We start from the raw sequence: 72,089 nt of genomic DNA, 5'->3' as shown, positions 1-72,089 counted from the left end.
GTGAAAATGTAAAAACATCATGGGTTTGCGACCAGCATGGATCCAGACCAGCCTGCGCATCCGCGGAGTTTGATCAGGATCCATGCTGTTCGCTTACAAACACTATAACAAGTAGAGAAACTGATAGCGAACAGCATGGATCCTGATCAGACTGCGCGGATGCGCAGGCTGGTCTGGATCAATGCTGGTCGCAAACCCATTATGTTGGTTTTGTCTTGACACGGCTCATTTATTCATGCAGTTACCAAATTGCTCCAAAAGCGGTGTACAATCGCTTATAATTAACATTATTTCTTCACGATATACATCTGCTAACCCTTGCATGTTCAAAAATATATCATGGCCTGCCTTACAAGATAAATGTAAAATTTTGCTTATTTAGGCGGAGAAAACCCACTTAATTTGATACAATATCAAATGTTGCATGATAATACGAAAATCATGTATATCATAAGTTTACTTGCCACATCAAACTTACATCTTTGACTGTTACCGTTATACGGTACTAGATAATTTGGCCCCGTGTTCACAAAGAAAAGTTTCCGGATCGGGATCAAAACTTAAGAAAATAACATTGGTGATGTTAAAGCTTAAACAAAATGCCAAAAACGTTATTTTGCTCTATGATTTCATAAACCTGCTATTTCAAGTCTGTTTCTATTAAATAAATACTTGAAATTAATTATACGATATTAATCAATGGTATGTTTTTAGTTTGATCTAAAGCTTGGTCCTGATGCTTAAATCTTAGTGAACACAGGGACTTATGATGAAATTAACATAAAGTTTATATGTCTTAATACCAACTGTCCCGTGAACATAACAGAACAATGCTGCACCACATTAGTAATGGTACAGATTCCTGCATGCGGACAGCTGGAGAAGAAGGTTTACTGGTCGTCTCCTTTGTAGAAGCTGACGCGGTCGTAACTGTTGTAGTTGTCGATGCTGTAGTTGTAGTTGTTGATGCTGTAGTTGTAGTTGTTGATGCTGTTGTCGTTGTGGTTTCACCGAAGTTATTGTAATACTCTCCAAGAGGTGTAAACTCTGGCGAGCCAGATTCAAATAAACTAACAGCTGGCTTCACAAACATCCAGGTGTTCTCCAGTCGTGAAATGTACCAAGCATATCTGTTAAAATACAAATTTTTAAATCTAAAAAGCTACTGCGTCGAAAAGTGATTTTGGTCAATAATATCGATCTGTGCGGAACGGAGATTATCGGCCATGTAGCACCGGTTTGGGGTTTTAGAGCTGTAAATCCGATATGGTGTCGATTCTAACAAGATCACAAAAATTGATTTATAAGGATGATAACTAACGCTTTATTTAGAGATTTTCCGATATTCATATTTGACAGTTTTATTTCGCATCATTCTTTGGTTCTGATAAACACGAAATAAGTAACATATTCGTTGTTTTATAAATACAGCATATTTTTTACATTTCTACTATGGTTCTTTTCTACTCAAACTTTATATCGACTAGATTCTTAAATGCAAGAACATCCTCTAAGTAAAAACCTTCTTCCGACGGACGATAGATAGCGTGCTTTAAAATGACGTAATTTCGACTCCATTTAAAAATGGCTGTCATTCGGCCTGTTAGAAATCTATAATACATCGATTTATAGATATGAAAATAAAATTGTTGTATATAATATGTCTGTGAGATGACATTTAAGCATGATATGAAAAAACAGTCGCATATATATATTTAAATACAAATGTACCTTTTTCATGGCGCGTAAGTGGTAGTCATTGATAGTTAATCACTTACTATTTTTTCCCTTTTCGTAATAAAATCTTTAATACAACATACAATTTAACCCATTACTTCATGAGCATTTGCACAGACACTTGGGGTTTGGAGCTCAAAACGCCTTTAAAATCAAATGCATATTTGTCAATCCCAGCACATGTACTGATCATATATATAAAAAAAACTTAATATAAGCCGTTTTGAAAAAAAATCATATTACAACATCTATAATAACACACAAGATAAAAATGTTCGCCGGAAAAAATCCGCACCCCTACCGTCATAATCACCATGTATTTTATTCCATTTCCAATATTTTCACATAATCCTTTGGTCCATCGACACAGAAGATATAATTCTTCACGATGATGGTCAATTTTAAACTTCAACGGTAATATAAACAACGCAACAGCCGAAATAAACATCAAGATTATCGCCGTTTTCCTCCAACTACAAAATCTTTCGATAAATTCAATGGACCAGACGGCTATGAACGAAGCTATCCGATTATGTGGTTCCCAAACTTAAAAGCGCTGCGCATTTTGCACACGGCAAAGCTGGGGCCACATAATCGGATAGCTTCGTTCGTAAAAGACACATTTGATTTATTACTTAGATCCTCGCTAAAACTATGATGATATGGGGTAATCATTACTGTGACCTACATATTTATATTTCAAGTAATAATACAAGATATTTTTCCTTTAATATACAATCACGTTCTTACAGTGAATATGTTATGACTATTACAAAAAATAGTAGACAATACCTAAAGATGTATGGTGCTTCTTCTAGTCTTGGCAATATCGCTTTCATGAACTCTAAAACGATTGCAGGGTCAGTTTCTGCAGGACATGCAAACTCGGTAACCCAGATTAGTAAATTAAAGTCCTCGTACAGTCCAGAAAGGTAGTTCATCACCCTATCTGGGTCGCAATAGTATACGTGTGTGGCGAGATAATCAACTCTGCATCCATCACAGAACTTAAAGAAATCAGAAAACCAGGCCGTCACATTGTCTCCCTGACAGTTTTTACCGCACGGAGCCGCTGCTGGACTGACGAGTTTTCTGTCCGTTGTGGCAACGGCCTCTACTTGTGGCCATAGTTCGGCTGCTTGTCTTGAAGTTAAGTTAGATTGCGCCTGGTGGTTCGGCTCGTTGAAACCGAGGAAATATTTTGCCTGAGGTAAAACAATGTAGTTAGGAAATGTACTACCATTCCCCCAAGACATGGGCACGTGCATGTCAATGTAAGCATCGTAATCTGTGCAATTGTTCAGGCGCCGCTGTTTGTCTCCATTTGCACCCCAATCATACCTGCGAAGAGGGAACATTTTTTAATATTATATAAAGGTAGGATATTGTTGAAAATAAAAAAAACTGCAATTAAAGTTTCAATGAAAACATTTGAGATTAAACATTTTACGCGTGTCAAATTACATAACGTATACACAATTTAAAACCAGTTATTCCACAAAAACATACTTTTGCTGAATAAATCGAGTTATCAAAGTTGGTAAAATTACGGGCTGCCAGTTATGTGCAAAGACAAGACAGTTTTGATTCTAACCTATTAGATATTGTGTTATTATTGTACTTTAAAGAACATTCTAATTTTTAGTATTGTGAAGTTGAGCTGAAATGACTAGTATTTCAAAAGATTGACTGTACCAACAGTTGATATTGGAAATTTTAAGTATATACTATAATATGCCTTTAATATAAAAATAATGTTCCATTCTTTTCATAAATTGAACATGACACAGGTAATTTCCGATGTATATTCATAAACATTTCCTTGACTCATTTATCGTTCGTTTGAAGTAAATTATAAAATTGAAAGGAATTATCGCAAACTGCATTTCAGCTATTCACTAACTATATACCCTTTGATTGATATAATGCCACTATATGCGGATGCTTACCACCAAGATATTCCTGTCAGTTTTGGTAGGTCAGTGCATGTGAACAAAGCAGGTGCCATTCCAAGTCCTTTCTTTACTGTGCATTCGCCAACATTGCAGAATAATCCAACAAAAACAGAAACTGCTACACAGACAGGTTTTGCCATATCTACACAAAAATACAGAAAACAACGTGATTTTATTGGTGGCAACGCTATATAATTATTATAACATGGAACCGAAAGAGATTCTTCTTAAGCCAGGCCAACATACGTACATATCCATGAATTTTTGCCAGGCTTTATACCGAAGCTTGTTCAGGTTTTGAACTTTAATGCGTATATCCCTTTATTCCTGGAACCAATGACTTATATGCAGTTGAATAAGGTTCAGTGTTTGGGCATTCATAATAAAACCGATTTTTATGTAATAACAGTTAGTGAACATGATTATTATATATACAAATGTATATTCTTTATTTGATTCTCATCCATACATAACAACATAACAACAATTCAATTACATTATTTTACAATATAAAAGTTTTTTTGTGTACGGCCATTCTAATCAGAATTACGAGAAACTTTTAAAGCAACCTAATAGAAGGGAGGCAACTCTGTTAGATTTTATTTCAAAAGATAAAGTATAAAAATATGATTATTCATAGCTAGGACAAATAGATCGAAACCCAACTGTCTTATGAACGTAAATCTCCAGTTAACCATTGTCTAGTTATATTTATTTGCGAATTATCTCATCCTTGTATATTTGTTTTAATTCCTACTACATGTATCATGAATGTTTAGCAATGTTATTTTTCTATAAATACAATTTTCTATTAAAATTTATTAGATAAACCGATAGTTCAGTAATTATTATTTAAAAAATGATTGGTATTATTTTTTAACCTTCTATAGTAGCTGTACATGTTTCGCCCTGTGGTATTTTCGATTACCCGCCGTGTAACAGCAACTTCGTTTATTTGCTTATTATTGCAAACATTGCATTACTATGTATGTGTTGTGCCATTTTGGAAGCACATCTTTTATTTTTGACATTTGATCAGAAGTATAGGTCAAGTTAAATCTTATATCAATATATTTTGTTTTTCTTTTGGTCATACTTATTTTTGTAAATTACACAAAACATGTACACGTATATTTTGATAGTTTGCATGTGTCGCTTACACACTTAACGCTTGTAAAGTACAATTAGATAAGTTTAAATACAATGTAAAATGCATTAAGTCATACAATTAATTAAAAACCGAATTTTCACATTAAAGTTAAGCCTAGACTGAAATCAGACATTATTTAAAAGCCCATTATGCCTCAGAAGTGCCATCATTATTATTCTCAATCTTTTTTATTGTTAAAGTTTCCAAAAATACTCATTTGCTATAAAATTGAATTATCTTTCGTTTCTTTTGCTCTGTTGGTCAGGGGTATAATCACAGTGAAAGAGTTATTTGTATTGAAGTCAAAATACTACATTTTGCTATCGTTTCATGACATTAATACTGCATATTCAGCGCAACTTTCTTCAGTTGTTAATTTATAATATACTTTAAATCCATTATTAAACATTATTTAAAACATGTGAAACATTTCTAAAAAAAAAATTTTAAAATATGGATTTCTGTGGCATTTTTAATAAAAAAAAAGTCTTTAATAAAAAAAAAGAAGTTTAATGCTAACTTATCATAAAACTAATTGCGCCAGAGAGTATCATGAGATCGCATATTAAAATATACTTAAATACTGTTCCTTTTAATGTTTCCATAATAGTTTAATATTTGTCTTTTATACTACGACAGTGATTAGTCCCTAGTAATATAAACGTTGTATCAACGTTTTTGATTTTTTATTACTTGATATTAATTTGCAAACACTTAATATGCATGACATTAATGCATTTACGGGACTTATTGTTAAAACAGGATATTGATGTAGAAGAAAAAATTATAAAAAATGTGGAAAACATTTAATTTTATAAAATTCAAAAGCAATACAAAGCTATAAGCTATATAACTTTCAATGAAGTAATCTAAACACATAATTTGATTATCATTTAGTCGATGCAACATTTTTTTGAATTTGTTTATATATATTAAACAACGGATTTTTTTTTAATTTCTGGTAAGCCTGAAAAAGTTGTTAAAAAGTTGATTATTTGAAATACCTGATTATACTTTTTTCCTATGATTTACATATTTTGTTTTGTGTATTATTCTAGATTTCTTTATATAAAGTGACATTTTGCTCATATTTTCCTAGTCAAGTTGAACTGAATTGACTTTATATTTCAAAAGATTGACTGTTAGAATGATGTTTGACCAACATATGATATTTGAAAATGTTTAGGATAAGATTATAAATCTGCCTAAAATATAAAAAGACTGCCCCACTCTTTTTATAAACTGAACGGTACACGTAAATTCTAATGGATATTTACAGAAAATTCCTTAAGATCCGTGTGTTATTTATAGTTTAAATTTTTTAAATCAAAAGGTATTATTGCAAAATGAAAACTTATTTATTTATTCACATGTCCACGCATTATATACCCTTGGATGGGCATAATGTCACTTTAATCAACTTATCCAGAACAGTTTTACATATATCAATATTGTAATTATTTCCTTTTATTCTAAAAAGTGAAGATTAAGTATACTTTAATAGCGCAGTTTTTTTATTATTTCATCGGATGTAAATAATGATCGGATGATCTGCAATTTTTATTAAAAAATGAAAACAAAAATCATTGATGCATTTCTTGTTGTTTAAATACCATTTCAATACTTCAGAATATGTAGGTTAATAAAAATTATCAAATTAAAAAATAAGATGCATGTAGCTGATTTCATATTTCAATCATTATACAAGTTCATAATTATAATTCTTAAAAATCATACAAGTGGTAATATATTCAAAGAATAAACTCACCTCTGAAAAGGACTTTCTATTGTTAAAACGAGCAACTTCTTTGAATGAAAATTGTTAATAATTCCGTCTCTTGTTTGATAACTTATAATTATGGAAAATGATATTGACCATATTATTAAAAATAAAATACTTTCAGTCAAAGTATCAGTTTAATTTGTAGTTTTGAAAAATAAAATAATTTTGTATTTAAATTGATGAGAAATAATTTGTTTCACTGCCCTGTACACAACACCATCACACATCGATTATGACGCTACGACTGATTAAGGCGCAAATAAATTCATCATTCAATAAATATAAATAACCGTTAAATTCCGCAAACCATTTCGATACAGTTACTACATCGAATTAATTTATTTACAAGCGTGACGGGTCCATCCTAAAGAATCGCACATAAAAGCAAATGTATTGCCGTGCTTTAATTAAGTACGATCGGATTAGTAAATTAATCACCTTTCAGACCATTGACATGACGGTTCAGTCGTCCGGTTGAAGGATATGGCTTTGAATGTTTTTACTTATTGTCAGTCATTACCTGTTTATTAATAATGTAGGGTGTTACTACATCTATTGATATGCATTACATCTCTAGTAAGTCAAAACATAATCTTACATTAAAGTTTACTATTAACTAAGCTTTATATTGATTTCAAGAGTATAAGCGTATACAAACTAGTCGCCAACACAGCTTTCCGTCACGATTTGCAACTTTAATAATGCATTACAGGGAAACTTGGTATCTTGCAATTTACGAAACAAAAGAGACGGAAGTTACCGCACCGAGTACCTTGGATATCATGTTTATTAACAATGCTTTACAGCTTTCGGATATGATACAGTCTGTTCTATAAAAGTAAAACATGATCAATCGATTTCTATAAAGTGGTCCATGGTGATTTTAGTGTCATTGGCTCAAAGGCGATTCTGTATCCATTACTTTTCATATTGTTCTTTTAAAAGACTAAAATCAACTGATGAAATTCAAAATAAGGATGAGGTTTTCCTGAGAAGAAATCTTTTTTTAAAACATTTTCTTTCACTCTGATATTTGTTTTAATTTTTCTTCAATGTATGTAATGAAGATTAAATTTATAAAAAAGACAGTTTTCTTTTGAAATTCCAGGTATAAAAATGTTACCCCTTGCTAGACGCCATTTAGTATTGTTTTAACTTCCTATCATAGCTAATCTTAATTAAAAAATATTTAAACGTATAATGACCGGGATGAAATTATAGATATATCTCAACAAAAGGGAAATCAAATTAAAATATCATATCCATAGACAAAATGCACAATTTTCAGCTTAAATGCCCAAATGTTTTTTTTTACTTTTTGCGGGTTTTGGGTATGGGTTAATATGGCCTTGGGTTTTTTTTATAATATTTTAATGTCAGTTTCATATAAAAACCAATTAATCATTTTAAAGTTATCAGTATTGCAGTTGATACCCTCTGAACGTTTAAACATATGATTGATTACTTTCTACTTAAAAAAATCTAAAATGACAGATAATTAGACTTCATTGCATATTCTTTATCAACGCTATTCACAAACAAATAACAACATATTTGATGCAATATAATATTGCAATATGATATTAATGAAATCATATCTGATTAAGAACTTCACTCAATTTTGTTCGATACAATATTCAATTTATTCATAAATTGACAAGTATACAACTTTCATGTTACGCTTATTGCGCAGTAGTTATTCCAGCTATATCCACATAAATATTTATAGCAATTTGTTTACAAACTCGTAACATGAAACTATGATATTGACAAACAACAAAGCAACATGCTTAATAAAAAATAACTAGCAGTTAATGATATTTAATAATATTGTTCTTGTTTTTTTTCCAACATGTTGTTAATTAATCAAATTCGATATTGTCGCAGAGTTATCTAGCTAACACCTTTTATTTCACACTTAAAGTTTTAATTTTAGACCACATTGGAATACAGGATGAAACGAACGTTTTTGGGTTGTATCACTAGTTACTTTCAACTATAATGTCAAAACAAAAACTCAAATCAAAGCATAAATTTATACCAAATTGTTCTTGGCAAAAATGTATGAAAATCATGATTTGGAGTTAACATAAAGTTATGTTTACCCGCCTATATTAAGCTTTAACAAACAACATGTCTCGAATGTTCCATTACAATTGAAGAATTTGCAGTAATTTACTATTGGTGTGTGTGAAAGAAATATTTCACATAGGTTATATCAAAGAACTCATTAGTACAAATGTGGAATAAATATAATTTCATTTCATGGTCAAAGAAATAAATAGTGAAAAAAAATAATTTGAAAAGAATTGAACGTATTTCAATTTAATTAAGTTAAAAACAAAGTGAAAATTGGTATTCTCCGTGAATATTCAGTGTTGCATGACATTGAAATAACGCAGCATTTGTGCAGAATCATCGCTGGACATATACACAACTATGGCCCAAAAGTACTTGGACCAAAATACTTAAAAATAAATCAAATTTTAAGCAACGTATACATGCATAAGGCTGCTATGGCATTTGTTGATATCTTCTTACAGTTATAAATACTCATTTGTCACACCGAATAATCTTTTGCTTTTTATTCTGTGTTGGTAATGGTAATTGGTATGACTATAGTGAATTAGTATTTTCGATGGAAATCAAAATACTATTTTGTTAATTGTCTCAGTTACGTTTTGTCTGCTTATGTCAGTGTTATGCGACACAATAACTTTTACTGATTGTCAACACCAATAATGTGATAAAATAATATACTGACAAATAAAAATTGCTGCATTTAATACACTACCAAGATCGTCAATCTAGTGAATTTTCAATAAAAAAACAAATACTTTTCAGAACAAAACAAAAATCCTAAATATGCTTTTTTAAAATAATAGTTTACTCAATTTAACTGACAAGAAAATATATTGGTTCATTTACTCACATTGGTGATCGTTTTAGCCATTGTTTCTTCCACGAAAAAGAGTTATAGTACTAGAATGGGAAAATGGCTTTCAATACAAACAAAATGTTATTTGTAAAGGAATTGTTACTATTTTATTTTCTATTTTTCAACGAGTTGAGAAATAAATAAGAGCGAATAATCAATTAAAACGGTGATATTTATTTTTATTTCATAATAGATTGATGACAGATATGTAGGTCTATTACAGTTAGTATAAAGTCTATAAATGAAATAACTTTGAAATGCTTTTTGCACAAAAAGGATATAGAGTTCTTACGAATATTTCAAGAATAAGAATGATGTAAACGTGCGTTTCTTCTTTATTAAAATTGTTTTTACATAACAAATACCATAACTTTGTTTTCTGCCTTCAGATCCTTGTTATATGATTATGCCAATTGGGCTTGGACTGTTTTCTTTTACCATGCTGGAAATTATATTGATATATATACATTGTACTATCAAACCTTATCAGAGTTAACTCTTTTTAAGTAAATAATGATATGAAACATATTATTCATCTAATGACCAATAAACACACACTTGTTAAATATATTTACATTATCGAATTTATAGATAAAATAACAAAGACAATACAAATTCCTTGTCAGCGAACCAAATTTAAACATCAAAAGATAATGTTAATAATATGATAGTCAAAGAAGAGAGCATCAGTCTGTATTCTTTTGAATTGATTGTATTGATTGAAATACATCGTAAAATCAGATCTTTTTAACTCTCATGACATTAGAAAATAGATTGAGTTCTAAAGTACGCTTTTAAATTCAATTTGTAATAACATAACCATGAAATCTTCAAAGCACCCATATGCCATATATTGAATGCCTTACATAATGAAAAAGATAAAATCGTACAAAGTTTCTTTGGCAAATTTTGCTCTTGTAATTTTGTATAAATATCGTATACATGAACACGCACGTTCTCGTGTAACGTCTAGTTACGATAATACAAATTTATACCCCCTTTTTAATACAGTAAATTATAAGTATGAACATTTATTCATTGTTAGTTTTGTTGTTGTTGTTGCTTTATTGTTGTTGTTTTTGGAATTTTGCATTAAAGGTTCCATGACTACCGTCGGTGCTATGGGGCGTGGACGTTACATTACATTTTCCAGTACTGTCCATGAACAGGTTCAACAAAACCAAACCTGAACAATTTTTAATTTTGCTATTTTTGGCGTTCTTAAGGGATTCTGTTTTCTCTCTATATTAGCATTCAATAATGATAAAGTAGTGATTAAGAATGCAAATTCGTTTAACATCTGTGGATGTTTTGAAATTCAATTTTTCACCATATTCATGTTCAAATGTTGAATTCTGCTAAAGTCAGGGCTAAGAGGCATTTTCAGTTTTGTCGTTACGGGGGCGCTTTAGGGATTCTGTGTTTCTCTATTTTAATAAACTATTGTGCAAACTATCATGCAGAACTATAAACTTTACAAAAGCTACCTAGATAGTTTCATCATATTATTGTAAGATTTTATAACATTTTCATTTTATTTTGTACAGTACGTTTACACCGTATATACCCAGTAAGGCAGAAGTGTGAAGGTAACGCAGGAATTCTGTAATAGTAGCACATTATCTTTTCAAATCATCGGCCGACATAAGGAACATGTAAGACATAACTGGACTTACACGGCGGTTTATATCTTCGTTTTTGAAATTCTAAACACTGTCAAGATTTAGGTTTCGAAAATTGCTGAATTGTTATTGAAATATGTTTAACTATCAACAAAAACATTAAAAGTTTCACATATAATTATTGTAGCATTATTACTTACACCATGAATAAACAAACAGAGTTTTTACAATTCACCAATTCTTTTGCGTACTTTGTTTGTTTCATTTTTTTTCCTTTTGTCTCGTATGCCCATTTCAGCACTTTTTTGTCAGACCTCGGCGGTTGATCAACCTCACCAGCTTTTCTGCTTTAATTAAAAGTTGTAAATCTATTCTGTGTCAGTGGTGAGGGACAGATGACGACGTCTTGAAAAATTTTCTAACCGCACGAGGATCGAGCCATGGTCCCTTTGATTACAAATCTAGTGTTCTCTGTATTGGTCCGTTAAAATACGATCGCGTTTCAACACAAGATGAAGTCTTGCAATCTATTACGTGATAGTGTAAATTATCGTCTTATTAATTTTTTCTATAAATGAATATTTTCTGATGTATCATCCTGTAATAGCTTCCTCAGTTTCATATGGCGATGATCATTTGTTTGTTTGTTTGTTTGTTTCATTTTACGCCTTTTTCAACAGTATTTCAGTCATATAGGCGGGTAGTTTCCTAACCATCGTTCCTGGAGAGTTACACCAGTACTAGACAACCTTCCTCCGCGCTAAACTACCAAAGCATCTCCCGGGGATCGAACCCACGCCAGAGAGGTACCTGGATTAGAAGTCATCGACTCTAACCCCTCGACCACGGAGGCGGTACCGATGATCATTTAAATTAAGTATGCATCGTTTACTTTATCTGCTACTATGTTGTAAAGGTGAGGTTTTGTAATAGGTGCATACACACATATCCTGAATACATGTTGCGATCAAACAACTTCAAACATTTTGAAGACTAAATTAACATTCTTACCTTTCCCACAACATTAATGCAAACCGTTGTACATAACGTTCAGTAATTTTCAATTTTACAGGTCACTGAAATAGTTCCAAACTGTTCTGGCCTTTCCCACAATATTACTGCACACAGTTGTACATACGTTTCAGTAACTTATATTTTTACAGATCACAGCAATAGTTCTAAACGAAGTCAGTTCAAATAATAAATTATTTTCGATTCAGCATAGAAACGGCATCAGTATAGAACAGTTATTCCAAAATAAGGAAAAAAAAGAGAAAATACCCAGGACTTGTACATTGTAATTCTGTTAAATTCTGCATTTCAAATTTTGTTAAAATAAATGGATCCAAAACGTACCATAAAGCATTTTCATTTGTTTGTTAAGCATAGTTTAGATATTATATTTGCACTGCAAAAATAGAACAGAACAGAACAGAACAGAAATTTTATTTGAATCTAACTTGAACATTTACATACAACAAATTTTACATGCACATAGTAATAATGTAAATATCATACTATAAACATGCAAACAACTTTACATATTTCATCAGATCATAACAAAGAATTTAATTCATTTGTTCTTAATTTAAAAGCATTTCTGCAAAACAGAGCCAATTTGTTTAAGACCTTTACATTTGTAAAGATAATAGATAAAATATGAAGATTCATTGTTGTTAAATAAAACATATAAAATTTTACTTCTTTTTCCAATGAAAGTAATATCAGTTGTTTTTTTGCTTTTTTGTTGTATTTTGTTGTTGTTTTTTTCCCTTTTCTTGTGTTTTGTTGTTGTTGTTTTTTTGTGGGTTTTTTTTTTGGGGGGGGGTTAATTTGGGGTGCGTTTTTGTTGTTGTTGTTGTTGTTGTTGTTGTGTTTTATATTTTTAATATGAGTATAAAGTTATTGCAACCAAAACATGCTAGGTAACAATTTCTGAACTCATTGATAATAAAGCGGAACCATCATTAAAGTTAAACTTATTTTTAAAAGTATCAAAGACAATGATAATAATTTATTTTCATGAATTTATTTGCTTTTATAGTTATCGTTTTTTTTTTTTTCAATATTAAATTAAATTTATAAAGTAATATATGCACTTATTTTTCTTCCTAAAAAGTGTGAACCACTCTTGTCATAAAACATTTCAAATGCATCACCTCTGAAATTTATTAAATTAATAGTGCATATATATTATGCTTACGTTTTTTTTAAGAAAAAAACTTTAAATATCATAACCAATATCTTATCATAGCTAACCTTTCCCACAACATAACAGTGTACCTTCTGACACTACTACAAATGTACTAATAATTTACAGTTCATTCAACTCTATTTAAAAAGAATGATTGATAAAAATATAACCAAATACTCCTACGAATGACATTGCAGGTAAAATGGATTACGAATGCCTCACTCTTAATAAAATAACTTGATTAATTAAACATGTGCAGTGTTCAATAGAATGTGTGATTTTTTGGGGACTGTTTTTATCATATCGTTTTCAGGTACTGCATGTAACACCTGCAATGGTTCAATTAAAATAAACCCTATACAGTTGTATAGCCTAAAATAACGAAAGGGTGTGTGTACAGATGCTCTACATATCTCTATGTTTCATTTATCCTAGTCATTCAATGTGCAAATAATTCGCGTCATAAATATTTTACATTGGTACAGGTTATATGTTAGAGTGAAATAAAGGATAAATGAAAGAACATGACATTCAAACTATAAATGACGTATATCCTCAAATAATTTCTATTACTTAGATGGTCTAATAGAAGCAAATAATTGCATTTTAGTTCGTTTTTAATGGTATGATAATGATCAGATAAATTAAGGGTATTTATTTTTGTCTATTTTTTTAAACTGTAGTAGAGCTACACTCGTGCGATAAATTATTTGGCTCAAATAAACTGAACACTTTGCCTCATATCTGTACATTCCAGTCATGTGACTTTATGTACAATAAATAAATCAAAACATGATATTAACCTCAACAACTTCAAACGGTTTGACATAGTGTTAAACAATTTAACCGTTCGCTAAAAATGTAAAAAGCTTTTGATATTGGTGAAGTAAAAATATAGACAGTATATAAATTGTGTCGCATTCAAGTGAATAGTTGATATATTTGTAAAACTAGACGAAATACGGCCAACATATTAATTTGCAATTAAAAAGCACAAGTTCATTTGACATAATGATATCAAAAACAAATATATTTTGCCTTGCTTAAGAATGAATAGAAACATTTATATAACACGAGGTTTCGGAAAGAAAATATTTAAACTGTATGAACCGATCTTTGGAATTTTATTGATCATAACAGAATACAAAAAAAAAACATGAAAACTCACACAATATTTAGAAAATACAAGTTTAGAATGAGTACTTACTCAAATATATTTCTATATAAACAGCAATATGCATTCATTTTGTAATACATAAGGTAACACTTATCAATTTCTTATCAAAAGACTTGTGTCCCGTTTTTCAAAAAACAAATGTAAATATTGAAATATTTTTTAAATAGGCTATACAGTTTACCAAAAGTACATCTATCAAAAGTGCCACTTTTAGTCCTGTTAATTCCAATTCAATCTTATTAGATGGGCCCAGTTGTCAGTTGCGTTATCAATAGATCATTTTTAGCGTTTAGCATTTTGTTAAAGGATTAATTCTCAAATTCAGATTATTTTTCTGGTTTGTTTATTTGTTTGTTCGTTGTTTGTTTTATTATTATTAATATTATTATTATTATTATTATTATTATTATTATTATTATTATTATTATCAATGCTGTAAATCACTGAGCTATAAACTGAAAATTAAGTGAGCATAATGTTATTACATGAAGAAAAATACTATACATTGTTATGGAGAAGGCTTCAGTGATACTTCTTTTAGGAGATTCAGCTTTAAAAGTAAATTGTCATACAGTTATCTTGTAACATAAAACCCTTCTTCCTATAGTTTTGTTTCCGATCCTAAGAAAAATATAATTCCCACATGTTAAATTATGTCGATTGAATACTGCTAAACACTGCAATATGTAAAATAATCTAAAGAGTTGTGTTTTTCCATATACTAAGTCAAAACCTTTTCAATGCGCTCTTTGTGATAACATTTTCATTACTTTAGAAAAATCATGACATTTTTCAATTTCAAAGAAGACGATATTGAAAACGTTTCCCCGTTTAAAAGGCACATTTTGTCATAACATCTCCTCGAAATTGAATAACATTAAGGTGTCGTATTATTAACAAGGTGTTACTTATTCACAAATCAAATACTGCATACAAAATAACTGAATAACATTAACCTTTTGATATACCGCTCGTAACTCAATTAATTTATAATCAAAAGGTATAAGATCAAACATGTTTTAAACTACATTTATTTCATTTTTTATTCACTCCTTCACAGGATCATATAAAAATATATTTCTTTTTAGTAATTTTTTGTGATATACAATGATATATTTATATATTTATGTTCTTCGCTATATCAAAAACGTACTGACGATCAAACAAACAAAACGTTCTGTCACTTAATCTAAAGCACATAGATTCCGTTTAGAATATGCGACAAACAATACACGACTACCTCTTATCCTTTTAATGCTTATAAAACCTTCAGTTTTTCCTACATAGCTTGCCAATCGTGTCAATACATGTTCACATTTATAACATTTTTAACAAAATGCTAAAATATTTACATTTTTTTTGCTAAAATCTGATACATTTTGTGTAGCACTTTGCGAACAATCAATTTCGTAGTTATGTTACATTGCATATAAAAATACTAGCAATGTCAACAAGTACTGAAAGTCATATAAAACCGTAGGTTTGTAATTGTGTAAAAGGTTACTCAACGATTGGTCACAGTATTGTAATAATTCATTGGGAGATATGTAACTTTTAGAGGCATAAATTTACAAAATGGTGCATTTCAATAGCCAAAACATATGCTAATTTTTTTAATGCTTTGATATCCCACAGAGTTTAAAGTCGACATGACTAAATGATTTTCATCCCCAAAGTCATAATTTAAATACGTCTTCTTTAAATGAAGGAACACGGTTAAGTTAATGCAATTTTTGTATCAATCCATAATCAGTCATGTTAATATTCAATTTCTGTTAAAACTACAATGACGTCATGAAATCTGCGATGGTCAACTTTGATCTCATTCAAGATAACATAACCATGACTTATAAAACAGTTGCCGTGAACAAAGACAACATTTTCATCCTGCAAAGATCTGTTGCATATCTGATCAAATATATTTTCATTTTGTCATAAAACCATATTTTAATTTGCTTTATTATTAAATGGAATTTTTATAAATTATAAACAACATTCACAACATATTAGAAAGCCTTTTTGGTTGCAAAACATTGGCAATGTATCGCAAGAAGCATGTTTTTTGTTGTTGTTTTTTTTTCATATTTTGCTTTAGTGTCTGTGTGGTAAGTTTTACATTTTAAAAGTGCAAAAATTCTATGATGAATTTCGAATTGTTTGCATTTTCGTTTTAGTTCTACAATCATTGCTCATAATAGTTAAAATTGAGCAAAGTACAAATATAAGACACAAGATACAATTTGTAAGGTAATTTTATGTTTTTGTTTTCATTGTTTTGCCCATTTTATGTTAAAGGTGTATTTCACAATTAGACAATACTGTTTTTGCTTAAATTCCAAATCATGCAAAGTTAAATCAAAATCCAATATGTAGTTTTCATATTCCCCTTAAGTCTTATAGTATATGTCAACTGTCGTGACGTTTTTAAGGGTCACTGCAAAATTGAATAACGGGCAGTATGGTCAATAACGTTTAACATTATTTCTTGTAATATAAAATATATCAAGATAAGCCATAGAAAAAAGGAAACATTTTAGACATGATAAAATTCAAAAATATCAATAAACGTTTTTTATATCCCATGGATTTCAAAGCCGAGAAGTCGAACATAGTTTTTATCCCAGTAATTACAACACTGTCACGTTTAGCTGAATTAGAAGATTATGGTTAAATAATTGTAATTTTAATACAACATTCGGAATAAAGAACATTGAAAAGACCAGTTTGTTTAAATTACTACGCTGAAACTATCTTTTAAAAAGGATTTATTAATTGATTTTGAATTTTTAGTGTATATGCAATGCTGCATTATTCCAGGTATTTTATGTCTATTTATTTCTAATATCTATAACTTATGCAATCTCACAAGTGGTGACTTGGAGTCTCACATTTTTACTATTATTTTGCTTTACTTTTCACAATAATTTGAAAAAAAAAGAAATTTTAATTTTTTATAGATCAAGAACCTGTCTTATAATTGTCTTAACACGTTAATACTTTTTCGAATGCAGAGTCAGGGTGCAGAAAATGAAAATTAACTTACTTAAAGATTGTTTTGATCTTCTGAAAGAAATAGCAAATATATAATTGCAACACCTCTGTAACTCTACTATTCGGAATATATATCTTAATTATCAAAGTTTTTATGTCTTAGAATAGAAGCTAAATGTCAGCATAAAACTCAATGTGTTGCAGAACGAGGGCATATAAACAATGTAAAGAAAAGGAAATTTTGTTTCAATAAAGTCGTGTGATTTTTTTTTTAATCTGTGAGGTATGACCTTTCATTTAGATCACGGACTCCATCGCGTTTAAATTAAGATCAATTGCTATCTATTGACTGGTTTTCAAAGGCCATTGTATGACTGTGTCTAGTATGTGAAATTTAATAATCATTTTGCAGGATGTTTAATTTCCATTAATGTATAGATATATTATTTTTCACATTATACAGTTTACTGTAAACATTTTAACGGAAATACATTATCTTTCCGTTTGATATACTGCTTACAAGTGAATCAATTTATAACTAAACTCCATCAAACAACTTCAACGAGACTGTAACAAATTTATTCACTCGCAATCGGAGGGAATTTTTTTTTAAAAAAAACTTATTTCCTTTAACAATTTTACGTGCAGAGTTTAATAGATAATGATAAATGATGATAAAAAGTGTAACACGTTCCGGTCTTTGGATCCAGAAAAACAGCGTTATAGAAAACATTGCATTTAATGTAAATTGTGCGGATTTTCGCTTTTCTTTCTTCATTTTTTCCATATTTTTTTCGGTTACTATAAACAAACAATTTTGCCGTGATTTGTACTACAACCTGATGAATCTTGATATTCTGATATTGAAAATGTTATGTGGAAAGACAAAATTGATATCATTGTTATTAGATTAACATCCCTCGCCGGTAATATTATATTTCAATACCCAACAATTACCGTAAGGTATACGGCGATTATTTACCAAATCAAACTATTTGAGTCTCCCAAATGTGGAGAAATTGACAATTTTAATGACGTTAAACATGACTGTTAAACTGTGGCGTCATTTTAATATCGACTTATAACTTTGACATCACAACATCTGATTAAACTCGCTTGTGGATATCTAATTATAATCACTGACTTAATATTATAAGCCATAACGGGTTATTAAAATACAACCAACTAGGATTACTTTCATCAATGTTTAAAATTAAGAAAATATTTCTCAGCATGTTCCTACTTACTTTTAAATATGAATTTAATACCATGGCATTTTGGTTATGTTCTTTTTTATCATTTATAATCAACAGTCTCAAAGTCTCTAAATATTGCTTTCAATGTGATTTGTTTCAAAATTGCAATTTATTTCACAAATAAGAAAAATTATACCTGTATTCTTAAGATCGTTAGTTACACCATGTTATATATAATATGTATTTTCTAAAAGAAAACCTCTTTATCCTTGATCAGTTGCAAATAGTTACCCTCCTGTGTCAACTTATATTAAGTATAAAATATGTACTATAATCAATTTCCAAGGAAATATTAAAGATCATAGGAAAAGGTTATGTTTGAGAAATTTCAAGCGTATTCACCGACGACCTTTCGTACTAAATATATAAGTATATAAGTATACATGTACCCATTATAATTATATGACAAAAACAATATGTATATATATTTTTGATAAAATAGCAAATGGTGCTGACAATTATCATGTAAAAAATAGTGTCTTTTTTAATTAGATCTTCAAAGCATTTACATGGCATATATTGAATGCTTTAAATTTTGTAAAATACATGCTGTTTGTTTTGTTTGAAAAGTGCGTGAACATTTTAGTTACACTAACACAAGTTTTTGTTTGAGGTATAAAATACATAATTTTAATTCTTCCTGAATGTTTAGTTTCTTCCCTCTTACATCTTTATACGAAATTACAAATATTAAACACTTGTACATAATGTGTTTTAGCATTTACATCATGTAATATTTTAATCCTAAATGTAGTGAATTGAATCACTCAAAATAATTTAGACAGATTCTAAGGTAGGTATCAGTCTCAGAATTTGTTTATTTATTTTTACTTTTCCTATATGTCGGTTATATATCAGATTCCTAAATTGTCAGTACAAATTCACTATTTACATAGAATTATAGAAAATTTCAAAGTAGGAACAAATATTTGTTGTAATGAAAAGTTGTATATCATTAAAATTTTGTGAAAACACACATATTTGCCTATTAACTTACGAGCAAATCTTTGGTTTCGTACTTTTGACGTTGGTACAATTTTAAATGTTAGAGTTAAATAAACATTATTCATAAAATAAATGGCTTTATGTTCAAATTAAATATTGCTATTATTTAGAAGGTCAAGTAGAAGGAATTTATTGCGTTTTAGTTCGATTTTAATGGTATGCAAATGATATGAATAAGTCTAATGGTGAAGCTACTTTCATGCAATAAATCATTTTGCAAAAAAACCTAAACCATCTGCCTCATCTCTGTAAATTTTTCAGTCACGTGACTTTATGAAAATCAAAACATGAAATTTACCTTAACAAATTTCAAACGCTTTGACATCCAAATTAGTGTAAAACATTTTAACCGTTCGCTAAAACATGTAAAAAGCTTTAGATAATGATGATTTTAAAAAATAAACAGTAAATAAATTTTGTGACATTCGAAATAATTAGCTGATACCCTTTGTTAACTAGATGAAATAAGGGTATCAAATAAATTTGCAATTAAAACAACAGAAGTTCATTTGGCTTACTCACTTAAAAGAATTCAAATATTTTGTATTGCAGAAACATTATTATAACACGATGTTTCAGAACGGAAAAAGTAAAATTTATTAAACTATAAATATGAACACATTTTCCGACTTTATTTATCATAACAGAATACGAAAATAACATGAAAACTCACTCAATATTTAGAAAATACTAGTTAAAATTTCATTTCTTACTGGCTCTAATTTCTCTCTAAACAGCAAAATGCATTCATTTTATTAAACAAAATGTGAAATTTTATAAATTTCTTAATTTAAAAGAATTATCTCAAGTTTTTAAGAAAACACGATTTTCACCTTTTGATAGTATTTAAATATGTTTAAAACAGATTTACATAATTTACAGTTTGCCAAAAATACTTCTATCAACAGTGGCACTTTCTGTCATTTTATTTCCAATTCAGGCTAACTTGATGGGTCCAATTGACAGAATTCAGCAATTAGTAAACAGGAACCTAGCACAGATTCTAATATTCAATATTTTTTCTCTTCGTGTATTTTTTTTATTATAATTATTATTATTATTGTTTCTTTGTTTGTTGTTTGTTTCTTTGGGTTTTTTTTTTTCTTGTTTGTTTGTTAATTTTCTGTTTTTAATTGAATTGTTTTATCTTTTTTAATTTAGCATAAAAATGATAATAATAATAATTATATCACAAAAAATAGCTACATAAAAATATCTTCTTATATGATTAAACGTACCATGTTAATATAACACGTGTACTCTCCCGTGAGAGATTTAATCAAAAATGAAATTAATGTATTTCAAATCATGTTTGATCTTATACAATTTGATTAAAAATCAATCAAGTTACGAGTAGTATATCAAAATGGTAATGTTATTCAGTTATTTTGTATGCAGTATTTGTGAATATATATTACCTTGTAACTAATAAGGCACCACTAGGTCATTCAATTTCACAGAGATGTTACGACAAAATATGCCTTTTGAACGGGAACGTGATTTTCAATTTCGTGTCATTAGAATCTGAAAAAGGTGGGATTTTTCTAAAGGTATGAAAATGTTATCACAAAGAGTGCATTGAAAAGGCTTTGACTTTGACTGAGTCTATAAAAAATTCACAACTCTTTAAATGTTTTATATCACAGTGTTTAGCAGTATTCAATCGTCAGTATTTTACATGTGGGAATGTTTTTTCTTTTTTCTTAGGATTGGACGAAGAAGACTTTTGTTTTACAAGATAACATTATAAAGCTTAAAGCTGAAAATTGAAGAAATATCACTGAAGTTTACTCGATAACAATATATAGATTTTTCTTTATGTAAAATCATAAAGCTCAATTGATTAATTAATTTTCAATTTATAGCTCAATGACATAAAACGCCAATAACAAAGCAATGATTATAATAATAATAATGATAAGAAATAATAAAATTAAATGATAATAATAATGATAATTATAATAATAAGGATAATAATAATGATAATTATAATAATAGTGTCCTGTCATTATAATTAGTTAACGTAATCTAAACAACAATATTTCCGTTTATTATAAGTTTCTGAGATATCCGACAAACAATATACGTAGTGAACAGGGTACCTTCTACCCTTTTAATGTTTATAAATATAAAATGTTGGTTTACACATTTATTTTCCTACATATCTTGCCAATACATAATATGTCAATACATATACACGTTTATAATATTTTTAACAAAATGCTAAAATATTACAATTTTTCCTGAACCCTGGTGCATTTGTAGAAGCAGTTTCTCTGTAACAACCAATTTCAAATGGATTTGACATTGCTATAAAATAGCGTCGTCAATAAGTACTGAAAGTCATATAAAACCTTAAGTTTGTAATTGTGTTAAGATTGGTAATATGTTATTATTTTATGGGCATAAATTTACAAAATGATACAATTCAATAGCCAAAACATATGCTTAATAATGTCGTTATATTCTCAGTAAACAAAACATGTAACATTTAATTAAAGAATAAATCTTTGTGAAAAATGTATCTTTTACAATATAATTATATCATATAATAACAATTAATAAATGAATATAATGAAAAACAAAAAGGTCGACATGACGAAGTGGTTTTCATCCCCAAAGTCATAATTTAAATACGTCTTTTTTAAATGAAAGAACACGACTACGTAAATGCACTTTTTGTATCAATCAATACTTAGTCACGTTAATAATCAATTTGTATTAAAACTACCATGACGTCATGAAATCTGCGAAGGTCAACTTTAAAATGATTTTTTGAAATCTCATTCCAGATAACGTAACCATAACTAAGTTTTATTAAAAAGTTGTCATTATCAAGGTCAACATAATCATCCTTCAAAGACCTGTCGCATGTCTGATCAAACATATTTTCATTTTCTCTTTCATAAAGTCATATATAACTTTGCTGTATTTCTCACGGAATATTGTAAAAAATATAAACAATATTCACAATATGTTTGACAACCTTTTTGGTAGTAAAAACATGATCAATATATTGCAAGTAGAATGCATTGTTTTTTCTTATTTTGTTTTCGTAGCTGTGCGGTTGATTCCTTTTGTCTAAACGTGCACAACTTTGAATCATGAATTTCTAAATGTTTGCAAAATTATTTTTCAATTCTTCTAGCATTGTTTATATACATCTATTCTAAATAGTAACAATTTTGCAAAAATTACTAATAAAAAAAGACACAAGATACAATTTGTATAGTTATTTTTTAGACATTGTATCCCCTTAATTACAACACTATCACGTTTTTTTAATGACAAAATTATGGTTACATAATTGTAATTTTAATACAACATTCAGAATAAAGAACATGGGAAAGACAGTTATTCAAAAAAGATTTCGTTGAGACTATGTGACCAAAAGGATTTATTCAATGCTTTTGAATCAAAGTTATTGTCCTTAGTTAATATGCAATGCTGTATTAGTTTAGGCTTTAATGTTATAATTCATTACATATTTCTAATACCTATAATTCATGCAATCGATTAATTTTTTATGTAAAATTGCATTTTTTCTAGTTTTGCTTAACTTTTCACACACATTTGAAAAATGATGTAATCAAAACAACCTTAATTCTTTTTATAGATCAAGATCTGGTCTATTAATTGGCTCACTTTTTCTAAAGTTATCTTTTTTCTTCTACAATATATTTTGTAAATATTATAAAAACATCACATTTTTCACTAGGCAAGTGTACGTAAAATATATGTATGAAATATAAAAAGGAATAAAACATAAACAATGTGCATTTACGTATTTTTTCCTTGTATGCTACGAAATAATTTTTACTTCATGTTTCGAAAACAAACAACTATTAAACAGACTAGGATAGGTTTATTCAGCACTGAAATTAGTTCATATCAAGTAAATTGAGCTAGTAATGAAACAATCATTATGTCTTTTCAGATTAAAATGACATTGATTTTGATCTCATGAAACGAATATAAATAAGATGTAATTGCAACAGTTCTGTAGCTCGACTGATAACATGGATACTGACTTTTCTTTTGGATCACGGACTCCATCGAGTTTAAATTAAGATCAATTTCCAGTTATTGACTGGTTTTCAAAGGCCAGTTTTAGATTGCGTCTAGTATGTGAAATTAAACAATTATCATCAATTTTCATTCATGTATAGAATATATTCATATAATACTGTAAACTTTTTAACGGAAATACATTCTCTTTCCGTTTGATATACTGCTTACAAGTCAATCAAATTGATAACTAAACTACATAGAATCAAACAACTTTCAACAAGACTGTAATACATTTATTCATTGGCATTGGAGAGAACTAAAGAAATAACTCATTCCCTTAAACACTTTTACATGCAGAGTTTAATAGAAAACGTTAAATTAAATGATGACAAGTTAAATATTGATGCTGCACATCAAAAACGCCGCCAAATGATGTGTTGAAAATCGTTCTCTATTACAGTTGAATACCCGAAGCACAAATCAATTTCTTCTCCATGTTCTTGGTATGTGCTCGTTGTTTAATGATAAAGTTGCAATTTTGTGAAAAGTAGAACCTAATGCATAAATTCACAAAGTTATGCCATGTCTGAAATTATTAAATGTTTGTCTATAACGACAATGATTGAAACGTCTGGTCGCAGCAAAATGAATTAGATAACAAGTTAAGTTGAAATGATTGGTATACTTAAAATAAATTCAAGAAAATATGTGCTGAGAATATATCCATTTAATTATTGGTACGAATTCCATAATGTTCGAATGATTTTGATGACGAAATGTTCTGCAGTGATCGCCCTTTACTGGCTGTAGCGTTACGAGTTAATGGTTGCGGGAGAACCGCCTTTCTGATAGTGGGCATGGTTAAGGCTGTGTGACACGTAATATTTAATAATTTGACAAGTGATATTGATCAAAGTTGTCCAGGTTCCTTTCTGCCCCGTCAACAAAGACTAAATGCTAACATTCGGAGCATCATATTAATATTTGAATAGACACAATTTTGCCGTGATTTAAATAGCAAAGTAATGAGTCTTGCTTTGCCATATGCGAAATGTTATTTAGAATTTTTTTTTAAACTAAATGTAATGCTGAAAACAAAAATATAATCATTGTTATAAGAGTAACATTCTTCGCCTGTAATATTATATTTCAATTTCCAACAATTACCGTAAGGTATTCGGCATATTTATTTACCAAGTCATATTTGAGTCTCCTAAATGCTGTGAAACAGTCAATTTAAAAGACGTTTCAGAAGACTGTTATACTCTTATGTAATTTTTATACCGACTTATAATTTTGAACATCACAACATCTGATTACATTCGCTTGTGGATACTTATCGTGTTATTCACTGAGCTGAAATTATAAGCCGTTAAGGGTCAGTGGAATTCAATTGCCTAGAATTATCTTCATCACTATTTATAATTGAAAAAAACATCTAAAAAAACTAAAAACTATTTCTCAGCATGTTCCCACTTACTTTTCAATATTAATTCGTTTAAGTACCATCGTGTTTTGGTTATGATTTTTTATTATTTATAATAAACAGTCTCAAAGTCTCTAAATATTGCTTTCAATAATGAGTTGGTTTTTTTTAAATGTAAATTATTTCACTTATGCAATCAGTTACACCATGTTGTTTAATATTTTTTTCTAAAACAAAACCTCTTTATCCTTGGTCCGGTGCAGATATTGACCCTCTTAATATAAGTCAACTAATATTTTATATAATGTATTATTAACAAATAAAAAGTGTGTTTTCTGTTAAGATCTTTAAGCATTTGTATTGTATATATTGAATGTTTTGAACGTTTTAAATTGCGTAAAATACATTCTGTGTAATTTCGTTTGAAAACGCATACATTTTAAGTACTGTATACAAACACATTTTTCATTTGAAGTCTAATAGACATAAATGTGAATTTATCATCCATTTCTAATTTCTTCTCTTTTATCACACAAAATAAGAAATATTAAAAACTTTAAAATTTAATATGCTTTTATTAGTATTTATATCATGTAACATTTTAATCATACAAGTATCGATTTGAATAATTAAATAAATAATTAAAACATTTTTTACTTTATCAGGATCAGAGTTACATGTATTGATACTTGTTTATTTATTTTTACGTTTCCTTTATGTCAGTTATATATCAGATTCCGTAACTTTCAGTATATATTCACTGTTGACCACCAAAGAAAATTTCAAAAAAGCAACATATATATATTGAAATGAAAAGCTGTATATCATGTGTGAATGCCCATGATTTTATAAATGCATTCTTTTTTATCAAATACTGTTTTAAGTATTCAATATAATTATTAAGTGATATGCATATTTTATATAGACTTGAAAAATATCTAATCAAAGCAGTTGAAGAAAGAAAGACTCTCTTAAATACAAATAGTTAATTAAAATACTTAACTTAAATACTGTGTCATATGAAATAACAATTACCAAGTTTGACATTTTCGTTATTATAATTGTATATGAATAGTTAGAGATAGCAAAGCCGAATCTCTCAAATCTATCGAAAATATATAGGCTTTGTATTTATCTTCGATACATTGATTCAGTATTGTGTATGCTCTCATTACATACTTTTATACATGCATGTAAAATATTATTATTTAATCAATATGCTGTTCGCATGCGATTTATTAATAAACTTATGTTAAAATAACAAAATGAATAGATGGTTTATAATCTAATCAATTAAAGAGACCGGTTTAATAAAACGCAATTAAACAATAACATCACTGTTTGGAGTTCAGATGCGCATCATTATATCACTCGGGCTACGCCCTCGTGATATAATTCCTCGCGTCCGAACTCCAAACAGTGATGTTGTCAAGCGATAAAATCACTGGTTTGGACATATTATTTCGATTCTAACACGACATCAACAAATAAATGTTGCCGTACTTGATAGTTAAGCAAAATTGCGCCTGATTTGTTTCCGTACTTATTTTCAGCGCGTTGGATATTTAGTGGTTACGTCACGTGTATAATGATTACGTCACATGTCCAAATATAGAACGTCAAACTGTGCATCTGTTGCACAATAACACACACTTTCTGTTCTTCTATGTTCAATAGGGAAAAATGCGGGTCGTGTTAGACTTATATTTAGTTTATTTATTACCCTTATACCCGTATAAGTCATGTCGATACAATTATTTCACTTTATTTATTAAAAAGGAATTGTAAACATTTCCTTTTATAATCTGTTTTTGAGCTATCAAACATATAAAACAAGTGGTGAATAATGAATCCACTTCCCTTTAGTGTTATAAAAAGCTTTACAGTCCTTAATATATCAATACAATTTTCACTCATATCAACGCAATACGCTTTTGTGATATTTCTATTTTATTGACATCTGTTACATTTTTATTAGTTGTTTCTCCAAAACGGTTTAACATCACAACATAATTAACATATTTGTTGAGAACTATTGGAGTTTTAATTAAATAAAATTTAAGTTTGTGATTTTGGCAAAGGTTACTCAACATTTGGTCACAGTGATGTTTAAATTTATTGAAACATATGAAATCATTTTATATGCAAAATGTTGTCAAATGATGTAATTCAAAAAGCCAAAACAGATGCTCAATAATAGTCTGATATCCTGTGGAGTTAAATCTCACATGACGAAGTGATTTTGATCCCCGAAATTATAATTTAATACATCTTCTTTGAATAAATGGTTGCATTTATTTCAATACAAATTTTGATATAAAAGCATACTTAGGTACGTTTAAATTCATGCCAAAGCACGTCAAAATAAACGAAAACTACTGAGGACTCATGAAATCTTCAACTGTCATTTTAAGAAGGCTTTTGTGTCGCATTAAGGGAATATAACAACTTGTTAAATAAAGTTGTAGTTAACAAGGTCAATATTTTAATCATGCTAAGATCTCTTACTTATTTCATCAAACATGTTTTCATTTGAAGTAGTTTATTACCATATTTAAATTTGCTTTATAAAAATATTATTCATATAAGTTTTTACATCCCATGGGTTTCAAAGTCTACATGCCGAACACAAGCTTATCCTCGTAATTGTATAATTGACACGTTTAAGGTGAAGACAAGATATGGTTAAATAAATGAAATTTGAATATAACATTCAAAATCAAGAGCATTACAAAACATGTTGATCAACTTATCTGTCAAAAAGGCGTTATTTAAAGTTTTTTGAATGATTGAATGAATGCGTTCAGTGTAAATGCAGTGTTGTATTGGTAAAGTTTTTTTTTATTTTCTAAATTCATTATCCATATAACTCATGCTATCGCATAAGTATTTATTAAGAGTCGCAAATATATTTTTCTTTCATTTTTTATGGATGGATTTTACGTCGCACTAACACAGTATAGGACGATTTTTTAGCTTTACTGGTGATGAAACGTGCATTATTTCAAGCACGATCGACCACCTGAGTAGAATCACCAACGTTCCGTAAGCTCGCTGGATAGCCTTATCAAATTAATTAAAAGTCACTGTCTAGATTCGAACCCACATCAATGAGGGGAAAGTGGTAAATGGTTTATTCATTTACTTTATTATCAGTCAAATTGGTAAGTTTTGTAATCAAAACACGTTTCATTTTTATTTTATTATCAAGAAACTATAAGTTATTGTTTAAAAATATTAAGGTTCTTTTTTCTTCTTCTTTTTATTGTTAAACGCGTTTATACAACACATTTTAAGATAAACATTATAAATTAGTTTTAAAAATAATACATATATTGACTATTTGGCTTAGACTTTATCAAATTTTATTTCTATTTACCTCCCTTTATTTAAATGAACAACATGAATTATATATTCGGCCATACCTTATAAAGATATGTTTTTTATAACTCATGACATTGATAACGTCACGTACAGACTCAATCAAACCGAGTCTGCAATTTGCATGTTATTTTGTTGTGATTTATGCTTTCGAGGGATAACTTTGTTTCCAGATCTGTATACTTCACAACAGCAGGTGTCAAGTGCCGTGTGGCAGCTGTAAAAGTTGCCCCGTACTTCACTTCAGTGTTGTTATATTTTTTCTGGTCCTTCGGGATCATTAATGCCAGCACTATTTAAGTGTTGAGAATTGAGTACCGCTCAAGCCGGTACTAGAGGGTGTGAGGGATGTTTCACTTATTCATTATCCTTCATGTACAGACTTAATCAAACCGAGTCTGCAATTTTCATGTAATTTTGTTGTAATTAATGCTTCCGAGGGATAACTTTGTTTCCAAGTTTTTTAACGACAAGGAAATAGACAAATTTCATTTTAAATTTATATACATGGTGTACGTCAACAAACACAAGGTTATGTTGTGTTTGGGAGGATATGAAGATTTCCTCTGTCTGTTATTTCCCAGGAAAGAACTCTGAAATTCTGGTTAAAAGATATGAAAAACAAGACTCATCATTCTTGCAATCTTTTTGTTGTATATTGTATGCTGTAATGTTGGCCATGTTTGTTATGATATTTTTTTATATTAATCTACTTTGGGCCAAATGTTTTGTTTTTTGGTTGCTTTACAAAATTAATAAAATGAAATTAAATTCTTTAGAACATCTTGCAATGACTGCCGTCTTGTAAGTTTATTATCACAAGCTGACACTATAGATATAAATTCTTACTGTTTGTTACACATTCAAAAGTATCATAAAATTTAATCATAAAATTCATCATAAAATATAATGAAAAGGAGTATTTGTTTTAATACAGTCGTCCATAGTTTCAAACAGTTAAATTTGACATTAAATAATATTTTAAAAAACAGAATTTTTGTCATTAAATATCCTAACTCATTGGGGCTCTGTAAGATTTACTAAAAAATCTTTAAGATTAACTTCAAACTAAAATTTAATGTATTTGCAGTCCTTATTAAAATTCACTGTATAACATTTTTTAACTTTCATACATATGTCAAATTTATCACTTTTAATTTCTTATACTACATAATACATTTAGTTTTTGTTTTTGCATTTGAATAATGTAACGTTCAAGTCAGTTATTTTGTTTTGGAACCAGCATTTTGTGTTATATATCCGGCACTTATTTACCACATTATATTATTTGAGTTTCTTGAAATTTTGGAGATAGACAGTAAACTATAAACATGGCTATGATGCTTTGACGTCATTTTAGAAACAAACATTTCATTGGACACCAATGGAATCCGATTATACTCGCAGGTGAAAATATATACTAATTAAAATCGATGGCTTGAAATTAAAAGCTGTGAAGGGCAATAAAATTCAATTACCAAATATCATTTTTTCTATCAAGTTTATTATCTGAAACATTAAAAAAAATATGTCACAGCATGCTCTCACTTATTTATTCAATATGAAATTAATTGGATGCCTTGGCGAATTGGGAATGATTTAAAACCAATTTTAAATTGAGTTAATAAATCATCATCAACAGTCTCAAAGTTGTATAGACGACTTGTTTCAAAAATGTAATTTATTTCACCCATGAGTAAAATATTTGGTCATTATTAATATATTCAGTCACATTATCTTGGATTAAAAAAGTATTTTACTTCATACTTGATAAGTTACAGATAGGTGATCTCTTGTGTCATCTTGTATTACAAAATGTATTATACAATTATGTATTATATCTTATTTACAAACTTATAGGAAACCATATTGAGAAAAAGATTTTTTAGTGTCTCTTTTTCTATTTTATTCTCTTTTATCCCCTCATCCGGACTGAAAACATTGTAATTGTTATAAATGTTATAGTTTCCATTGAATATAAATGTATTCATCGATCACTAGAATAAATTTTATTATTTATTATCTCAATTAGTATATGACGAAATATATTATATTGTTGTAAATGTAATTATTTATAACTTGAAATAAACATTTAAAGCTTAAATAACTTTTTTTTTCAAAGAGAAAAAAATAGTTTGCAAAGTGGAAATAGTCACTACATGCACTACTTTCAAACTTGGGATTTTTGTATAATAGTCTCGCAATTATTATTAAAAAAAGCAAATTTCTTATTGCTTTTGTTTCCAGTATTAGAATATATGTATGTAAAATAAAAAATACATGACATCTGATCCGTTTTAACATTCAATATGTTTAGTTCCGCCAACTGTTTTCTCATTTAGGACACACAAATCTTTAATTCTGTGACCATACACAAATTGAAGGATGTATAAACTGCGCTTTCTGAACACATCCGCGAATATTTCTGGTTTTCACAATTGGAATGTATTCATCGTGAATACTGCTTTAGCCGATTTGAAAGGGGACGGGGGCGTAGACTGTAGGTTGTGTGTACATGCGCTTTCTAACCAAGCCTGCAACATTTTCTTTTTTTGCAATTTTGATGGTTTTAGAAAATACTTTTATTTTTTTTACTCATGAAGTGAGGTCAAGTTGGATTCAATGGTCACGAACGAAATACAGTTTTTCAAATATTAAATGATGGTACACACAAAATATATAAGCTTCAGGCTTACGATTTTAAATAACGTTTTCAGCATCTGCAACCTATTGTTGCAGTGCAACAAATTCATTTAAATAAATTTGGGAGTACTTCATGCAAAGAAAACATCTCCTTTTCGTTTAATCAGATTAGATATTGTTACCCAGCGAAGATGTCATTTGAATGGACTATGGGCGGCATACGGCCGGATTGCTCACGCTTGCATCAAGTGATAAATAATAACAGGAAAAACTAACAGTATCTTATGAAAAAGCTTTATGTATATCAGTATTAAATGCGGTTTTATATTTGTTCGTTTACATGTAATTTGTCATTATATACAATAAAGTCATACATCAAAAATTAATATTTATGTATGTTATACTTTCTGTTGTTAATACCAATTTAAATTCTGAGCACTTGACCGTTGTTTTTAATTACAGAACGGCATGGATTTTTGGAAACAGTTCACCGTGAATCCTTGTTACAGAACGGCAAAGATTCTTTGTAGTTCATCGTGGATCCTCGTTACGGAACAGCATACTAGTATATTGTTGGTACCTTTTCACCGTGGAGCTTTGTCGTAGAACAGCATGGTTTCTTTGTAACTGTTCACCTTTGATCCTTGTAACAGAAAAGCCTGGATTCTTAGTAGCAGTTGTCAGTTGTTTCTGTTTACAGACCGGCAGGATTTCTTTGTAACAGCAATTACTTTTTTTATATATGGAAGTATTTACATATGTTTATGATAAACGATAACATTTTATAGCAAAGTTTAAGAAGAGAGTTTCAGGCAATATCTTACTCATTTTTACAAACAATCTCAAAATAGAAGCATTCTAAAGCTGATATTTCAGATATTTCACCAGTACTTATATGTCGACGCATACTATCCTACAATATAGTAAAGCAATGAATTGAATATTAGCAGATTCTATTTGGAATAAGATTCTTCTTTGTTGCTTTCAACATGCTGGGATCTTCAGCCGTCCCTTTTTCTCTAAACCTGTTATGTTATATTCCAACGATTGGACCCTTTGTACCTCTGTCCTGTCATAAAGAAATCAATGTTAAATGTAAATACTCTTATGATTGACATATATCAAATAATATCATTACAATTATTTTGTTTTTTATATCAATTTGACATTGTAATAATATTGCATTTAAGTGAAAACAGTTATGAACAAGATATAAATTTATCAACATTTTCAATGTGATTATTGTTTTCAATCATACAAACAAATACTCTTTTTATTTAAAAAAAAAATGAGTGCAGCAGAAAAAGAAAGACAGGCGGCGTATGTTCTAGAACATTTTTAGCGACGAACATTGTTTAATAATACTAAGTACCAGAGTTTATTTCAAATAGTCTGTATTGAGTTCGTGGAAAACTTGTGACTGCAATTATAAGAAAGGTGCTCAACAATCGTTTTGTCCTATTTCGTTATATTTTAAAACGTTATATTATCGAGAAAGTAAATGTAGCAATGACATCGACTCTTTCCGTAAACTTGGACAAGATGTCTCTTCATTCTAGAGACATATAGAAATGCAGAATCCTTTAAGAAAGCCCAACACGACAAAATTGAAAGTGTTGCATGCTCGGTTTGTTTAAGCCTATTCATGGACGGTAATGGAAAGTGCAAGTTACCGTCCACGCCCCCTAGTACCGGCTTAAGCAGAAATCAACATTTAACACGAAAATGGTGAAATTTGAATTTAGAAACATAGATGTGTTCATACGGCGATTGTCATGGAACCTTCAATGTGACACAATAGTGCCATTCCATGAAAAGCGGCGTATGGTCCCCAAGTAAAAGAATGCTTGTGCCCTAAACGAGAAAAGAATTGGTGGAATAAATAAAAAGGAATTTTGAAAGGGGAATTTTGAAAGGGAAAGTTACAAATGACACACCCTCAGTGTTTGTATTTTAAATCTTTGTGATACATTCTTCAATTATTTAATTATGTTTTTTAATTGACCTGAGTTTCATTTATGGAAAGCAATTAAAATTGACTAAAATTTGAAAACTTTACAACTGACTTCTTAATAGAAACAAACAAAATGGCGGAATCACTTGACTGCAATATTTCAGATATGTCGCCTTATTATGTCAGAAGTGTTTTGCGAAGCATAATCGTGGAGATCAGGTTAATAAATATAATAGGAATTCTTGGAATAGGAGAAACGAACAAGTTCTGTCATTGGTAGCGTTGTCCTTGGAACGAAATAGTTCTGTCCTGGGAACGAAATAGTTCTGTCCTGGGAACGAGATTTTAAACCGTTTCATCAGAATAGTTAACATTCACAATTTTTTTCATGGCATGATTCTTTTTAATTTTAAATTGTGCCACTCATTTAATTTAAACTTAATATTTTTGTTCAGATTAAATCTCAATTTTTCATCTATCTATTTACCGCAACAAAACAGCTCGTCTGCATGATATAATAAATTCTTCCGTCGAGTATGTAGCTCATCAAAACAAAATAAAAAAGTGCAATTAAAAACATGAGTTGAGCAAGTCACCCCTGTGCTACCATGTCATTACCTTAGATCTCCTTTGTCCAGAATATGATTCATATGTGTGCACATTAACACCTCAAAAACCTCCCTGATTCTGGCCTTTACATCCTTTTTCGTAGCTGTCATATAATAAGCAGCAACTGTCTCCTGGAGATTGTTGTACTGTTGTTTGATGGAATAAAGTATGTCCGGCCAATCAGTAGGATTCCATAAAAACACTTTAAGAATTGCTAATGCTTCAATCTCGTCAGCACCCGTCAGATCTTCTCGATTGGCGGCTTTCTCGTTGATAAGAAGAGATAATGCCTCAGCTGGTGCATTTGGCTTTGGTATAACTTATTTAAGATACAAATAAAAGAAGGTTACAGATTATATGATAACAGATGACAACCCCATATGACATTTGGTAGAACAGAATTCAGTATTTTTAAGATATTAAGTATTTGTAAATATATTTTAAGAGTGACAGTAATTTTGTCTGTCTGTCGGTCTGTCTGTACGATTTTTTTAACCAAAGAGCATTATTACCAACATAAAAAATCAACGTTTTTTACCATCTTTGTGTTAAAGGGACTCCATTGACGTGTATCTGTTTTAACATTACAGGAATGAAAACATATTCTTAGAGAATTGTCAACCGTTTGATAAACAATAATGTGTGTGCAAATTTAAAGATCATTCCATCAGCTCGTTTTCCAGTACATTCATCTTTATTATTTGTGCAAAATGACACAAAAATAAAAAGCGCTGCGAGAATTTTTTTCTCAAATCGAACTAAAAACCACACCAAAAAAATCGGTTTTCAATTTAATTGTTTGTATATTTCTTTATTATCCTTTACAGAATTTTCCATTTTAAGTGATTTACTAAATCTATGTAAACAAAATAAATAATATGTTTCTAGTTGTTTTTTTTTACCTCAGTGGTGCTCCTTTCAATCTAGCGAGTTTTCTAAAATAATGTTCAACTGAATCAGTAGGCTAGGATATAAGTAGCAATGCAAAGACAGAAAATGACTTTGCAGCAATAACTCAACTACACCTTTAAACTTAGCTTCGGGCATGAACTGCACCGGATTAAAACATCTGACCTCCCATTTTCTGGCTTTATATGCCCATGGCATAAACGAAATCAAAACATTTTTCGCGGAATTCAAACCAAAAGTGAAGACCGTATGAAGTCATAGAGCTTACCACTCGGTAACGATAATACCTATGCATAATAAACAGATTCATGTTAATGTTTTGATTTTAATTACATTGTATACCATAATATTGGGTTTTCCTACGTTAAAAGAATACCTTATCCCTGGTGGTGACCTTGACATTTGACCTTGTGACGTTTAAGTGATAAGCTTATCAATGTGCATACACGTATGTACGTGGAATGAAAATGAAAAAGATTCGTGACGGACGAACAAACAAACAGACAGACAGACAGACAAAAACAGTATGCCCGTCCATTCAATCGATCCAGAGGCAAACCAAATGATAGTCTGCGGATGTACTAATAATTATTTGTTTTAACTAAACCTTTTTAGTTGTTCAGTGAAAGTGTCAGGAAGTAAGTTTAAAGGCCAATTTTATTAAATACCTTTAGATGATACACAAAGGAAATCAGAAGTTATTCACAAGATCTTCGGCCAAAGGCCGTCTAAAATCTGTTTGACTTCCTGTACAATTTACAGGGAAGAAGAATACAAGAGGAATTTTTACTTGTCATTTGAAATAACTAACTGAAATCTCGAAATCTTGGCCATTCTAAAATAAAATGTAAAGGACAGTTCTTGTCATTCTAAGTATTCAATTATTCATTGTTATGCAAGAATTTGCAAACATTAGTCCCTATATGTATTGAAAACTTAGAAATGATTAATAGAAGTAAACCAGTTTCATTTTGCCGAGTATCTTTTTTAAAGATGCTTCTTGTTTACCTTCAACTGGAAGTGCACCACCATTATAATTAATGTAAATCTGTCCTAACTCTGTGAGGGAATTGTTGTTTGCGTGAAGAAGACTTGCGGCTGGATAGACATAGTCTGTACCATTCTCCTCCTCCACGAGTCTCGATTTGTACCAATTATATCTAAAACAAAACATAAGCGTGATATCATGGACGATGATAAGAGATACTAAAACAGTACTTGGTCTATACATATTTAGGGAAATTATTTTTGCGCTTGCATCAACATCTTACACATTTATTTTATTTTATTTATTTATTATCATTATTTCTTATTTCTCGTGGTTTGTCATTGGTACCTCATTTCCGTTGCCCATAAAACACTCCTGAGTGATATTCTGATATGCTACGGTATGTAAATGATATTTGAATACTCAAATGTGCCCAGGATGTATTTACTTCAACATTTGGTGGTTGTACAAGTTATATCCTCTCGTACCATACAATATTAAATGATAAATTACGATTATAAGTCTTAGTATTTTTTCTAATCAAACTAACAAACAAACACAAATTAGAAAAATAAATTGGATTATCCTTACCCTATTATAAAAGGGGCCTCTTCAAGCTTAGGAAGAATTTGTTGCATAAAAATCTTCATTAGTAATTTACTTTTGATCTGACCGCACGAAAATTCCTTCAGCCAAATATTTTTCGAATATCTAACGCTCAGAAATTCTAAATAGGAAAGAACTGCATCTGCATCGCACATGTAAGTATGAGTTATGAGGAAGTCCACATGACAATTGTATTGTTCACACACTTGGAAGAACTCATCAAACCAACCAACATCATCGCTTAAACAATTTTGTCCTCCACATTTAGACGCCGATGGACTCCCATATGTTTTGCCAGGGAACTTTTGAGTTATATTTCCCCATGATTCTGCAGCTAACGTGGCAGTAATATTGGACTGAGTTTCGTGATTAGGTTCGTTGTATCCAAATACAGTACTTCCAGCAATAGTTTTATCCAAATTGGTATCGAGGCCCCATACCATTGCGACGAACTTGTCACTGTAGTCGTAAATGTTTGTTGCGCAGTTTTGTTCGATTTCTTTTGAACGAAAATATGTCAAGTCGATTAAGTAGTCATACCTATAAAATATTTGAATGTTTCATTATATTTCTTTATTTCATTATTTTGTCTATATATTGATTGTATAATAACGAAAAGTAAATGTAACATCCTCCTATTTCTGAATAAAGCATGGCGTGGCGGGCTCTAAATCTACCTTTTTAACAGTTATTGGCAAAATAATCATTTTCATAGACCACGCATTTAACATATTCCATAAGCATGAAAAATAATAGTATCATCTTTTACAATTATTAACTTTTTGTATGGATTAGTTTTTGTTATTTTTTATTTGTTTCGGTGTTATAAGGTATAATGATGTTAGACATGTTGACATAAAACCACGTGCCCTTACCTCGCTGGGGCAGAATACAGCCAGGACATTATTTCATTTATCTTAGTTATTCCGTTAGCTAAAGAAATGTAAGTGGCTTTATTGCACCTGAGACCTTCCTTCACCAATAAAAATGGAAAGACGCCATATGACCATTATGTCGATGTGAATTAACAATTTGACCAAACAAAGCAAACTACGGAGCTGCTACTGAACGGAGCCCCTTAGGTTACATTTTCCATATTTTTTTCCCGGAATTTAATTCGTTTTTACGAAATAATTATTCCTAATTACGAAATATTAATTCGTTTTTACAAATTATTAATTCGTAATTACGAAATATTAATTCTATATGACGAAATAATATTATTTCGTAATTATGAATAATTATTTCGTAAAAACGAAATATTAATTCGTTTTTTACGAAATTTATTTCGTAATAACGAAATATTTATTCGTAAAAAACGAAATGTTATTTCGTAATTAGGAAATAATACTTCGTAAATACGTAATAATATTTCGTAAAATCGAATTAATTTTTTTCTAGGGTGTCAAAGAGTTTTGGTAATATTTATAAAGAAGGACTTGACTAAAAATAAGGTATGTAAATGCAATATAAATAGTGATTTTTTTTCTCCCCAAGTTTTCAACTTTACACTTATGTACATTTAAATTAAAATAATCGCCTGTCAACAACAACAACAACAAATACTTTTATTCAGAATCAGGTCACATAAATGCAACAACATGGTCAAAACATGCCAATAGCGTTGCTGCCACAGTCGTTGTTGTACAGCGCTAGGAAAATTTTGTTTAAATGGGACACCCCCCCCCTTTTTAGTTTTACTATGATAAAAGAAAGTTATAATAAAGCATGTTTCTTTTTAAAGAAACATGTCAAAAAAGATTAATAGCCTCAAAAATTAAAACATTGCTGATAGGAACGTGTATATCACAATAGGGGAAACAGAGTACATGTTTCGTAAAAACGAATTATTATTTCGTAATTATGAAATAACATTTCGTTTTTACGAATTAATATTTCGTAATAACGAATTAATATTTCGTTATTACGACTTAATATTTCGTAAAAACGAATTGATATTTCGTAATTACGAATTAATATGTCGTAAAAACGAATTATTATTTCGTAAAAACGAATTAATATTTCGTAAAAATGAATAAATATTTCGTAAAAACGAATTAATATTTCGTAATTACGAATTAATACTTCGTAAAAACGAGTTAATATTTCGAAATTACGGATTGATATTTCGTAATTACGGATAAATATTTCGTAAAAACGAATTTATATTTCGTAAAAACGAATTAATATTTCGTTATCACGAATTATTTTTTCGTTTTTACGAAATATTAATCCGTAAAAACAAATTAATTCCTGGGAAAAATGTGTTGAAAATGTCGCCTTAGGGGGAGTACTAATGTGCCATTTTTCACACTTTCTCCCCTGGAACTTACTTCTTTTTTAAGAAATAATGCGTAATTACGACATAATAATTAGTTTTTACGAAATATTTATTCGATTTTACGAAATGTTAATTCGTAATTACTAAATATTTATTACTTTTAACGAAATATTAATTCGTAATTACGAAATATTATTAATTAAATTAATAAACATAATTCATTCGTAAAAAACGAAATAATAATTCGTAATTACGAAATAATATTTCGCTAATACGAAATAATAATTCGAATTACGAAATATTATTTTCTTAATTACGAAATAAATTCGTTTAAAATATTATTATTTCGTTAAAACGAAATATTTTTTTTCGTAATTACGAAATAATAATTCGTAAATACGAAATCATATTTCGTAAAAACGAATTAAATTTTTTCTAGGGTTTCAAAGAGTTTTGGTAATAGTAATAAATAAGGCCTCAAAACTAAGTTCCTGACTGAATATAAGGCATGTAAATGCAATATTAATAGTGATTTTTGTTTTCCCCAATTTTTTTAACTTAACACAATTGTATATAAATTAAAATAATCGCCTGTCAATAGCGTTGAGCCACAGCCGTGATGGTACACGCGCTAGGAAAATTTAGTTAAAATGGGGGTCCTGTGCTTCAAGTCAAAACACGGTTTCCGTTTTAAAGAAACATGTCATAAAAGATAAAATAATATTTCGTAATTACGAATTTATATTTCGTAAAAACAAATTTAGTTTAATGATAATTATTTCGTAAAAACGAATTAATATTTCGTAAAAACGAAAAAAATAATCGTATTTTTTTACGAAATACTATTTCTTATTTACGAATTGAGATTTCGTAATAACGAAATAATATTTCGTAATTACGAATTAATATTTCGTAAAAACGAATTTAACATTTCGTAAAAACGAATGAATATTTCGTAAAAACGAATCAAATGCTGGGGGGGGGGAGTGTCGAGAATGTCACCTTAGGGCTCCGTAGCAAACCGCTTATACATAGCTGCATTACATGCAAGACATATTCATAATGTGTTTGTAATGCAGCAGAATTATTTTGTTTGAAACAAAGTGAAAACTCCGTGAATATACATTATACATGTATTAACGTCACGATTGTCCAATGAAAAGCAACGTTACAAACGTGCAGTTTTATGCATGATATTAAATGTTCAGAATACCAACTAACATATTGGGTTTGCAACCAGCATGGATCCAGACCAGCCTGCGCATCCGCGCAGTCTAATCAGGATCCACGCTGTTCGCCAACCCATTATGTTGGTTTTGTCGTGACGCGTCTCAAATATAGACACACGCGTGGGGTCTTGATGGTGCGAGAAATTGATATTTAAAGTATCTTTAAGATTCATATCAAATCGTGTATGAAATGTGTATAAACGTTTTCTTATTATATCGTTTATATTTAAATGACTTTTTAATATAGAGGTATTTTACTCGTATATTCCGGTACGGTGTTATGTTTGATTTACCACTGTAATTTTAGATTTTACACTTACTATTTTAGGTCCGGACTGATAACGATTGTGCAAAATTTCAGACATTTTCTGACACCGTTTTATTACGATAATAATTTTTATTGTGCAAAATGACCAAAAAATGAAAAGCGTTGCACCGCTTTTACCACAATTCGAACTAGGACTCACATAAAAATCTGTTATCTATTTAATTCTGGGTATATGTCTTAGTGATCTCTGAAAAAACGTTTCCGTCTCAGGTGTCCGAGTTCCGCTTTCTTAGAAATTATGTTTTAAGGTTTCGTTTTCTTTATGAAGGATTAAGAGGTAACGAAGCATGTTTTCCATATGGTGACTTCAATAACGACATTTCAATCAGAAAAGTATTTTAGCGTTATCTCACAGGTTTTAAATGCGAATACTGGGCAGACTCGGGCAACAAGTCAAATGCTAAATTAATATCCTAAAAATACCAATATCACAATACTTTAGGGCGAATTGCAAGGGCTGAAAATGTACCAGCTTTGACTGAATGCACGGCCAGATTTTTGAAAGTAATATCAATTTATTAGGTGTAAAGTAGGACAACCATATTAAGTTTGCAATTCTTAATATGCTTTACATTTAAGTACAAATGAAATTCGTCTAAAATTTCGTTGATAAACGTCCCTGTCTTTCCAACCGATTCCGGCCATGCCAGCAGATTCATTTCTTAACTTTTGAGCAAATATACACAATTTTGTGTAACATATTCTTGAAGATTTACATCAAGCAAATTAAGATAATTGTCCATGTCAAAGCTAGTTTTCGCATATGTATATAATGTATTAAAAACGTTATTAACAGACAGCTTTTTAGGCGAACTATTTTTGTTTTAAACAATCTACAACTTTTTGTTTGAAATCGGTATAAATGTTTTCTACTTCTTTTGGGACAAATCCAAACTTCAAAAATGCATATTAATCGAGCATTCTTATGACAAGGTATGCCCAGTTTTTTAGTACCAGTAGCTACTAGTACCATTTAAATCACACTTTTCGTTCGTATTTTGATAATTATATTATATGCATTATGTTGAAGTAACCGTCTTGAACATTTAACATAGCTTACAGCATGCACAAATTGGTCATTACTCCCATGATGTAAAGTAATGTATGCAACAGTTAACTTAGATTTTCATTCCCTGCAGTAATGAATAGCATTTAAACATCTGATTTAATTCATTAGTATTTTAAACAATTTGCATAGAAAATCGCTGACATAGCAACATTAAATTTATTTCGACTTTTTTTCTTAACATTTTGAATTAATTTGTATTTTTTTACAATCGTGCATCGAGTGCATTGACTTGCCTTACTTCTTCATATTTCAAATTTGTGCTTAATCTTGTAAAATACCTATGATCGATTTAGAAAATTTTCGAGAGGCATTTTTGTGTCGCCTCTACGGAGTAGTGGCGACATAATAGGGATCACTTCTCCGTCGTCTGTCTGTCCGTCTGTCCGTCACAAAACTTGTCCGGACTACTCCTCATAAACTACTGGTGCAATTTCATCCAAACTTTACAGGAATGACCAGTACAAAGTCAAGTTGTGCATATTATCAGCATTTTTCGGTTCAATGATTTTTGTCAGAGTTATGGCCCTTTAATAATTTTTATTTTTAAAATTTGTCCAGACTATTCCTGTTATACCACTAATGCAATTTCAATGTATTCTATTAATATTGTTCTAAACGTATCGCAAAGCAAGTGAATTGCAGGCAAATCCTGAACATATATTATAAAAGGGTGTATAGTAGATTCTCTTTCGAACCTTATTTTATTTTAATTTTGCAAAAGTAATTGGCTAAAATGAATATTTTGTCCTAGAATTAAACAAACATAATTCCAACGACTGAAAAAAGATCGTTAATATTCCAAAAAAGTTCCATATGAAATGAATTGGTGACTTAAAACGTTTACAAACATTTGATTTCTTTGATGTAGGTACAAAGGAATTAATTAATTAATTAATTAATTAAATGGTTAATTGATCAGTATTGTGGACAGTTTAAATGTAGATGGCCATGTAAAACAATCTTAATTTATAATACTTTTTTTTTTCTTTTTAACTTTTTGTTTGGGTCACATTTCATTTCATTTATTGGCAAATTTACACAAACTTAAATATGGCCAAGACATACATGTACATGTACAAATTACATTAATATTACACAAATAACTACGCATTTAATCTTTGAATAATAAGTCATCACCAAATATCAAACATTAAGAAAAAATCACAGATGACTACTTAAGCTCAAAATTTTGTACTGATGCTAAAATCCTGAACTTTGTGCTTTAATAAACTACTTTGATAATTATACAGGAAAACGACGTGACCGAACAAAATGCTGTGAGAAAAATGCAATAAAAATGTACGACAAATTTGATTGTGAACAGAACAGGACAGCACATATCTTTATTAACTCAAGTTACATAAGGAACACATGAGTTTACATAAAACAATGGAGAATCTAATTAAATTTGCACATGACATGTTTGTATTTAATATTTCTACATACGGTTACAATTATTATTTAAGGTATTTATAAAGCGGAAAATTGATTACAATATGAAACTTACCATGAAACTATACCGGAATTTAAGTTGCCAAAGTCACCACATAAGTAATCTCTGCCAATATGTACCACACCTTTCTTTGTAGACACTCCTGTTGTCATAGCAACCAGCAACAGCAGCATGTGTATACTGACAAGTTCTAAAACTATTCCACTTTTCATTTTCACGTCCGCACTGATGTCTAAAAAAGTATCTTGTGAAAATCTTAACTACGAGTACCTTATATATATACAAGTTGGCGAAGAAAACGATCCTCCTTGTTTATAAAGTAAGCAACGATGCACACTACTAGATCTACAGTGTAACTTCTTAAAACCGAACACTTGCGGGACTTACAAAAAAGTTCGGAATTTGAAAGTGTCCGGAATTCAAAAGTTCTGAATTAAGTGAGCAAGTAGAAACATTAAACATCAACGTGATGAAAAATATATGAGGATGATTAAATTTATAAAAATGCTAAGTAATAATACTTTTAAAAAAATATATATATCTATTTCAGATTTCATGAATTTGTTGATACAATATCATAATGTTTATTAACAATTTATCTTTTTTATATATTTCATATAGTACTTGGTATTTATCTGTGTTTTTATGTTTTTGCTTTTTTTTATTACATACTTCTCACTTTCTTAATTGTGTTAACACTTTCGTCAAGAGTTTGACATGCTTGACAGGTTGTGATTGTTAAAGGTGTCAAGATAAATGTTACTCTGGAAAATAATGACATTTGGAGGATTTACAATAACAAGTAACAAGTATGATATTCCTTCACACCTTTTTGAATTTCCGGAAGTTTTTTTGGAAGTAAATATGAATTGATTTTACCAAACTTTTACCAGAAAATCGTTCGGAATTCAGAATTATGAAGTTCCGTAATTCAGAGGTACTGATTACATAGAAAACAGAAGGGGAAATTTCGGGACCCTGAAAAATGTTCGGTTTTAGTTTTCGGATTCTAGAAGTTCCGGAATTCGGAAGTTACACTGTATATATATTAGTATAAACTTATGAGACTGGTTGACAGTGATCACGGAGTCGTAGCAAAGGATTTCTACCTCAGTAAATTGCCCATAATATTTCTGTAACTACTTGCGTAATTATCTAAGTTTATTATGATAACTAATGGTCTTTTCACGTAGGAAATTGGTCCCAGTCATGATATTTTGAGTGCAAAGAAATAAAAAACGACTAAATTTGTATATTCTATTTCCTTACACATATTTAAATAGGTTGATTCTGCCAAAGTACGGAACACAGTGGTAAAACAACGGGTGGAAAATGACAAAATAATATGATATAAAATAAATTCAATAAAACTTTACACTTTACTAAATGACGTTTTAATGGCTACTGACTTCAAAAAGAGAGAACTGGTGATTTACGAGACAGAAAAATCATGTTATTATGGATGAAGCACAAACATAGTACTCATATAATTAACTTACTTTTGTCAGCAATGAAAATGCATAATTATATTTTTTGTACGTTTAGTGTGAATATTCTATATTATATTGAGAAGTGAGAAAATTGTATAATCATTATTATTTTTATTATTATTATTTTTATTATTATTGAAAATATTGAAATTTGCTCTGTTGATTTGAGATGTATATCTTGCCTTGACTTGTCAAGCATATTTGTCTTATTTCATGGCTGATAAGTAAAAATAAATATATTCGGTGCGCGGGAAACTAAGTATACTTAGAATATTGACGCCAGGCTTCCAATTACAACGCGAATTTCAATTCAAGTACATAAAAAATATTGCGCAGTAAATTTTAACTATGTGAAATTATGAATTTTGAGTCTAGAAATATGCTATAAAACAAACTGTTGCATGTTTTATGTAACTTTACAAATGTATAAAAATTAATACTCGTGCACCGAAACTTCATCTCTCACATTGTAAGTGATATACATGGAGTGATATAGGTTTTATTTCACAGGTAAAACACAGTATTTCTATTTTAAGCATAACAAAATGCAATACCATCTCAAATTTGAAAAAAGACCTTTCAAAGCCTGATAAATTTGGCTACAATGTAACTTCTCAAATTACAGCTGTTTCGTCAAATAAAAACAGTGTTGTCATAGCTACCGTTCAAAGTAAACGTTAAAAAAATAAATATTTCTTTCCAAAAGCCTGTTTATAAAGTTGAAAAGGCTTTGTAAAGTTAAAAAGGCTTCATTTTGTTATTTATGTATGGTAATATGTTAACATCTTGATAGATATTGTAAATATGTGTCCGGTTTTATTTCAATACGTTTTGTGTTATGCCGCACAAAATAAAGTAACAGTACATGTTTTATTGACTATGAGCAGTTGTTTGTTCCTTTACAAAAAAAACCTGAATTTTATATTATATGCAATTTACTAATTATTATTTGCCTATCTTTTGTATTAACATTGTTCATTTATTTAAAGACTAAATAAAACAGAATTTGTAGATATATACATGTACATAGTCAGTGTCACGTGACGGTAGAGGTATAAAAATGTGCAAACGTTCGAATAGTTGATTTTAAAAGTCTCATGGTCAGTAATCCGATGGTCCTGGAATCCACTTCCGGTAACCTATGACATCTGACACCCAAAGTGGGCCATGATTGTTTATAGCTCCTGGTCAATTTATACTGTGCTTCCTTAGTTCATGGTACTTAACGCTTTGAAACAAGAAAGAGCACGACGAATGAAATTTATGGTACAAAAATTGTCAAAAGCTGTAACATATAGGTATTTTCTGCTGTATGACACAAGGAAACAGCAATTTATTCAGTCAATGAATTTTTACATGAGCCAGACGTAGACCATATGTCGGCCAATTTTAGAACAGTATATCATCATTTAAATCGCGGATATGGTGTTTTATGGCAGTTTTTTCATGTTTCAGTTAAAATTTCTACATGTTATTTTGCTTAATTTTAAATATCAAAACTATCTTTACTTTATAACTAAAAATTTATTTTTTCAACATACAAGAACATTTAGAAAATGATGATTGTTTCAGACATATGCACAAATTAATGGACTATTGGTGCTTTTTGCAGACATTTGTACAATATTGTTCTGTTTTACGTTAAAATCTAGAGATTTAATATATTTTGCACCATTAGTTTGTTGTTTTAGTGTATATATAAAATATGTCAATTCTGACCAATTTAAACACTGGTCACATGAAAATGTGTCATTACCGTGAAATAAATGATGACGCGGAATTAGTGATGTTGAGTATACATTGTTCCCCATACCAAAAAAAAATCGAGGAAGAATCACATTAGTGTTGCTATGTGTTGACGTTTAAATCGTTAAAAGCAATGGTATAAATTACAGGTTATTACTCGTAAAGACATTATATGAGCCGCGTCATGACAAAACCAACATAATGCGTTTGCGACCAGCATGGATCCAGACCAGCCTGCGCATCCGCGCAGTCTGATCAGGATCCATGCTGTTCGCTAACAGACCCTATAACAAGTGAAGAAACTGATAGCGAACAGCATGGATCCTGATCAGACTGCGCGGATGCGCAGGCTGGTCTGGATCCATGCTGGTCGCAAACCCACTATGTTGGTTTTGTCATGACACGGCTCATATATATACATTGAACTATCATTCCGCTTTCGTTTGATTTAATTTAACAATTGTTATACCAAAGTATATGTAAATGTTTGTTCGAAGGCCTCGGGGAAGTCAAGATTCGTCCTTCCGAGTTATCCAGTGTGAAAATTATTTATTTATTTATTTATTTATTTATTTATTTATTTATACTTTTATTTTGTACAAGTCAAAATTAATGTTGCATTCCTTAAAAAGATGTTTTGCTCAAATTTGATACTTGAAAATAATGATAAATGCTAAAAAGTCTTTTTATATGTATTTGTAACATACATGTATTTGGTTACTTTTTCCTTTTCAACTCTACACAAAAGAGGCAAACAAAAAGTACCATCAACGAAATGGAAGTTTTTGTAACCAAGGACCATAGAAAGCAACTTTCCAAACATATATTGTGTATTTGCTAATTCAAATGAGACCTATCTTATAAAGATTTCCTAGAGTTTACTAAATTAAGTTATTTGTCCTGTAACAATATAATTATGTTTCTTTAAAGATATATTTCCTATTCTTGCAATTTTATACCTTATCATAGGGGCGTCCGTGCCGAATGGTTTCGGTGGTTGATCGTAAACCACTTGGCTCATACCGCTGAAGATTGAAGCCGCGTAAGCCTAATCGGGTTCTATCTGTGCAAAAGCTATCTAGCTACCTTACGGAACTGCGGTGGTTCTAATCAAGTGCCCGTCTGTGACTAATATAATATACATTGGGACATCTGAGGTAATCATTCACAAGTAAAGCTGGAAAGTCGCAATATGACATACGAGTATACTGTGTTGGTTCGACGTAAAACCAAACACTTTATTTCAATTTTACGGCGCCTCGACACAGGACCATATACTGTCACAGAAAGAAAACAGAATCCCGAAGGAACGCCTAAAACGGCAAAATTGTTTAGTGCAAGTTACCATTCACGCCACCCCCAGCACCGGCTTGAGCAGAATTCGAAATAAAAACCTGGCAATGGTGGAATTTGGAATTTAGAAGCATCCGTAGATGTATTTATACGGCGGTTATCATGGAACCTTCAATGTGACACGTGACATTTCATGAAAAGCAGTGTATTGTCCCCAAATAAAAGAATGCATGTGCTCAAGCGAGAAAACAACCGCTGTTTTCAATTTACATTCACGTTCCGGCAGAGTAGAGGACTATTTCATTTACGACCTAAATAAGGAACGCTATAATTTTATGTAACTAAATCAGTTCAGTCGATACAATTTAAATACCAAATAATTTCGAATTTAATACACTTAATACGTTTCTACAAGAAAAGTATTTAATCTTTATCGAATCATAATGAGTTTTACATGGCTGTAATTGACTGTCGTTCAATAACAAAAAAGTAAAATGAAATTTAATTTCTAAAGAGTGATTTCAATTTCTAAATGTTCATAAGGTACATTAATTTACCAATTAACAGCTATTAGTTGTTAAAAAATATAAATATATAATAGTTTTGGTTTGTGGTTTTATTATGATGTTTATCAAGAGTTATTACTGATGGAATTTGAAAATAATCGCTTACGCCTATTATTCTGACATGGCAATAAAATTACAATAAAACCAAATTAAATCACTATGTTTATAGTGAAAAGACATTTTCAAAGTTGCTTATAGCTTTCTTTATACCAAATTATCTCCACGAACCTCGTTTAATATTAAGTAAAGATCATTTTGATAAGTTATGTTTTAATATGCTTCAACTATTTTAACTTGTACGAACCATAAAAAAGTGGTGTAAGTGAGCAATTATAACAGGAACACACACATACTCTTGTGGCTTACCAACAGATGGTAACAATGATTTAAAGTTTTCATGTTTAAGTTTTTTTTATTCTACTTAGGCAGGTACTAAGGGGGGCATGGTCGGTAGCTTGCAATTACCCCTACAGTCTTTGTAAATGTTCAAACCGAGCCTGCAACATTTTCATATATGTCATTTTGTTTACTATATCTGAAGTGTTTCATCTTTGCTTACTTGAATGCCCATAAGAAATTTAAGCATTCGATTTTCAAAATTCTGACCGTCGAAAGTCTGACAATGTGAAGTGCGCTGCCAGAGACTCTGATTCATGTGAGGACGCTATCCAGAAAATGAAGAATGTCCTTGGCTCTATTCAGTTGCCCGTTCATGCTTAAAATAATGCAAGGAACAGCACCTCACGTCGAAATATAACATAAACTGTGTCGTTGTGGGGTAAAACCAAACCAAACACACAAAAACAATTATTGAAATAAACTTTCAAATTGCTGATACAGCAAAAATGTTCTATGAAAGTTTAAAGCAGGTTTTATTTGGTTTATTTGATTTTGGTACTTTAATGGTATATTGTAAATATAAATTTCTAAAGTAAAATATAAAAAACAACAAAAAATAGGTTTGCTTTAAATTAATCAATTGCGGGCCCGCGATGCTTCATAGATTTTTAAAAATATTATTCGATTAGATAGTGACTTTTTATTTATCTGGTTTTCCAATAATAAGTAACCAGGGTTACCTACAAATTGTACAACTAGCTGACTTAGCTGATTTTAAGGCATAAATTATGGGTTAGAAACAAAGTCTTTCTTTCTTTAAAAATGATAGATATGATTTTTATAATGTTTAAGCAACGCTTTGAGAGCATTTTACATGCTTATCATCTGAGGAAAGAAAAGTTGAATATAGAATTATTTCTCATAAAAGTAACAAAATGTAAACGAACTAGTTTTTAAATTTCCTCACAAAGTACTAAATTAATATATAACTTATTACTAAAAGCAACAGACTGACGCCAAGTGTGGATCACGTAATAGGCTAATTTGAAACATTTTGGAAACTTTAACAGGAGACAAAAGATAAAAAGCTTTTGAGCATGAAAAGTATTTGTAAGGTATAATGGGCCTTTCAATAAATTATAGCTAAAATGTAGGGCAAACATTGATTATACGCTTTTCATTTATTTTATTTTTTTTCCTATTGTTTTAATGCTGTTATTTTGTTTTCATTGTTTTAAGTTACAAGGACGGGTATTAATTGAATACATAGATAATGCTCAAACTAAACGATTTAAACACCTTAACCAATAGGGGGTCGCACTTTCCTCCATATTCTCTTATATCAATTTGTTGCCTTTTTTATTCCTATTTCATCTCGGTTTTATTAACATGTATCTTGTGTACCTTATCTTAGTTTACCTCACCTTATTTTATTCATTTATTTATCCTTTCACCAAAACCATAACCGTAGTTTCTTTATAGGTTTATGTTCATAGTACTTATGTTTTGTCTATTTTTGTATGGACTATTTGCCTACTTAAGAAGGGTTATAATGATATTGCAGTTTCCAAGCTGTACGTCAATGTGATTCGTATCTTTGTAATGATTATGTGTTTTACAAAATTAGAATAATATCTTGTGAACATTATCTGTAAAATTTAGTCGTTCGTTTTATACGTTGACTTAAGGGCGTTTATTTAACTTTTAACGACCATTAAACCGAACAATTATTTTATGCTCACATAAAGTGTAATATCCGTCACAAGGACGTGATAACCTTTCCAAATTATTCTTTTAACCATACCAAAATGTTTCTAACAATAGAACACAATAACAATAAAATTTGTTTTATTGAGAAATCATACTTTTAAGAAATGGCAAGTGTTGCTAATTTTGGTAGGGTTTACGTCACATCGTCTTTATTCGGATTACCCTTTGGTGTTTATCTCAAGGGAAATGTTCATAATTTTTAACGATATACGAGATAATAAATCGACGTTGTATTTATTTCATAATAAAATTTAATTCGAATGTCTATATAAACTTAATGTGTTCACACTCATCTTTCGTCGTCGTTGTTGTAGTTGCTTTGATGTTGTTGTCATTTTGTTGGTTTATTTGTCTGTTTCTTGTGTAATCTTTTTCCTCTTTTTTTTTTTTGGATGGGGGGGGGGAGATTACAACATTATTATTATTATTATCATTATTATTATTATTATTATTATTATTATTATTATTATTATTATTATTATGAATCATCATCATCATCATCATCAATATCATCATCATCATCAACAACAACATCATAATTATTATGTTTTTAGAAACAGCAACAAAACATGCTATTAATGACATAAATGTATTAAAGGATGTTTAAGTGGTTTTGGCATATTTAGATATTTTTTACTACAAAGCCAGTGTATTGCTTATCAATTCAGAAGGTACTCGTTAAACTGATGTATACTCATTTAAAGAAATAAGTGTTGCTACTGCTATTGTTTGTGTACAGCAACATTTTTCCTGATACATATGCCTACTGAATCTAAACATTAAATAGTTTGATTTATATCATGTAATCACAATGCGTATAAATGAGGAAGAAAAAGTTAAATAACTCCAAAATGCTGACATGCAATGAGAAAGAAGAACAAACTTTTAATAATGCAAATAAACTTATTATATCAAAGAGAGCAAACCATCAATTGGGAAATAGCATAAAAAGTGTTCATGTCGATAGGTTGTTCTATTAATTAAAGCAAATTAACATTTAAACTGTAAATCATAAGTTGTCTCCCTTTTTTATTTCAGCTAAACAATGATGTCTTCGTTTAGGTATAGGTTGACTCCCTTTAATGTTAGAGCAGTAAGCAAAGAAACGCTGGTTGCCTCCCTTTTATGGACAAGCAATCCAACTTTAGGTAAAGAAAAAAATGACATTTTAGAATAGTTTCGTTAATAGTTGCGTATCCATTCCGTGAGGAGTCTAACATCCAGGACGTTTAAGCGATTGCTTCTTCTTCGCAGTCGGTTCAAGATTTCTGATTCTCTCAGCCTCGGCACTGAAACAATATCTTTACATATTATACTGTGCTAAATAAATACGAAATATACTTTCCAGCATTATCTAAAGTTTCACTTAATTAAGTTTTATAATTATTTTAATATTTTCATATATACTATAATTTTCATCAATAATAATATTCAATTATAACATATATAACAAGTATTATTTCAACGTCTTCATTATCATCATCAGCAGGATCATCATCATTATCATCATCATCAGCAGCACAAAAATCATCGTTGTCATCGTCGCCGTCAACGTCTTCTGTATCATCATTATCAGCATTATTACCATCATCATTTTCATCATCATCATCTTCTTCTTCCTCATCTTCTTCTTCATCATCATCATCATCTCCATCATCAACATCACAGTATTTAACATCATCATCATAATCATTTTAATCATTATCATCATCATCATAACCATCATCATCACCATCGCCAACATCATCAGCAGCAGCAAAAAAAAACAGCGTTGTCATCGTCGCCGTCACCGTCCTTTTCTACTTCATCATCATCAGCATAAGTACAATCATCATTTTCATCATCATCATCTTCTTCTTCTTCATCTTCATCTCCGTCATTAGCATCACAGTATTTAACATCATCATCAAAATTATCATCGTTTTCGTCGTCTCATTCATTATAATCATTAAAATCACCATCATCATCACCATCATTATTATCATCATCATCAAAATCTTTATAATCATAATCATCATCACCATCTTTATCATCATCATCATCACACAGTATTTAACATAATCATCACATTTACTATCGTTTTATCATAATAATCACCTGATATCGTTGTCATCGATCTCTTCCGGATCAGTACAGATAATTTTCTGCAATGCTGTCTTAATTCTGTTCTTTACTTCCGCTTTAGGGCCTGACATATAGAAACCTGCCACTGTCGGAAGAAGTTTGTCAAGTTGTTTTTCGATCGCACCGAATATCTTATACCATTCAGTGTAGTAATCGGTAAACGCCGGAGCGAGAATCATTGCTTCCGCCTTGGTAACTCCAATGATGCTTTCTAGTCGAGCGTCTTCATCATCCTGCTGGCCGGCATCATTATCACCTTCGTCATCTGAAGAAACGGGAAAATAATTGATGGGATGGTAAATTTGAGGTTAAGTTGACCATGCACTCCTGCACTGTATGCACACTTACATGTATATTATAACTCGCTAACGAAAACATGACCATACCTTGATTTTGACTTTTCCTTAATTAATCAACGAATAACAGAAAAAGTTACAGTCAGACGTTTCCATACTAGCATTCTAATAATCTACGCAATAATTCGTTGTTATTTGTAAAGCTAGACTTAGTATATTTTATTTTGTGCTTATATACAATATGAAAAAAAAACTAATAAAACGAATGTCATCAGACAAATCATTTGAGCCGCGTCACGACAAAACCAACGTACTGCGTTTACGACCAGCATGGATACAGACCAGCCTGCGCATCCGCGCAGTCTGATCAGGATCCATGCTGTTCGCTTACAAACCCTATAACAAGAAGAGAAACTGATAGCGAACAGCATGGATCCTGATCAGACTGCGCAGATGCGCAGGCTGGTCTGGATCCATGCTGGTCGCCAACGCATTATGTTGGTTTTGTCATGGCACGGCTCATTTATAGCTTTGGAAATATAGAAAATTAAACCATCTAGCGGTATAGGTCCTCCATCATAGTCATTGTAAATCTTTCCTAATTCTGTTAGCTCAGGTTTGTCTTGTTTGAGCAGGCTTGCGGCTTTTCTGACGTAATGGTTGGTTATTACGCGCCCTTTATACCAAGCAAATCTACAGCAAATATCATAACATGCTATAACATCGGATGATTAATGAATCGTATGCAAAAATCAAATTAATTAAACAATCAGATTTTTCTTTTTGCATCAATTAAAATTGATAGTGTAATTGTGTCTACGAAAAATGTACTATGAATAGTTACATGAAATACATTGATAATTTTCATAGCAGCTTAGAAAATAAAGCAAAAACAACTCACATTATGACATTTAAACAGATAAGCCTTATAATAATTAATATTGATAAGTTACTATGACAAAGACAATAATTGAGCCGCGTCACGACAAAACCAACATAATAGGTTTGCGACCAGCATGTATCCAGACCAGCCTGCGCATCCGCCAATCTGATCAGGATCAGTTTCTATATTTTTAATAAAGTTAGTAAGCGAACAGCATGGATCCTGATCAGACTGCGCGGATGCGCATGCTGGTCTGGATCAATGCTGGTCGCAAACGCCCTATGTTGGTTTTGTCGTGACGCTCATTTAATGATCACAGTCTAGCTTTGATCACTATAGTTTTGCTCACATTTAACTACATCAGAATAAACTAGCTTTGGTCAGAATAGACAAGTACTAGCTTTGATTAGAATAGACAAGTGAAGTTCAAATTTAAATATGATCATAATAGGTAAGAAATAATATAGAGACACGAACAGCTATGATAACAATATATTAAATATGATTAGAATAGACACGTGCTTTGCCTTGCCTTTCGACTAAGCTTTTTCTTTAGTCTTAAATGTACCAGGATTTGATTAAGCACACCATACATATAGCATGAAATTGTTATATATTTTCTTCAGAAAAAATGCACTTAATAGTCTTCAATGTTTATGAAATTTAAAATTAAATCTTCTGTCGGTTCCACAGAGCTTACTACAGTTTTGTTATCAACAGAAAAGAACCTGTGCATGAGCAAAAAAAAGATACTGTTTCTGTAGATTTCGAAAAATACGTACTAATATGGGTATACACCGTGAAAAAAGGCCCAAAAAAGAAAATAGAAATTTTGATTTACTTTCAGCGCCTTCTTCATGAGACAACTTTATTAAAATAAAACATTTTTATATGCATGTATATCGAAAATTCTAGCCTATATATTATACGCGTACAGTATGTAAGTCAAGTTATTCTGAAAATAACGCATGTGGAATGACACACATTTATGATCAGGTATTGTCATAATTTTTTCACATCTCTACATCAGCGTTTGTGATACTACTTTGGCTATGAAAGAGTCTGTAACATTCTCTGAAGTGTAACATATGTGTGATATTTCATCTTTGTGATGTTTTATGTTAATACTTTTATTTAAACATGCATATACATTGTACTATTATGGAAATAGTATCTTTTGATCATCACGCCCTACTCGCATTCAATACAACAGAAATCAGTTAGAAATTACGTCGATTTTCGAAAAATGTGTCAATCATGTAAACTGCAGTTTGCAGTAAGCAAAGACATTCATCCTCTTTAGCGGGCCACTGATTTTAAAAGGCTATAAGAGGACAGTATTATATTAAATCATAAATGAAAGATTGTCCAATAAAGTGTCTCATATGTCAACCTGTCGCCAGCGCATGCGCAATGACGTATTACCCAGATATATTAAACAAGAATCTACCCGAAGCAAGAAAAATACCGAAAAGGAAAACAAACCTGAAAATATATGGAGCAGCTTCAAGCCTCGGCAAAATTTGCTTCATAAAGAGCTTCATGATTTCTGTGTTATCTAGTTGTCCGCATGTAAATTCAGTGAGCCAAATCAGTTTTCCGTATCTATTATAGAGGTCCTCCAAATATTTCATCACTTTATTGGCGTTGCATGAAAAAGTATGCGTGGCAATATAGTCAACCCGACAGTCCTTACATAGTTCAAAAAATGTATCGAACCAATGTATGGGTTTATCGTTACACATTTCACCACATATACAGGCCGACGGACTGACCAGTTTTGCACCTTTGCATCTCTTTTCCAGTTCTGGCCAGGCTGCGGCTGCCTCTCGTGCAGTCACATCTGATTGGCTGATATGATTGGGCTCATTGAACGCCAGACAGTACTTTTCATTGTTATGAAGAACAAGTTTTGAAGAAAGGCCCCAAGCCATTGGAACGAAGGAGTCGCTGTACAACTTACTGGTTTTGAATGGGGAGCATTGGCTTCTTGAGGTAAAGAAATCACGATTTGGTGAATAGTCATACCTGTGGAAAGAAATTATGAATAAAATTCTAATGCTATTTCAACATTTTATCAGCGTATTTTCGACTTTTAAAAAGCATGTTATCGTCTTGACGTTGTTATGTCGGTTATGCATTTTCGCACGTAGTTTCTTTAAAAATTAATTTCATTTTTTGTCTCAACGGCACGACATTATAAATGACTGTTTTACTTAAAAATAAATAACATTTGTAGATATGAATAAAATCAGAGATAATTATTCTAAAAGCAGAAAATAAATCTACAATTTATATGAAAAGAAATCGAAAAGTGTATATAAACGATATATCAGTAAGCACGTGTATCCTTTCATTGGTAATTCACATTCAAAAAGTAATGATACGTAAATCTAAATAAGTTCAGGATAAGTTTCAGTTATGACAAAATTAATGTACTCATCTTCTTTCAATATAAACAATCAGTAGCTTCCAGGCCGGAATAATACCGGAATTAATACACGTATAAATTAATTATTATTTAGCTACTTCGTTTTGTCCAGATTTCCGTTTGTTTCTGTAACCAATTATTTGTTTTTTGTTTTTATTTTGACTTGATAAAGAAAGCATTAATATTGCTTACCACCAGGCTATGTTGTCAAGGGCCTTGTCGTCGCCACACATCCAGTCTCCCACCATATGAACAATTCCCTTCTTTTTAGAAACACCGAGTACATTTAATACCGGTACGCTTATCAATATAAGAAGTTTTAATAAAATCGCCATGTCGAACGTTTTAAAACATATATCCCACCAATGTTGACGATAGAATGACATATGTTATAACAATATATGAGAAGAGATGACAAGTATTTTATCTGTCATAAATATCAACATATGTGCCTGATCTGTCAATTAGTTTTTTAAAACATTTATAAATGATTAATATCTCAGTGATTTAACTAGTCACATATTGCAATTTACATGTAATATCTAACTTATTGAAAATACAATTCACAATTATTTTTCTGGTATTTTCTTTATACACATTTATTACATATTTTTTCTGGACTACTATTTCACTTGTGTTAAAGGTACAAATAAACAAATTCATGCAATAGAGGCTTGACATTTGATGGATAATAATATATGGGAACCGCCATGTTGATATTTTCATTTTTATTATTTTAATGTTATCATTTATCTGTTTATTTTATTTTTTTATTCTTTTTTAATCAATAACGTTATAAAGTGCAAAATATCATCTCACATGACAAACATGTAAAAGTACTTATACGGAAATTATCGAAAGTAAAGCTGGCTTCGCATTTACAACGATTTCACCCGAACACGGTGCCTGTACCACGTAACATTTTTATATGATTTGCAGGTGCGATTACCATGATTTGCATGGAGCAAATAACCAATACAACGGACGGTCTAAAGTCAATTCCTACTTTACGTTTAAATATTTCATTATTTTCATTTACATTAAGTTTAAAACTCTTGATTCTTTTAGGGCATACATACATAGAATGTTTTAGGGGGATCAAGTATTTCTACAAATAATGAAACCACATTTTTCAAAGATGAGATAATCGTGTGGTTTTACTTTACGAAATAAAAGGGTTTTTTTCAAGGAGACATTGTTTGCATGGGTTATTTACTCGTGTAAGCGGGCTCTTTTCTTTATTTTTAAAAAATATGAAATATTAAAAAAAGTTCGGCTGAAATAAACCCTGGACCGTCTTTGCATTGGTTTTCTAAACCACATTTACCTCAAGAGTCTGATGGTATAGGCACAGTGTCATTAACTCAATAAGCCTAAATATGTGTTAAAGGGGTGGTTTCGTCGCAATTCAATAGTATTACTATCCGAGCCCCTGGGTGTTAAGCAGTTTCTGGGATTGTTAAAACAATTCAATAGCTCTTAAGTTCAATCATGTTTATACATTCATCTTGACTTTTTTTAATGATCTACCGACATTAATGTTAATATGTATGTTTTTTTCGTTGTTTAACGACGATGAGCTTGTAATGCCTATAATTAAGTCAAATAAAATATTTGTTCTGATCTGTTAACACGTGTTAACAAAGCGTTCGTCGGAGTACATATGTATTCTATCAAATACTGGTCCTGTTAGTCTATTTTAAATAAATCATTCGAGGATAAATATTAAAAACATTAAAAACATTACACTACTGTAAACTTACAAATCAAACTTGTGCTTTTATGTCTGTGGACACTGCATTTTTGTGGACTTCAGAAACAGCTTTACATATTCAACTTCTTGTATTAAGTTTTGTCCGTACATGTGACGGACATTGTTGAAGACTAATTTGAACTTCATTTGCACTTGACAGTACCGTCCATGAACAGGTTCAATCAAACCAAGCTAGAAACATTTTCAATTTTGCCGTGTTGGACTTTCTTTAGGGATTCTTATTTTCTCAATTTCATTGTTCGTATATTCAATATAAAACTGTCTGGTTAATGAAAGTGTCCAGTATTCATGTTTAAAAAACAAAGGAAGACTAATTCATGTGATTTGCTTTTTATTAAATACATTACAAACTATTACTGAATGCTGACAGTATACATCACGATTTACAAGTGGGAACAAATCTGCAAATAAAGAACAAAAGTGAATTTAATTATACATAGAAGTGTGGAATATAAGCAACTGACTTTCGTCATTCCTTTATGTATGTATTAATGCCTGTATGTTGTACCAAGCATAATCAAATATGTAATCAACAGGCACTTATAAATCATTTCAAAGTCTCCAACAGTTATCCCTCAATAACTAAAAGATAAGCAATACTTTTAAAGAAACGAACGTCTAATAATTTAAACGTTCTGTTAACTCTCGCCTTTTATTTAGCTTTATTGCATGCATTGAAAACTTTACTGTACTTTGATGCTGTTGTTATCAATTTGTATCATGCCAAAGTCAAAATCATATCTTAACACTGACCAGTTTAGCTGCCACAAGCTGAACTGACACGACAAAAAGACAATTGGAGATGATATGCCTCACAAGCCTTGATATAAAGTCAAGGCACAGAGATGGGTCGTATTAACATGTATTTACCACAAACCATTCCAAAGCGAGAAAAATTTTGGTATGTTCAGATTTCAAAAGGTTAGGATGATCTTTGACGAAGATGAAACCTGTTTCGTTAGGATTAGAACAAAAAATATTGTTATTTTGTAGAGTTTTTGGTCGGATAGGATGTGCATTGTAGGTTATGAAATATGAAAAACTACCGGTATATCAAATGACATGGCATGTTTTCACCTTATAAAGATAAGATTGACACTTGTTTACCCAATTATTTCTGTGACTCTTTTTTACAAGTTGAAAAATGAGACATTTTCCAACTAATGCAGCATTTATATCATTTTAAGTGTTTTCGGGCAAACCTAATGTGATGTTTTTTCTTGCTCCTCGGTGAGAACATGGAGTTTCCCACCAAGCGTTATGAAACTAATAAAATGTAACTGTTGATATAGCTTAACAACCTTTAAATATTCATAAGTTTTACCTCAGCAATGAGTAACTTGACAGGACATTGATTCTATATCTCTTCCGTAGCATTCTCCATCCATGGTGTTAGTTGGATACCAATGTTCGCGTTCACGTGACCTGGTTCCTTCGCCACATGTCGCCGAACATTGCGACCATGCTGACCATTCCAACCAGGTACAATCAGTATAAACTGATTACAAATTAATGGTGAAAAAAGTGAATATGAGAAAACATCTTTTAGACATAAGTTTATGTATCAACTGACGAAGCTAATAAAACAAAACATGTATTGATATTTAAAATTATGTTGGTTTTGATCTATGTGTCCTATAGACATAAATGACCACATTTTTAATAGCATGAAAACGTTACTGATCTTTTTAAATATCATAAATGATATAAGCATATTTTTGTTTAAAGGTTAAGCTACAGTCTCACTTACATCCCGGCAAAGCCCCGTCAGAGCCCCGGTAAACGTCCGGGTGATCCGGGAACGACCGGGAACAAGCGGGGTACATACATAACTCTGCCGGCAACGTCCTGGATGATCCGGGAACATACGGCATTCGACTCATTCGGATGGAATAAAATATTTAATATCATCGGGGTGGTCAGGGATGATCCGGGAAGATATAGCTATGCCGGCTTCATCCTTAGCTCTGCCGGGAACGACCGGGGTTATATCGGGGAGGCACCGTAGCTCCGCCGGCAGAAACCGGAGGATAACGATGGAGCTACGGTTGATCCCGGTAGAGCCCCGGCAAAGTCCGGTTCATTTGCGATGATTGCACTTGTTTGTATTAAAACCCTTCCGATTTCCCTTCTATCCAGTCTTGCATAAGGAATTTTCAGAAAATCATCATGAATTACTATTCTGGAACTATATATATTATATTAAATAAAAATTATGTATCAATGTTATCATTTTCGCGCGTTTTCAGTCCACCGGTGTTCTACCGGGGCTCTGCCTGGATCGTCCTGGGCTCTGCCGGGGCTCTGCCTGGATCGACAGGGGCTCTGCCTGGGTCAACCGGGGCTCTTCCGGCGTCATCCTGGAATGACCGGGGAAGCACATGCATGAACCGTAGCTTCACCTCGGCTCTGCCTGGATGATCCGGAGCGCATCCTGGGCGGTTAGTTGGGAATTACCGTAACTACAACTACAACTGCTGCCTGGGTTAGTGTGACCGCAACCATTATTTCATCCAGGATCGTCCCGGATCATCCCGGTTACTTACCGGGATGGTCCTGTGATCTGCCGGGAGTAAGTGAGACCGCAGCTTTATGATAAAAGCTTTTTTATATTTAAAATAATGAAGACAGACTTAAAATCAAATGATGATCATTTTTTGGTGTTTTTTTGGGGTTTTTTTTGTTTTTTTTGTTGTTTTGTTTTTTTAAATTACAATTTGAAATGCTTCCCCTTAAATGTTGCGTGTTGGCTGAATTAGGGGGAAAGTTGTCCGGGTGTACACCATTGAAAATACTGAAAAAAATGTTTCACTGCAGTGCGGAAAATGAAAATATGCATTTTATTTCATAAATATTTCATTCATAAATGTATAAGAAGTATAAATCTATTCCCTGTGTTATAGACTTCACATTGATTTTTTTTTTTTTTTTTTTTAGTATATTTCTCATTTACATTGACAGAATATCACACTCCCGTGATCTATCTTACCATTTAATGGCATAAGATGTTGCTGCTCAACCACTCCCTAATTCTAGATACAAATGTATATACAATCTGCATAATATTGTGTTATATGTACATTTAATCCAACAATGCTTAAAGCTAAAAGGACAAATATCTATTTTATAATAAATAGCATTAATGTTAAAATGGCAAAAGGTAAAAGTTGCAAACAATCACAAACTACCGGCAGTATATAAACGTATTGAAGTTTGCAAAATTGATTGTCCTTAGATCAGGAATAATGAGTACCAATTGCTCGTAACAATCTACCAAAATATTTACCCACCTTCACAATTAATCCCTTTACAGCCTGTTGTTTTTTCAGCTTTACCTTTGCACTTGTTAACGTCTGTTTCAACACCAGAAATTAAGCAGAAACGGGTACTTGTCCGAATACCCTTTCCACAGTTTTCGGAGCATTGTGACACGACCCATTCTCCCCAATATGGGTCACCTTCTATAAAACAAATGAGATCAAAGATCGACACAAACCAGCCACAACATCAGGGCGCCCGGAAAACACCGGGAAAGGACAGGAGGAGAGACTTGTAATAAGTGAAATGATAGGAATTAAAAGGGGCCGATACGGGTATAAAAGGGACAAGGGATATAAGGAAAAGGGGGGGGGGGTGTTAAATTATCACAAAGTAAATATGCTGAGAGAAGGCGATATTTCAATAAAACTTCTTAATTGTACATAAATCTTTCCCAACGCCTCAAGGTAATTATTTCTTAACTTGGCTGCTTGGCTCAATAGGGAGAGCATTCGGATTACTAATTCATAAGTCGTTGGTTCGATCTTAGATTGAGGCGAAATTTATCCGTAAAATTGTTCTTGGTTACTGCATCTAATGGACTGTAATATTCATTTGTCTCTCCATGCTGATTCAGATTTCATGTGGGATTAGTATTTGGTCACTTGCGAAGATAATGGTTATTACTGGTTATCAAGAAAAGCCGGTTCTATGTGGAAAAGACTGACAAAATATTACCAAAAACGGTAAAAACGCGATTCTTAGTAAAATAATTTTTTGTCAATATGAAGATTGAATGAACAAAAGAACCAAATGCTTTATAAAGTTCACATAGTTCTTTGAAAGCTGTCTGACAACAACAGTATCAGTAATAACATTAAGCTGTATTAAAATCAATGGTATTAATGTAATAAGTGAGATAAATGTATTTGTTTTCTCAAAAGCAATAAGGTAGAAAAAGCTTGCAAGAAATCAAAAACAAATTTGTTAAAAATTGATAACTATTAAAAAGTACCTGGACAGTCCTGCATATTACACGTTTCATTAGACATTGACAACCCAATGCAATCAGCTCCAGGGTTTGCTGGGTCCTGAAATATACACACCCTGGTCCTTGACCTTTGACTGTCCCACATGTTGCCCCACAAGCACTCCATTCTCCCCATTCTCCCCACACACCGTCAACTGGAGTTTCTGTTAAAGTCATATTATTACTTTTACTATCATCATCATCATTTTTTAATTATTTTTATTATTATTTTTATTATTATTATTATTATTATTATCATTATTATTATTATGTATTTATTTATTTATTTACTATTATTATTATTATTATTATTATTATTTAATATTATTATTATTATTATTATTTATTATTATTATTATTATTTATTATTATTATTTATTATTATTTATTTATTTATTTATTTATTATTATTATTATTATTATTATTATTTAATATTATTATTATTTTATTATTATTATTATTTATTATTATTATTATTTTTATTATTATTATTATTATTATTATTATTATTATTATTATTATTCTATTAAAGTGTGACACGAGTATATATGTATTTCATTTAATATCCTTTTTCATATGTGTGTTTCAATTGAAATCAAATTGTTTACATATTTTAATTATATTAATAAATAGACTGTACGAGGTAGTTTTACGTGTAGTTTAATTATTTACCACCTGCTTTCAATGTTGCACCTGTTTATTTTATCGATGTTGTTAAAGACATTTATACTGAAACGGGTCGGAAGTGATAATCATTGATGAATAATGTCCCTTGGGCTCAAGACATCCGGGCCATTATTCATGTAGCGGGCCGATTATCATCAATCGGTGGTAGCAATCTGACTAAAGTTCAGACTTATGTAGATCTGAAGACGACCGTATATGTTTCGCCTTCTTTATAATTCGGATTTCCCGAGAAAGCTATTTTATCCATGCAATCAAACCGTTTTAAACATAGGCATTAGAAGAAGTAACAAAATACCGCTATAGGTGAAAGTTTAACAAATTGTTTATTTTTGTTAGAAAAACAAATTACTTGAAAAAATAGAGTCAATTTTAATGGGCACGATTGTTTTACCAGTTTACCTGTCGGCTATATGGACAACCCAATGTTTGTTCTCGAAAACATGAAATTTACCTTTTCCAAGGGTTGAAGTTATAAACCAAATCGCTTTCAAAATTATGAAAGCTCGCCGATGATTGACTGTGTGAATAGTCACCAAAAATAATTTCGTATATGGTCACGCTCAGATTTAAAAGTAGGGCGTTTTTTAGAGCTGACTTTAATCAAATTGCCGGTAAGTAGAATAATCAGTTCATGGGAGTTAACTATTGCGAAACTGATTATGGTGGCAAATAAGATTTATGTGAAATATTATTTTAGGTGGTGGAACTCTATCAGAGATATCTATGGATCCATTGGACGTTTCCATTGTCGAATTGAAACGTATTGTTAGGTATATCAATGCTATTTAAAGTGCTAAATAATATGTTTAAAATGGTTTATGCAATCCATTATTCATTTGAGCTGCGTCACGACAAAACCAACATAATGGGTTTGCGACCAGCATAGATCCAGACCAGCCTGCCATGCTGTTCGCTATCAGTTTCTCTACTTGTTATAGGGTTTGTAAGCGAACAGCATGGATTCTGATCAGACTGCGCGGATGCGCAGGCTGGTCTGGATCCATGCTGGTCGCAAACGCACTATGTTGGTTTTGTCGTGGCATAGCTCAATTATAAACAGAGCAGAATGAAGTTGATGAAGGTTGACAAGACATGTGTTTAATTTTACAGTGGTACTAACATTTTTGAAATAGTATAGTTTAAGGATTGATATAGGTAGGTGTATTCATTGACAGGTCGCCAAACGTATATACACTTTTAAAATTTTAAAACAATGTGTTTAACTGTCAAATTATTTGTAACAAAGTAACTATATGGTGGACGTTTAAAAACCCATGATAAATGCGTCTGTTTCCAAAGTCCTTACACGTTTAAGGACACAATTTTACGATTAATTTATATAATTGAGTATGTTTGCCATTGCTGTCGAAAAGGTAATGCATCAAATAACCAAACGTCTTTATTCCATTGATAAGCAATAAAATTTAAAAAAAATACCTGGGCAAGCCTGTATATTGCATGTTTCAGTTTCAGTCGACACACCGGAACAATTAGCTCCCTTGTTCGCCGGATCAGGAAATATACACTCCCTTGACTTTGACCTTTGACTCTCCCCGCATGTTGCCCCACAATCACTCCATTGTTCCCAATCTCCCCACACACCGTCAACTAGGAATTATTAAAATCATCAATCGAAATTAAGAGTAAATGCTGGACGACTTCACGATGCCTTATTGTGTGACTTTTTTGTAGTCGGTGTTGGGCAGAAAACGAATACAAATAACGGTCTAGGTAGTACGTATTTCCATATAAAACTTGGATTTCTGCCATACACAGATCACAGAAAGTCACATGGTATAGGCACCCTGATGATCACATTTAGTGTCATTTTTACTTTTCTGACTGATGAAATATTATCTTTGAAAAGAAAAATATGTATGCTGTCACTTTTTAGCCAGTTTGGTTGCTCCAATTTCTACATCCAAATATTTGTACTTTCATATATACTATATAGAATAAAATGTGTTTTCATATTTGATCTAAAGATGACCGAACATAATTCTGGAGAAAATTTAAATTACACATTTTGCATGTTTCAGTTCAGCTGGTCTGCTTATTAAATATATTATTAAAAATTGTGCCCTTTGCAACAAATACCATTAGGTACTCTTAAATTAATTCTATTACTTCACATACATTGAGATCTGTTTAACATTCCCATCAAAATGGTTTAAATACTTGGTTTCAAAAAGTAGAGCAAAACCAAGAATTAGGACTGGAAATGAAAGTCCTATTAGCATAGTAGTGATATGGTCTTAATATCGGACCATGTGACCATTGAAATAAAGACCAAAACAATTTTGTTTAAATTAATATTTGTCTTAGTAAGTGAGTGGTCTTAATCAGATTTTACTCCTTCGCTGATTCAGAATTCATGAGGGATAAGTATTTGGTCACTTTCGAAGAAACTGGTAATTACTGGTTATCAAGAAAATGGTTAGGTGGAAAGACACCCGAAATATGACCAAAATGTGTAAAAACGCCATTCTAAGTGAATTAATTTTTGTAAATATGAAGATTGAATGAACAAATAATCGAAATCCTTTATAAAGTTTACATAGTTCCTTGATAGCTGCCTGACAACGACAGTGTCAGTATTAACATTAAGCTGTATTAAAATCAATGGTATTACTGTAATAAGTGAGATAGATGTATGTCTTCTCAAAGGCAATAAGGTAGAAACAAGAAACCAGAAACAAATTTGTTAAACTTGATAATTATTAAAGAAATACCCGGACAGTCCTGCATATTACACGTTTCATTAGACATTGACAACCCAATGCAATCAGCTCCAGGGTTTGCTGGGTCCTGAAATATACACACCCTGGTCCTTGACCTTTGACTGTCCCCACATGTTGCCCCACAAGCACTCCATTCTCCCCACTCTCCCCACACACCGTCAACTGGAGTTTCTGTTAAATTCATATTATTACTTTTACTATCATCATCATCATTTTTTAATTATTTTTATTATTATTTTTATTATTATTATTATTATTATTATTATTATTATTATTATTATTATTATTATTATTATTATGTATTTATTTATTTATTTATTTATTTATTATTATTATTATTATTATTATTATCATTATTATTATTATTATTTATTATTATTATTATTATTTATTTATTTATTTATTTTTATTTATTTATTTATTTATTTATTTATTATTATTATTATTATTATTATTTTTATAATTATTATTATTATTTAATGTTATTACTATTATTATTTTTTATTATTATTATTATTATTATTATTATTATTATTATTATTATTTATTATTATTATTATTATTCTAGTAAAGTGTGACACGAGTATATATGTATTTCATTTATTATCCTTTTTCATATATGTGTTTCAATTGAAATCAAATTGTTTACATATTTTAATTATATTAATTAATATCTTAGACTGTACGAGGTAGTTTTACTTGTAGTTTAATTATTTACCACCTGCTTTCAATGTTGCACCTGTTTATTTTATCGATGTTGTTAAAGACATTTATACTGAAACGGGTCGGAAGTGATAATCATTGATGAATAATGTCCCTTGGGCTCAAGACAACCGGGCCATTATTCATGTAGCGGGCCGATTATCATCAACCGATGGGAGAAATCTGACTAAAGTTCTGATCTACTTATTTCTTTTATCGACCGTATATGTTTCGCCTTCTTTATAATTTGAATTTCCCGAGAAAGCTATTTTATCCATGCAATCAAACCGGTTTAAACATAGGCATTAGAAGAAGTAACAAAATACCGCTATAGGTGAAAGTTTAACAAATTGTTTATTTTTGTTAGAAAAACAAATTACTTGAAAAAATAGAGTCAATTTTAATGGGCACGATTGTTTTACAAGTTTACCTGTCGGCTATATGGACAACGCAATGTTTGTTCTCGAAAACATGAAATTTACCTTTTCCAAGGGTTGAAGTTATAAACCAAATCGCTTTCAAAATTATGAAAGCTCGCCGATGATTGACTGTGTGAATAGTCACCAAAAATAATTTCGTATATGGTCACGCTCAGATTTAAAAGTAGGGCGTTTTTTAGAGCTGACTTTAATCAAATTGCCGGTAAGTAGAGTTATCAGTTCATGGGAGTTAACTATTGCGAAACTGATTATGGTGGCAAATAAAATTTATGTGAAATATTATTTTAGATGGTGGAACTCTATCAGAGATATCTATGGATCCATTGGACGTTTCCATTGTCGAATTGAAACGTATTGTTAGGTATATCAATGCTAAAGTGCAAAATAATATGTTTAAAATGGTTTATGCAATCCAATATTCATTTGAGCCGCGTCACGACAAAACCAACATAATGGGTTTGCGACCAGCATAGATCCAGACCAGCCTGCGCATTCGCGCAGTCTGATCAGGATCCATGCTGTTCGCTATCAGTTTCTCTACTTGTTATAGGGTTTGTAAGCGAACAGCATGGATTCTGATCAGACTGCGCGGATGCGCAGGCTGGTCTGGATCCATGCTGGTCGCAAACGCACTATGTTGGTTTTGTCGTGACATGGCTCAATTATAAACAGAGCAGAATGAAGTTGATGAAGGTTGACAAGACATGTGTTTAATTTTACAGTGGTACTAACATTTTTGAAATAGTATAGTTTAAGGATTGATATAGGTAGGTGTATTCATTGACAGGTCGCCAAACGTATATACACTTTTAAAATTTTAAAACAATGTGTTTAACTGTCAAATTATTTGTAACAAAGTAACTATATGGTAGACGTTTAAAAACCCATGATAAATGCGTCTGTTTCCAAAGTCCTTACACATTTAAGGACACAATTTTACGATTAATTTACATAATTGAGTATGTTTGCCATTGTTGTCGAAAAGGTAATGCATCAAATAACCAAACGTCTTTATTCCATTGATAAGCAATAAAATTTAAAAAAAATACCTGGGCAAGCCTGTATATTGCATGTTTCAGTTTCAGTCGACACACCGGAACAATTAGCTCCCTTGTTCGCCGGATCAGGAAATATACACTCCCTTGACCTTGACCTTTGACCCTCTCCGCATGTTGCCCCACAATCACTCCATTGTTCCCAATCTCCCCACACACCGTCAACTAGGAATTATTAAAATCATCAATCGAAATTAAGAGTAAATGCTAATACGGTTTACTGAATGATTTTTTTTCTCACGATGCCTTATCCTATTTACTTTTTTCTGACTGATGAAATATTATCTTTGAATAAAATATATCTTATGTCTCTTTATGGCCAGTTTGGATTGCTGAAAATTCTACATTCCCTTTTTTCTGTTTACTTAATTGATTACACTATAAAAGATCACGCATAGACTTTTGTCATAAAGAATACACTTTGTGGGAGGGTCTTAATAGTGAATAATATAATCAAGGCTTAGATTTAAAATGAATCCATTTTGTAAATTCTATGAACATGTCCAGATACTAGTATCTAAACTTTTATACACTATATGAAATAAAAATCTAAAGATTACCTAACATAATTCTAAGTATAAGTATAATTTTAAGTATACATTTTGTATGTTTCAGTCTAGCTTGTCTGCTTATTAAACATAATATAAGGCATTGTGCTATTTGCAAACTGAATACATGACAAATAACATTAGGTACTCTTATATTAAATCTCTAACTTTGCATATTTGTTAAACAATCCAATGAAAACAATTTAAACATTTGGTTTTCAAAAAGTAAAACAAAATCAAGAATCGGGACTGGAAATGAAAGTCCTATTAGCATAGTAATGATATAGTCTAAATTTCGGCCCATGTGACCATTGAAATAAAGACCAAAATATTTCATTTAAATTACTATCGGTCTTAGTATTGGAGTGGTCTTAAGAAGAATTTATACTGTGCATTACTTATCTTACGAAAAACGATACAAGATATTACATTTTAAGCAGATACCTCCAGATCTATGCTAGTTTTCACAACATTTTTGAAAATGTATTTGAAAGTTAAATATTGTGAAGTAAATAAAATTGCAAATGCCACTTACTATCCACGTTAATAAGCAAAATGAGGTCAAAATACGCCAAAAAAGTCCTAACTGTGTTAGTAATGCAGTAGATATATAGTGATAAATACTGCAAAATCAGTCATTAATCGCACATATTATGTAACTTTTACTTGAAAAATTTCTTACAATTTCAATAATTTTTCTCAACTTTGATTTTCATGAAATGTTTTGGCTCGTCTGGAGGCATACAACATTAAAATCATTTCAATTATATAATTATATCCCTATTAATCCGTGAAGAGTTAAATGTAAATATGTCCGAACTGACAAAGAATGTATTTTTGTATGAGACACCTGTAAACAAGCTCAATACTAAAAGAAACGCAGTGAACTCATATAAATTAATTGCAGGTAGAATCTAATGCTGATATATTCCGATTATAGACAATGATTTTTAAGAATACCTGGACAAGCCTGTATGTTACATATTTCGGTTTCATTAGGCGCACCCGAGCAATCAGCTCCCATGTTCGCAGGATCTGGAAATATGCACTCCCTTGTTCTTAACCTTTCACCTTGTCCGCATGTTACCCCGCAGTCACTCCATTGTCCCCAATCTCCCCACACACCGTCAACGCTAACTGCAAAACCAAAAGAAAACATTTTTATAGGCATATTAAAATATAATGTTGGATATATTTATGGACATTAATGTCCTCAATACGTCAGAAATACATGCGTGTGTGTGTGTGTTTGCAAGTAAACAATGACAAAATAGCAACGGAGATTTTCGCAAAGCGTTTTTTTTGTTACATAAAGCAATAACTTATGTAGTGATTTTTTTTTCAAATAAACATATCCAAAAAAATCTGTTATAAAACACGCATGGTTATAATTATAGGGTCACTCTGGGAGTCTCCGAACTCGTTGTTTAACCTTCTTATCTTTAAATTTAAATGCTATGCTAAAACGCATAGGTAATACTTCAGAAAATAAAACATTTCAAAAAAACTAACGCAGCCACACGCATTTATTTTTATTGTTCTACTTATACCACAATTATAATGCCCCGTTATGACATTGTATATAAAGAATGAAACCAGTACACGTTCGTGTAGTTATTGTAAGGAATAAGGACTTTAATAATCCAAAGAAGGGCATGTTATATTTCACACACACACATAGACAGTTATCTAAGGTCAATAACGAAGGGCTTACCTGGGCATGTTCCTAGATTACATGCCATTGTTTCTACATCATCTCCAATACAAGGCAAATCAGTTGTTAGTGGATCTGGAAATATACATGTCCTTGACCTTGACCTTTGACCCAGTTCGCATGAAACACTACAGTCGCCCCATTTGCTCCATTCTGACCAAACTCCATCAACTGTAAAATAAGATTGCAAACTGAATACATGACAAATAACATTAGGTACTCTTATATTAAATCTCTAACTTTGCATATTTGTTAAACAATCCAATGAAAACAATTTAAACATTTGGTTTTCAAAAAGTAAAACAAAATCAAGAATCGGGACTGGAAATGAAAGTCCTATTAGCATAGTAATGATATAGTCTAAATTTCGGCCCATGTGACCATTGAAATAAAGACCAAAATATTTCATTTAAAATTACTATCGGTCTTAGTATTGGAGTGGTCTTAAGAAGAATTTTATACTGTGCATTACTTATCTTACGAAAAACGATACAAGATATTACATTTTAAGCAGATACCTCCAGATCTATGCTAGTTTTCACAACATTTTTGAAAATGTATTTGAAAGTTAAATATTGTGAAGTAAATAAAATTGCAAATGCCACTTACTATCCACGTTAATAAGCAAAATGAGGTCAAAATACGCCAAAAAAGTCCTAACTGTGTTAGTAATGCAGTAGATATATAGTGATAAATACTGCAAAATCAGTCATTAATCGCACATATTATGTAACTTTTACTTGAAAAATTTCTTACAATTTCAATAATTTTTCTCAACTTTGATTTTCATGAAATGTTTTGGCTCGTCTGGAGGCATACAACATTAAAATCATTTCAATTATATAATTATATCCCTATTAATCCGTGAAGAGTTAAATGTAAATATGTCGAACTGACAAGAATGTATTTTTGTATGAGACACCTGTAAACAAGCTCAATACTAAAAGAAACGCAGTGAACTCATATAAATTAATTGCAGGTAGAATCTAATGCTGATATATTCCGATTATAGACAATGATTTTTAAGAATACCTGGACAAGCCTGTATGTTACATATTTCGGTTTCATTAGGCGCACCCGAGCAATCAGCTCCCATGTTCGCAGGATCTGGAAATATGCACTCCCTTGTTCTTAACCTTTCACCTTGTCCGCATGTTACCCCGCAGTCACTCCATTGTCCCCAATCTCCCCACACACCGTCAACGCTAACTGCAAAACCAAAAGAAAACATTTATAGGCATATTAAATATAATGTTGGATATATTTATGGACATTAATGTCCTCAATACGTCAGAAATACATGCGTGTGTGTGTGTGTTTGCAAGTAAACAATGACAAAATAGCAACGGAGATTTCGCAAAGCGTTTTTTTTGTTACATAAAGCAATAACTTATGTAGTGATTTTTTTTTCAAATAAACATATCCAAAAAAATCTGTTATAAAACACGCATGGTTATAATTATAGGGTCACTCTGGGAGTCTCCGAACTCGTTGTTTAACCTTCTTATCTTTAAATTTAAATGCTATGCTAAAACGCATAGGTAATACTTCAGAAAATAAAACATTTCAAAAAAACTAACGCAGCCACACGCATTATTTTTATTGTTCTACTTATACCACAATTATAATGCCCCGTTATGACATTGTATATAAAGAATGAAACCAGTACACGTTCGTGTAGTTATTGTAAGGAATAAGGACTTTAATAATCCAAAGAAGGGCATGTTATATTTCACACACACACATAGACAGTTATCTAAGGTCAATAACGAAGGGCTTACCTGGGCATGTTCCTAGATTACATGCCATTGTTTCTACATCATCTCCAATACAAGGCAAATCAGTTGTTAGTGGATCTGGAAATATACATGTCCTTGACCTTGACCTTTGACCCAGTTCGCATGAAACACTACAGTCGCCCCATTTGCTCCATTCTGACCAAACTCCATCAACTGTAAAATAAGATCGCTTGATGAAAACTTGATAATGATTAAAACAATACAAATTAAAGGCGCTCAACTGAGGTCAAAACATCATAAAGACATACAATTTATAATTCTTGCATACATATCAACAGTTACTGGTCAACTTCAAACGGCAAAATATGTAAAATATAATATAAGTCATATTCTCATATATTTATTTTCTTATTGATTATTTTTATTATTATTATGATTATTATTATTATGATTATTTTCGAGTGGGGTTTTGAATTAAAATCGTTCAATCTTTGTTCATTTTTTGGTCATTTTTCAAAACTGAAATAATTACTCCGAGAAGGACGACTGAGCGGATGAACTTAATTTTTGCAGTCAAATTTTTGGCCCAGACCCACATTAAAGGGTACATACATCTCGAAAATTATATCTCTAGAAGAAAAACCTCACTGGTGAACATTTTCAGTGTTTTGTTTTAGCACCGGATGTTGACACAGATCGTTACATAGATCAGCGTTCCTAAAGTTTGAACCGTTACAAAATGGCAATTTTTGCAAGTCAAAAATTCT

General features: G+C 30.8%; 4 protein-coding genes across 4 annotated transcripts; all 4 read right to left on the bottom strand.

Moving 5' to 3' along the window:
- Positions 1–211: 211 nt before the first annotated feature.
- Positions 212–6,978, bottom strand: LOC132740083 (uncharacterized). Its single transcript, XM_060727943.1, has 4 exons — positions 6,611–6,978; positions 3,687–3,834; positions 2,530–3,078; positions 212–1,130 (listed from the first exon to the last, which is right to left on the bottom strand). Exons 2-4 carry the CDS (start codon positions 3,830–3,832, stop codon positions 797–799), a joined length of 1,029 nt encoding a protein of 342 aa, XP_060583926.1. The 5' UTR covers positions 3,833–3,834; positions 6,611–6,978; the 3' UTR covers positions 212–796.
- Positions 6,979–32,253: 25,275 nt separating this feature from the next.
- On the bottom strand, positions 32,254–42,937 carry LOC132740084 (uncharacterized). The gene is made up of 5 exons (XM_060727944.1): positions 42,750–42,937; positions 36,321–36,875; positions 35,750–35,901; positions 33,842–34,151; positions 32,254–32,338 (listed from the first exon to the last, which is right to left on the bottom strand). Exons 1-5 carry the CDS (start codon positions 42,905–42,907, stop codon positions 32,254–32,256), a joined length of 1,260 nt encoding a protein of 419 aa, XP_060583927.1. The 5' UTR covers positions 42,908–42,937.
- A 7,922-nt stretch (positions 42,938–50,859) lies between these two features.
- On the bottom strand, positions 50,860–56,038 carry LOC132740086 (uncharacterized). Its single transcript, XM_060727947.1, has 5 exons — positions 55,826–56,038; positions 54,688–55,230; positions 52,873–53,012; positions 51,997–52,288; positions 50,860–51,188 (listed from the first exon to the last, which is right to left on the bottom strand). Exons 1-5 carry the CDS (start codon positions 56,017–56,019, stop codon positions 51,113–51,115), a joined length of 1,245 nt encoding a protein of 414 aa, XP_060583930.1. The 5' UTR covers positions 56,020–56,038; the 3' UTR covers positions 50,860–51,112.
- Positions 56,039–57,731: 1,693 nt separating this feature from the next.
- On the bottom strand, positions 57,732–71,535 carry LOC132740088 (A disintegrin and metalloproteinase with thrombospondin motifs adt-1-like; the record flags this gene model as incomplete). The annotated part of the gene is made up of 10 exons (XM_060727949.1): positions 57,732–57,808; positions 58,732–58,905; positions 60,698–60,868; positions 63,821–63,991; positions 65,116–65,295; positions 67,316–67,486; positions 68,830–69,006; positions 69,584–69,754; positions 70,616–70,792; positions 71,365–71,535. Coding segments are annotated over 9 exons (1,562 nt in total), but the record flags the coding sequence as incomplete, so codon positions are not given.
- Positions 71,536–72,089: the final 554 nt, after the last annotated feature.

The sequence above is a fragment of the Ruditapes philippinarum genome, unplaced genomic scaffold (assembly GCF_026571515.1).
Source record: "Ruditapes philippinarum isolate M1 unplaced genomic scaffold, ASM2657151v2 ctg3579_1_1_1_1, whole genome shotgun sequence".
Taxonomy (NCBI): Eukaryota; Metazoa; Mollusca; class Bivalvia; order Venerida; family Veneridae; genus Ruditapes; species Ruditapes philippinarum.
This window is presented reverse-complemented; position numbering and strand designations above follow the sequence as displayed.

Excerpts from the sequence above, each read along its gene's own strand:
- LOC132740083 (XM_060727943.1), bottom strand. The coding sequence starts at position 3,832 with ATGGCAAAACCTGTCTGTGTAGCAGTTTCTGTTTTTGTTGGATTATTC. Across the intron at positions 3,079-3,686 it reads CTGACAGGAATATCTTGGTG|GTATGATTGGGGTGCAAATG; the intron begins GTAAGCATCCGC and ends CCCTCTTCGCAG. Across the intron at positions 1,131-2,529 it reads GAAGCACCATACATCTTTAG|ATATGCTTGGTACATTTCAC; the intron begins GTATTGTCTACT and ends GTATTTTAACAG.
- LOC132740084 (XM_060727944.1), bottom strand. The coding sequence starts at position 42,907 with ATGAAAAGTGGAATAGTTTTAGAACTTGTCAGTATACACATGCTGCTG. Across the intron at positions 35,902-36,320 it reads GAGGCCCCTTTTATAATAGG|ATATAATTGGTACAAATCGA; the intron begins GTAAGGATAATC and ends GTTTTGTTTTAG. Across the intron at positions 34,152-35,749 it reads TGGTGCACTTCCAGTTGAAG|TTATACCAAAGCCAAATGCA; the intron begins GTAAACAAGAAG and ends ATCTTAAATAAG.
- LOC132740086 (XM_060727947.1), bottom strand. The coding sequence starts at position 56,019 with ATGTCATTCTATCGTCAACATTGGTGGGATATATGTTTTAAAACGTTC. Across the intron at positions 55,231-55,825 it reads CTTGACAACATAGCCTGGTG|GTATGACTATTCACCAAATC; the intron begins GTAAGCAATATT and ends TTCTTTCCACAG. Across the intron at positions 53,013-54,687 it reads GCTGCTCCATATATTTTCAG|ATTTGCTTGGTATAAAGGGC; the intron begins GTTTGTTTTCCT and ends TATTTGCTGTAG.